At 42.0% G+C, this 72,089-nt stretch overlaps 1 protein-coding gene and 1 long non-coding RNA gene across 6 annotated transcripts in view; both read right to left on the bottom strand.

Annotated features, from left to right (window-relative positions):
* The window catches only part of LOC116355521 (uncharacterized), a 10,234-nt gene extending 1,664 nt beyond the window's left edge, over positions 1-8,570 (bottom strand). For 2 of the 5 annotated variants that reach the window (XR_004204553.1, XR_004204558.1), the window contains exons 1-11: positions 8,242-8,570; positions 7,853-7,918; positions 7,323-7,483; positions 5,705-5,822; positions 5,348-5,419; positions 4,950-5,006; positions 3,179-3,566; positions 2,988-3,089; positions 2,685-2,900; positions 1,866-2,291; positions 1-1,443 (exon numbers count right to left, since the gene is read on the bottom strand). The exon at positions 1-1,443 is cut by the window's left edge and continues 274 nt beyond it. This is a non-coding gene — a long non-coding RNA (uncharacterized LOC116355521). The remainder of the gene's footprint in view (positions 1,444-1,865; positions 2,292-2,684; positions 2,901-2,987; positions 3,090-3,178; positions 3,567-4,949; positions 5,007-5,347; positions 5,420-5,704; positions 5,823-7,322; positions 7,484-7,852; positions 7,919-8,241) is intronic. The other 3 variants (XR_004204555.1, XR_004204556.1, XR_004204554.1) reach the window with 3 other exon arrangements.
* Positions 8,571-37,940: 29,370 nt separating this feature from the next.
* LOC109865582 (speckle-type POZ protein) lies at positions 37,941-63,254 on the bottom strand. Its single transcript, XM_020453872.2, has 10 exons — positions 63,124-63,254; positions 48,377-48,568; positions 48,141-48,262; positions 47,739-47,890; positions 46,698-46,825; positions 45,636-45,813; positions 45,470-45,525; positions 44,415-44,537; positions 42,822-42,964; positions 37,941-42,685 (listed from the first exon to the last, which is right to left on the bottom strand). The coding sequence occupies exons 2-10, from the start codon at positions 48,452-48,454 to the stop codon at positions 42,541-42,543; spliced, it is 1,125 nt and encodes a 374-aa protein (XP_020309461.1). The 5' UTR covers positions 48,455-48,568; positions 63,124-63,254; the 3' UTR covers positions 37,941-42,540.
* Between the last annotated feature and the right edge of the window lie 8,835 nt (positions 63,255-72,089).

Raw genomic sequence — 72,089 nt, 5'->3', positions numbered from 1 at the left:
ACATTGCATGGCTTTGAAATTAACGAGAAATGAAGTGTGTGCAATTCAATATTCAGGAAATAGAGGTTCTGTTTCCTTTGTTTGATGCTAACAGGACTTACATTGTTCTCTGTAGTACCTGGGGACCGTCCCATGTTATCATTTGTATCCTCTGAAATACAGTACATCTATAAATTAACAATGTATCTCCAACGCTGAAAAGATGCACTCACTTCTTGGAGGAACATAGGGCCTGTGAAGGTTTCTGTAACAAATGACTTGTTATGTGGGCGGTGAATGAGCCCCAACCTGGATAACCAGGGAATGTTTAGTCTGCCTCCTACCCGTCCGGCTTGATTGCACGTGTCGGTGGAATACACCCTCTGAGGGTTAGCTCTGAGTCATTGGCGTACACAAGCCTCTCCACTACGTCAAGGTGACAGTCCAGGAGAGTTACATTTAGGATTATTTATATTTTGTATTCATTTACCTGTATTATCCCATTGTTGAACTTCTGTTGTACAGAGTCTCATCGCCTAACACCCAAATCACTCTTAAACTTTGAGAGTCTGGGTCTCCTCCTGGATTTTTGCTGTTGTCTGAGAATTATGACAAAAACTAAACAGAATAACTAATTGTTTTTAAATAAATTAAATCCATAGATATAATACTTCTAAAATAAATGTATTGATCCACACAATACACCTTCAAGTATCTTCTGGACAATACTTTGTGCAGGTTTTTTCTTCCTTCTGTTCCACCCCATAGCCTGGATGGTTAGCATGTCTGTTCTTACTAGAAATGCCAAATAGAACTCCTTATTCCAGATAAGTATTAACATAGCTGAATAGAACAACCTTAAACAAAATGTTTACCTCCTTTGGACATTTGCTTGGAACAGATTGCAGCCCTCGATAAGAAGCTGTTCCCTTGTTCCACTTCCTCCCCCAGAGTTGTGCCAGCTCCTTCCTGATTCTGTCCTCCCCACTTAATCTTAATTTACTTTTTTTTTTAAATATAGACTTGATATTGCAATTCTGTGAATAACAAACATCTAAATGGGAAGCCTTGTAAAGGACTGAAGCTGGAAATTCTCTTTGAACAGTTTAATAAAGAAACACTGACCTCGCATTTCAAACGATGTGCCTTTGCATGACAGAAAGTGGCTTCATGTCTAGAAGAGTGGCGAGCTCTGGACAATGAAGGGCAACTTTGGTCAGGTATGGCCAAAATTTGCAGATCACATACACATGAATTGTATGTTCCTGCTGCCAGACAATTCCTTCTGCAAGAACAGTGGATATGCAAATATCTCTCCACGCATCATGTTGAGGCTCCTTAGAAGTATTCCATGGCGAGAGACGGCTACTTCGAGTCCCTCTTCATCAAGTTTGTCGTTTGTTTTCCTTGATGACTCTTTAGCTGCTGTCCACTGGGATGCTCCACATACTCCTTTTCCATAACCTTAGACAATGAAGTAGAAGAGTATCGGAAGAAATTATGTTTTTGGGGGGGAAGTGTTAACGGGACAGTGGTTAGGTTTTTTTAAATCTAGCTGAGGGCACTGAGCTACCCCCTGTGTTCGCTACAATGGAGATCAGAAGTTGGAGATTGACTGTCAACGCCATCAAAGAATCCTTTATCATCAAAGAATTGAAAGGATACGTGAAATACATTAAATATGACATATGAAATAGCAATCAAACTCAATAACTGATTGTGGGACACTTGAAAATGTTGATAATTCATTTCATTACAAGCTAAAAATGACCTAAACTGCATTTGAAAACGTTCACACTGGACAAGGAAAAGACAAACCTTGTTTGGATTGTTTAAATGATATAGAGTACGGTGTTATTTGATAAATTATGAATACTTTTACATACCCTTTTTTGAATCGATACAGCTATACAGCTTCTTGTTCCCGTCCACTGACACTGCAAGCATGCTGGGTGAACAGGCTGGGCAGTCAAAGTCCTGTATATCACAGACCAGCCTGGGCAGTCAAAGTCCTGTATATCACAGACCAGGCTGGGCAGTCAAAGTCCTGTATATCACAGACCAGGCTGGGCAGTCAAAGTCCTGTATATCACAGACCAGGCTGGGCAGTCAAAGTCCTGTATATCACAGACCAGGCTGGGCAGTCAAAGTCCTGTATATCACAGACCAGGCTGGGCAGTCAAAGTCCTGTATATCACAGACCAGGCTGGGCAGTCAAAGTCCTGTATATCACAGACCTAATCCATTTCAGAGCGGCAGTACGTCCACTCAAAGAAGCTTTTTTGAAAAGTGTCCCCACAGATCATTCCGTTCTGGTAAGGGAAAAATACATATAGAAAATATATGAAATAACTTACAACAATAGTATAAAAAAACATACTATCATTCACTATGGCTGACTGGATTTGAGTTAAAGCAGGGCCAGTACATAGTGTTGACAGCAAAGCAGGTGAAAGCCAATGAAAAAGTAGGATGAGTACTTATGTTGTAAAGAGCAGGTAATATTGGATGCAAGAGGGGCACAGATAAGGTGCATGGCAGGACAGTGGTGCAGGAGGCTAATACATACTGTAGCAAGAGACCTGAAGTTTTAACATAGTTATAGTACTGGAAATAAAGTTGTGTTACACAAAGTGTTGTAACAAAATGTAACATAGTTAACCTGAAGTCATACATTGGTAAAGCTGAGTATAATTGATTGTTACCCTGCCAAAGGAGTCAGTTCGCTGCTCCAAAATCCGCATAAAACGCCAGACGGGACATTCCTGGGGCTGACACTTCCAGCTCCTCAAAAGAGCTGAACACATCTACCTGGTATATGGTGTCACAGTACCCATTCTTTATCAGATCTGCCAAGTTTGCTGTCCAGGTGCTAAGACAGGTTGTGCAGGTAAGCACAGGCACTGTGACATTGTAGCGACCTTGAGGAAAGAAATTTAATCTGAATTAATGTTGTTTTACATTGCATTGCTACATCACTGTTTGGTTCTTGTAGATATTGCACATACCATTTATTCCTACGAGTATTATATGTTTCCCAGGGCCAACATGGATGGTGCTTGTCAGGCAACCACATATCACCTCTGGTACATCCAATGGTAAGAAACAATCTAGGGACAATATTTATATACAACAATAAACAAGAATACATTTGAACTTTGATATAATACATTCAGCCGCAAAAAAAATTTAAGCACACCCTGTTCATGAAGTGTATATTTGCCATCACTGTGGAGAGCGATATGGCTGTAGTTGGAGGAAGGGGCGTGTAGAACCCCTCGATCATGGACTCTCTGTTGTGCAGGGGGAACATTGCATGTGTAGAGACATCGCAGTCTTCGCAGTAAAGCTGTTTCGGCAGAGTCTCTACATCGCAGAATAGCCCTTTTCACATTGCATGACTGACAGATCTTCTGAGAAACATGCTCTGCAGCCAGCAGAGAATCTACAATCTCAGGCCTGGACTCCCTCCTGTGAGAGTTCCTTCCTCACACTCCAACTGTGTGATGCACCAGGCACAGCAGGATTTGAACACTCAGGGTCTTCTAAGTCAGCTAGGAGGATGTTCATTTCTCTATAAAGTATAGCTTTTTTGAAAACACAAAAATGGGAAAAGGATTAAAGTACGAATATGATATAATTAATCTATTAAAACGCACATTGGGCTGTCAGTAGGTGACAGCAAATATATATATGCACAATCTATGGTGTGACAAGCCAAAAACCTCAGCTTTGATTCTACAGTAAATTCAATTACAGGGCAGACCAAAATGTTGAGTAAAGTCTAAATTGGAATATCACACAATAGAACTTGATCCCATCATCGAAAATAAATTCTGAATGTTCTTAAAACAGCAACAACACACTGAGTACAAAACATTCTCTTTCCCTGACAGACTGACCAGGTGAAAGCTATGATCCCTTATTGATGTCACCTGTTAAATCCACCTCAGTGTAGATAAAGGGGAGGAGACAGATTAAAGGAGGATGTTTAAGCCTTGAGACATGGATTGTGTATGTGTGCCATTCAGAGGGTGACTGGGCAAGACAAAATATTTAAGTGCCTTTGAAAGGGGTATGGTAGTAGGTGCCAGGTCCAACGGTTTGTGTCAAGAACTGCAACGCTGCTGGGTTTTTCACGATCCACATTTAATCGTGTGTATCAAGAATGGTCCACCACCCAAAGGACATCCAGCCAAATTGACAACTGTGGGAAGCACTTGAGTCAACATGGGCCAGCATCCCTTTGGAACACTTTCGACACCTTGTGTAGTCCACACCCTGACGAATTGAGGCTGTTCTGAGCACAAAAGGGAGTGCAACTCAATATTAGGAATATTTTGTACACAGTATATTTTGACGACAGAGTAAACTCTCCTCAAAGGCAAATGCTTCCAGCTTCCACAATTACAGACAGTGGTTACAAAAAGGAACGACACTGTAAACATTCCAATAGTGGATTTGAATGAATTCAACTAAGACTAATTCCATAATGTGGAATGGCAGATTGCTTCATATTAAAGGAAATGTGGAGGAAAAATCTCTGCCAGGATGTTGTTGTTGCACTCCCCTACAGAAGTATTTGGACAGTGATGCTAAAAAATGTTGAATTCATCTCTATACTCCAGCATTTTCAATTGCTTTGTCGAGAAGCTACCTGCAAGTAAGCATTTCGTTGGATGGTGTTACCATCCGTATCCTGTACATACGACTAATAAAACTTGCAACTAGACATATAAAGTGCTTTCATTTCGAAACGGTAAATCAGAAAAGTCTGAAAATACCCCGAAATAAAAGGTGACATTCTGTACTGTAACCTCATATCAAACATTTGATCTCAAATCCCAAATTCTGGAGACTTGAGACACATTTAAAATTGTTGCATCACTGTCAAAATAAAGATGTCGTGCAGTATAATTCAGTAACACCAAGATAACCCCAATGTAGAAAGTAAAACAATATTAACATACCTATTTCTTCATCAATGTTTAAAACTGGAGTGGATTCCAATCCACTGGTCCTTGTCTCTAAAATAAGATATGCAAAAAAGGAAAGGATTATACTTAAAGGGGCATTCAGAAGTTGATAAAGCCATTTTTGGATTTATATTAATGATATATGGTTAAAACTATTATTTTAATAACATTGATGGTAAGTTATTGCAATAATAGCTCTGTCAATAAATTGAAAGTGGTTACATTTCACCAACCCCATCACTCAGCTTTTAACAAAAACAGGGGAGGGGAGTGTGCTTTGTTATTGTTTCAACTACCAATTACAAATTTAATAAAAATACAATAAATTAATTACAAGGCCACTGAATAACAAGGAATTGTGTAGATTAATATATACAATCGCTCATCAATACCTGATTCTTCCTCCTCAGTGACTGGTCCAGAAGGTTGCACTAGTCTGGCTCTTGATGTACTGGCCCTTGGAGCTGAAAAAAAAAGATAATAAAAAGCTTTTTAATACAAAAGATTTGCTGGAGTTCTGACTCTCCTTTCGTTAAATATGTATTTTCATCAGAGACAGACAACAGTTAGAGACAGGGAAAGGTGGGATCAGACCTGCATGTAATATATTATGTGCTGTGGGTAGATGGTACTAGACCGGCCTATGGCACGGCAACAAACCTTTAATATGCTATGATACAGTATGTTTGAAAGGAAAAAGTCACACCAGGGACCAATAAAATTAAACACCTAGACGGGATGAAACTTACCAAGAGAAGTGGATTTAGTTGCCTTCCTGGTTTGAGGAACAATCTGTCCTCTCTCATCCCTTTGTCTCCATCTGAACCTAATCCATGGAGGCTTGTTTGTCTTGTTCTTCTTATTTTCCTAAAAAAGTGCATTTCAATTATCATGGCTGGCCCACTAATAAAAGTCACCCACAAGCATGGCTTGCTTGTGCACATATGGAGCACAAGCAATAATTTTATTTTCACATAAGGTGAAGTGATTTGTCAGCTGAGGAATGGCACCTGCAGTAGACCCACGTTCTGGCTCACTCACAAAGCTTAAATGTGTAGAAGTTCACACGGATGCTAACAAGTGCACCCTTGTGTCACATGCTCAATGGGCACTACTCTGGACGGCTCTGACTTAGAATACGTGGACAACTACAAATACCTGGGTGTCTGGTTAGACTGTAAACTCTCCTTCCAGACTCACATTAACCATCTCCAATCCAAAATTAAATCTAGAATCGGCTTCCTATATCGCAACAAAGCATCCTTCACTCATGCTGCCAAACATACCCTCGTAAAACTGACCATTCTACCGATCCTCGACTTCGGTGATGTCATCTATAAAATAGCCTCCAACACTCTACTCAACAAACTGGATGCAGTCTATCACAGTGCCATCCTTTTTGTCACCAAAGCCCCACACACTACCCACCATTGCGACCTGTACGCTCTCGTTGGTTGGCCCTCGCTTCATACTCGTCGCCAAACCCACTGGCTACAGGTTATCTACAAGTCTCTGCTAGGTAAAGCCCCGCCTTATCTCAGCTCACTGGTCACCATAGCAGCACCCACTTGTAGCACGCGCTCCAGCAGGTATATCTCACTGGTCACCCCCAAAGCCAATTCCTCCTTTGGTCATCTTTCCTTCCAGTTTTCTGCTGCCCATGACTGGAACGAATTGCAAAAATCTCTGAAGCTGGATACTCACATCTCCCTCACGAGCTTTAAGCACCAGCTGTCAGAGCAGTTTACAGATCACTGCACCTGTACTTAGCCTATCTGTAAAGAGCCCCTCTACCTACCTCATCCCCATACTGGTATTTATGTATTTATTTAGCTCCTTTGCACCCCAGTATCTTTACCTGCACATTCATCTTCTGCCGATCTACCATTCCAGTGTTTAATTGCTATATTGTAATTACTTCGTCACCATGGCCTATTTATTTCCTTAACTTACCTCATTTGCACTCACTGTATATAGACTTTTTGTTTTCTTTGGTTCTACTGTATTATTGACTGTATGTTTTGTTTATTCCATGTGTAACTCTGTGTTGTTGTATGTGTCGAATTGCTACGCTTTTATCTTGGCCAGGTCGCAGTTGCAAATGAGAACTTGTTCTCAACTAGCCTACCTGGTTAAATAAAAGGTGAAATAAATAAATAAAAAATATATATAATTGAGGCCCGTGTTCAGGTCATATCACGGAGTCTACATTTAAATTCACATTTGTGCCAGGTGGGGTCTACTTTGACAAACAAAAGGCAATGATAAATCATAACGCTGTGGTGCTGGGGTTGTGTTGGGAATATTTATGAACGTATGGGAGCTGTAGGGGTTACATTACCGGTAATGTACGACTTGTTACATTACCCGTTCTGGGTTGAGCTCCTCAGCCAGTCTTTTTGCCTCGTTAATGGCCTCGTCCAGTTGGGCTTGTGGGTCCTTTTCTTGGTTGAGCTCCTCGGCAAGGCGTTCTGCCTTTTTAATAGCCTCATCCAGTTGGTCTTGGGGGTCTTCAGAGGCCATACCATCTCAAAAGAAACATAAAGAGAAAACTTCCAATCCTAACACATTCCTTCACATAGTAACCTCCCCCGTCTATGAGAAAAGCTGCATGTCATTGATAGCGTGTTTGTTTTACTATGTCCTGTACGTCACTAAAGGTCTTCATCCTCCTCCACACACAGACTGACTGATCTACAAATCACTTTGCATAACAAATACATATCTATTATATCTTGCAGATCAGTTAGTCTTTACCAACCATGCACCATTAGTCTGTCACTTCCTTGTTCATGTTGTTCTATGGCATGTGTGCAACTCCAGTCCTTAAAGGCTACAGTGTCTACAAGTTTTGATCAATTTAGATCATTGACTAGTTAGGTAGGCCCAACTCTCACCTGATTGTCTGTCTTAACAGGATTTCATCAACTCCTTTACGTCCCTCCTAGGGTCCCTCTCACCTTCTTCCAAGGAGAAGTCGCAAGATGTATACAGATTAAGTGGCAATGTGTATTTTTTTGAAGATGCAAAGAGGAAAAAGGGGAATATATAGCCTAATGTATAGGTGGCTAAAATAATAAGTGAGAATGATATCCAAATATACGCAAGTAATGCAACAAAAATATCAAGACATTCTATGTTGTGTATGCAACTTTCTTTATTCACCTTAGTTACGTAACCTTCCTTACTGGTTTAACACGTTTTTTTGAAACCAAAAACTTTAACAAACACAAAACAAATGTGTATGTATGCTGTATTTCTGACAAGGGACGAACTGGCGACCTACCTGTTATCTGTCCAGGGTCGATGTGTGGGCGAAAAATCTATAAACAACAAATGTCACATGGCCGAATGTCATGTAACCATCCTTGTTCTTGTAACATTCCGGTAGCCTAGACACTTTCCGTTTTTTTCTGCCAGTCACAGGTCGACGCAGGTAGTACACATGATTGATCGTTCTCATAACCGTAGGTGCAGCCAAGTTGAAATACGAAAGCTTTCTAGCTATTTCGCACTGACGGTCATTTGAACACAAGAAAGTTTCTTGTGAAAAGGTGCTTACACTCAGAGCCATGTATTTACACTCAGCCACCCTAGCCTTAGTACGGGTTAACGTTTTGGTAATTTTGGTTGGCCAACTAAATTTAAGACTACAATAATGACAACATACGTTTCCCCAAATGTTATAAGAAAAAACATGTTTTGGTATTTATGGACAATGGCAAGACTGCTATTGTGTTTCAGTTACATTCTGGTCAATAAAAATGTTTTACACGTTTGTTTTTTGTAAGAAATACATGGAACTACAACCGAAATAAAACAACATTCGCCATCATACATTGCTTACATTCATTCTATACTGAAAGTCTGTTCATAAAAATCGATAACAGTACATATAAGCATACAACCACAATGTTTTAATAGGGATTAAAAAAAGACAAAATATCTACATATTCATAACGTTAAATAAATAATGAAATACAGGCTATCGCGTCTACGGTTGTTGCAAAGGCTTGTGTGTCGCCTACTGGTTAAATTCGTGTCTTTTCGCACCAATTAAGTTGCACACATTCGTATATTTTCGAACGAATTGAACCACACAAAAATGCACAAAAGCGCACGAAATCTACTGAAATACATTTTGTACATATATGCGCGAATTGAATGTGAGGTTGGGCTGAAAACACAGGCAAATAGCCAAAAACACAGGAATAGACATAACAAAACAATAATGTTTACAACACTTCCAGCAGTGAGGGAATGTAATGTAACGAGATGATATGGTGACTGGCGAGACTCTCTCTCTATGCTGCACAAACACTTAATGTTAAGTTGGATAAGTGAAAGTGAAGTTGGCAAGCCCCTGCGAGGGGGAAGATACAGACACAGAGACACTAGCTGTGCTCGAATACCCATACTAACATACTGTATACTACATACTTGAGTATATACTACATACTATTTGTTTACAGTATACTGAAATAAACTAACAGTATTCTTCCTGTTGAGCATACTAGCGCTTCGCCTGTTTACCGGAAGTTGATGCTGTTGCTATGCAACTTCTTGCTAGCTTGTTAGCATTATATAATACGACTTCATTAACAATGTCCATTAAGAACGCACAGCGACTATACAACTTAACTAAGCTAAGAATGACATGAATAATCAAGTCAAAAGGTTGCGTTTGTATATTCACTCGGCTATCTACTCCGACGATTTCAGAGCACACTCGTCTGTGTGCCGAATTTACAAACGCTCAACACCGTTGAATACAGCTGGTGTCAGTAAACATCAGCAAAAAGCGTAATTATATTATTGCCAGCTGCACTGTTAGTCACCAACGCTCTGGATAACATAAAAACAGCCTAACCAGCTCTGCTAGGGAGAGTAAAATGGTCAGAGTGAGGTGTTCTCTCATTTGTATTGTTAGAGTTGCGTCAATTCAAATCTGGTATCAGGATAAATATGACAATGAGTCACCGATTGTATACTATGTATTTTTTATTACAGTGCCTTGCGAAAGTATTCGGCCCCCTTGAACTTTGCGACCTTTTGCCACATTTCAGGCTTCAAACATAAAGATATAAAACTGTATTTTTTTGTGAAGAATCAACAACAAGTGGGACACAATCATGAAGTGGAACGACATTTATTGGATATTTCAAACTTTTTGAACAAATCAAAAACGGAAAAATTGGGCGTGCAAAATTATTCAGCCCCCTTAAGTTAATACTTTGTAGCGCCACCTTTTGCTGTGATTACAGCTGTAAGTCGCTTGGGGTATGTCTATCAGTTTTGCACATCGAGAGACTGAAATTTTTTCCCATTCCTCCTTGCATAACAGCTCGAGCTCAGTGAGGTTGGATGGAGAGCATTTGTGAACAGCAGTTTTCAGTTCTTTCCACAGATTCTCGATTGGATTCAGGTCTGGACTTTGTCTTGGCCATTCTAACACCTGGATATGTTTATTTTTGAACCATTCCATTGTAGATTTTGCTTTATGTTTTGGATCATTGTCTTGTTGGAAGACAAATCTCCGTCCCAGTCTCAGGTCTTTTGCAGACTCCATCAGATTTTCTTCCAGAATGGTCCTGGATTTGGCTCCATCCATCTTCCCATCAATTTTAACCATCTTCCCTGTCCCTGCTGAAGAAAAGCAGGCCCAAACCATGATGCTGCCACCATCATGTTTGACAGTGGGGATGGGGTGTTCAGGGTGATGAGCTGTGTTGCTTTTACGCCAAACATAACGTTTTGCATTGTTGCCAAAAAGTTCAATTTTGGTTTCATCTGACCAGAGCACCTTCTTCCACATGTTTGGTGTGTCTCCCAGGTGGCTTGTGGCAAACTTTAAACAACACTTTTTATGGATATCTTTAAGAAATGGCTTTCTTCTTGCCACTCTTCCATAAAGGCCAGATTTGTGCAATATACGACTGATTGTTGTGCTATGGACAGAGTCTCCCACCTCAGCTGTAGATCTCTGCAGTTCATCCAGAGTGATCATGGGCCTCTTGGCTGCATCTCTGATCAGTCTTCTCCTTGTATGAGCTGAAAGTTTAGAGTGACGGCCAGGTCTTGGTAGATTTGCAGTGGTCTGATACTCCTTCCATTTCAATATTATCGCATGCACAGTGCTCCTTGGGATGTTTAAAGCTTGGGAAATCTTTTTGTATCCAAATCCGGCTTTAAACTTCTTCACAACAGTATCTCGGACCTGCCTGGTGTGTTCCTTGTTCTTCATGATGCTCTCTGCGCTTTTAACGGACCTCTGAGACTTTCACAGTGCAGGTGCATTTATACGGAGACTTGATTACACTCAGGTGGATTGTATTTATCATCATTAGTCATTTAGGTCAACATTGGATCATTCAGAGATCCTCACTGAACTTCTGGAGAGAGTTTGCTGCACTGAAAGTAAAGGGGCTGAATAATTTTGCACGCCCAATTTTTCAGTTTTTGATTTGTTAAAAAAGTTTGAAATATCCAATAAATGTCGTTCCACTTCATGATTGTGTCCAACTTGTTGTTGATTCTTCACAAAAAAATACAGTTTTATATCTTTATGTTTGAAGCCTGAAATGTGGCAAAAGGTCGCAAAGTTCAAGGGGGCCGAATACTTTCGCAAGGCACTGTAGCTGATCAATAAGTGGTAAATGCAATTTTCGTATATACGGGCTCTCTGTCCCACCTCGCAGGGAAAAAACAGAACTGACAAGACGTATGTAAACAGTATTCTTTATACTGTGATAGACAGTTCCAACCCGTCTGTTGGCCTATCACAGTAGAGACTGGGCGTGGTTTAAACTTGCTCAGCCTATTGCAGGCGCTCAGGCGGGTCCACGCCTCTTGGTGCTTCTGTTGATAGATGTAACTGTTGCTGCGAAGAACATCCATGCGCTCATACCGTTATCTCGCACCTGGCTCCTGTTATCTAACAAAAGACCGCTTGTTCTCGCAACACCCGCTCCCAACTCATTGAACAGTTCCTGTCTTCTGTATTTTTCCATCATGAGAAAGGCCCATGGCCTTGAAACTGTTAACAATGTTTCAAGTCAGCTATGTTGCATAACACATACATACATCCACACAAGCCAACAGCAGATAATATTCAATCACATATATGGTAATGGGCTATAGTGCATAACACAGAAACCAAGCTAGCCAACGTTAGCCAGTTAGCTTAGGTGCTTGACTGTCATTGTGAGTTCAGAATGCTCGGATCAACCAGAGCGTCCAGTGTGCGCTCTGAGAGTGAAACGGAATTCACGGACACAGAGTTGGGTAGTTAGTTAGATAGCATATAGTTAATATACTGGCACGTTCGATGTATTAGTAGCCAACTAACGTTAGGTAGCTAGCTGACATACTGGTACATGCTGCTGTAATGATACATGTGTGGTTCATAAGGAGAGCGTAGCTAACAAATTGTCAGCCAACATACTGTAACTTGTTACTTATTTGAAAAGTAATTACTTTATTACATTGCTCAACATTTGTCATAATTAGTTAAAGCAATTAATTTGTATCTGCATACTTTCTGCCATTTTCTTAAAATCTGAAAACGTTGTGATGCCACCCCCATTTTTTGGAAGATTTGCCTAATGGGCCTTCAAAGCACGGAAATAGTGTTCCCTGCTTGTATACTTTGTATTTTGGCAAATTAAGTACAACATCCGGTAACTTCTGGCATACTATATCCATGCTATGACCAATAAGCATACTACATACTCAATTTACGTCACAAATAGTGTGGTTAGTATGAGTGTTCGAACATAGCTACTGTTAATAGCTAGCTAAATAGCCAACCTATAATTGCATCAGACAATAGCGGACTCAATTCCCGTTGGGCTGGTCAACCTCTGGGCCGGTGGGCTGCCTGCCTTATACATTTTTCACTACTAATAAAAAAGTTGGCAGAAGGTAGAGCGACACGGGCCAACCCCCCCTTTCCCCCAGGCCGGTTGGTCTATTCCAAACGAACGTCTATGCAACCATTAGCCCCGCCCCCTTTGTCTCACTCTCACACACTTTGACACAGCTCGAAAACTAGCTACAATAGAAAATGGAAAAGCAGGGTAAAAAATGTAAGGGTGGGGCTGAAAAGTTAAGAGACAAGAGTCAAAAGTCTTCACTCAAATGCAAGTAAATGTAAAAAACTAACCAACTTATTTGGTAGTAGTAGTACCAGTGCCACAGACACTAACATCAAGTGCTAGACCCGGCAAGAGGAAGATGCCACAACCCGGTTCGCAGATAAAAGAGTAGACGGAGAGGACAGCACAGCCGAAGCGGTAGATATGTGCCTAAATGTGTTACAAATACTACATGTTATATAATAATTTATTTTTATTTGACCTTTTATTTAACTAGGCAAGTCAGTTAAAACTTCTTGCGGATCAGTGGGACGCTAGTGTCCCATTTCGACAACTTCCGGTGAAATTGCAGAGCGCCAATTTTAAATTAAATTACAATAAATATTACATTTCATGATTTCACAAGTGCAATACATCAAAATAAAGCTTAACTTGTTGTTAATCCAGCCGCTGTGTCAGATTTCAAAAAAGCTTTACGGCGAAAGCAAACCATGCGATTATCTGAGGATAGCGATAGGATAACAAATCATTTTCAACCAGGGAGTTGCGACACGAAAGTCAGAATTAGCGATATAATATATGCCTTACCTTTGAAGATCTTCTTCTGTTGGCACTCCAAAAGGTCCCAGTTACATCACAAATGGTCATTTTGTTCGATAATGTCCTTCTTTATATCCATAAAAACTCAGTTTAGCTGGTGCGCTTCCGTCAATAATCCACTCGGTTTCCCCCCTTCAAAATGCATACAAAATGAATCCCAAACGTTACCAATAAACTTATGCAAACAAGTCAATCAACGTTTATAATCAAACCTTAGGTACCCGAATACGCAAATAAACGATCAAATTTAAGACGGAGAATCGTTATTGTCTTTAGCGGAGAAAAATGAAGAAGAACCTAGTACAAAGAATGCGCTCTCATTTACGTGCTTGGGAACACTACAGCCAAAATGGGAGCCACCTAGAAAAACTACAATTTCTGGCTCATTTTTCCAAAAACCAGCCTGAAACTCTTTCTAAAGACTGTTGACATCTAGTGGAAGCCCTAGGAACTGCAATCGGGCACGATTTCGCCCTATTAGAAAAGTGCCAGCCATTGAAATCAGTGGTAGGATGACAATGTTTTTTTGGGGGGTGGTTTGTCCTTCGGGGTTTCACCTGCCATTTCAGTTCTGTTATACTCACAGACATTATTTTAACAGTTTTAGAAACTTTAGAGTGTTTGCTATCCAAATCCACCTATACGCAGAGTGTTTTCTATCCAAATCTACCTATACGCATACCCTAGCTTCTGAGTCTGAGTAGCAGGCAGTTTACTTTGGGCATGCTTTTCATCCGGATGTCAAAATATCGCCCCCTATCCCAAAGAAGTTAAGAACAAATTCTTATTTTCAATGACGGCCTAGGAACAGTGGGTTAACTGCCTTGTTCAAGGGCAAAATTACAGATTTTTACCTAGTCAGCTTGTGGTTTCGATCTTGCAACCTTTTGGTTACTGGCCCAACACTCTAACCACTAGGCTACCCTGCCACAACCATGAATGAAATGAGTGAAATGCAAATATTTGTGCCACGGGCAGGGGAAAGGGGACACCGGAGCTCAACCCGCTTGATGAGCGACTTGCTGGTATTATAGGGGAATCCCTCCTGAGTAGAGTAGTGACGGAGGTGGAAGGGGACAGGGACATGCAAGACGCACCGGATGATCCAGGTATGTAATTAGTATTCTCTCGTTTGAAATGAGTAAACAAAATGCATTCAAGTTGTGTTTAAACATTTATTTACACAAACAATTGTGACATTTTTTATTGTTTTTGTCGCTGGGTGTTCCTGCGGGGTCGGTCGGTGGTGCTGCAGCTGAGCAGGAGCTGACTGCGCCCAGCCTCGGCATCTCCACTGCACCACATGCGTCACAACCCTCCGGAAGCCGTGTCCTCATAGATAAGCCGTGTCCTCATAGATGTTGTCTTGCAAACGCAAAGAGACACCATCGACGCTATTAACGAGGTTGCCAAGGAGTTGAAGTGGAACAGGCACGGCTTGGCTTTTGCGGGTGCTTCTCTGTAAAGCTGGGCCCACTACAGCACAGAAATCTAAGAAAACAGCTCTTGGTAATCGGACCGGCTCATAAGCGACTCATCATCGTTGGCAAGTAAATCTTGCTGGTCTCTGAAAAATTTGCTCTCTCTGCCGAATTCTTCCATTTGCCAAATCTTCCAACAGTTGCCAAAGCAGCCGTTGTGCGTCATTACACGTCATTACACGTTGTAATTGCATCCCATTTTATACCCACCTTCAGGTGCTTAACACCTTCAGGTGTTGTAATTACCCTGATTGTAACTGGCAATGACAGGGCCATTATCACATTGACAGTTCAGCGCAACGAACATGTGATAACAATATATGAAACTGTGCACTCGTATCTGCCCAACTGAGGCATCGAAAACGGCATCAGTTTAAACTAATTTGTCCTACAGTTGACCTTATTTAAGAGAATACATTTCATTACATGCAAGTATTGTTTAATAATTATAAATCCAATTAAATATGATTCCGATTAAACTGTACAACATATTTGAGGGGGTTATTAGCAAAAACAGATATCTCCGTTTGTATTTATTATCCTAAATCATGTTTTTTATGTTTTTTTTTTGTTTGCAGTCCATGGAACACCTCATATATAATATGTGAGGTAATATTTCAATTTATTTTACACAATGGTGTCAATTTCAAAGCGTTTCTCGAGTTTCATCCTTCTGTTTCATCCCTCTGCCATCTGAGTTGCAGTTTCTCATTTCTCGAGTTAATGTGCATACCTATGGGTCAAAGTGTCCGTGGAGGACCGCACATTCTCCCGTCAAGTTAGTTTTTTATAAATCCCAAAGTTTGCTTAGAAGGTGGCATACGCCTTTTGTGGCTTTCACTCCATTTTGCAATGCCTTGCCATACCCTGTGGACGGCGATTAATTGGAGCCAATTTCCTCCTACAACAAGACAATGACCCAAAGCACAGCTCCAAACTATGCAATAACTATTTAGGGAAGAAGCAGTCAGCTGGTATTCTGTCTATTCTAGAGTGGCCAGCACAGTCACCGGATCTCAACTCTATTGAGCTGTTGTGGGAGCAGCTTGACCGTATGGTACGTAAGAAGTGCCCATCAAGCCAATCCAACCTGTGGCAAGTGCTTCAGGAAGCATGGGGTGAAATCTCTTCAGACTACCTCAGCAAATTGACAACTAGAATGCCAAAGGTCTGCAAAACTGTAATTGCTGTAAATTGAGGATTATTTGACAAAAGCTAAGTTTGAAGGACACAATCATTATTTCAATTAAAAATCATTATTTATAACATTGTCAACGTCTTGACTATATTTCCTATTAATTTTGCAACAAATTTCATGTATGTTTTCATGGAAAACAAGGACATTTCTAAGTGACCCCAAACTTTTGAATGGTAGTGTATATACAGTGCCTTGCGAAAGTATTCGGCCCCCTTGAACTTTGCGACCTTTTGCCACATTTCAGGCTTCAAACATAAAGATATAAAACTGTATTTTTTGTGAAGAATCAACAACAAGTGGGACACAATCATGAAGTGGAACGACATTTATTGGATATTTCAAACTTTTTTAACAAATCAAAAACTGAAAAATTGAGCGTGCAAAATTATTCAGCCCCTTTACTTTCAGTGCAGCAAACTCTCTCCAGAAGTTCAGTGAGGATCTCTGAATGATCCAATGTTTACCTAAATGACTAATGATGATAAATACAATCCACCTGTGTGTAATCAAGTCTCCGTATAAATGCACCTGCACTGTGATAGTCTCAGAGGTCCGTTAAAAGTGCAGAGAGCATCATGAAGAACAAGGAACACACCAGGCAGGTCCAAGATACTGTTGTGAAGAAGTTTAAAGCCGGATTTGGATACAAAAAGATTTCCCAAGCTTTAAACATCCCAAGGAGCACTGTGCAAGCGATAATATTGAAATGGAAGGAGTATCAGACCACTGCAAATCTACCAAGACCTGGCCGTCCCTCTAAACCTTCAGCTCATACAAGGAGAAGACTGATCAGAGATGCAGCCAAGAGGCCCATGATCACTCTGGATGAACTGCAGAGATCTACAGCTGAGGTGGGAGACTCTGTCCATAGGACAACAATCAGTCGTATATTGCACAAATCTGGCCTTTATGGAAGAGTGGCAAGAAGAAAGCCATTTCTTAAAGATATCCATAAAAAGTGTTGTTTAAAGTTTGCCACAAGCCACCTGGGAGACACACCAAACATGTGGAAGAAGGTGCTCTGGTCAGATGAAACCAAGATTGAACTTTTTGGCAACAATGCAAAACGTTATGTTTGGCGTAAAAGCAACACAGCTCATCACCCTGAACAAACCATCCCCACTGTCAAACATGGTGGTGGCAGCATCATGGTTTGGGCCTGCTTTTCTTCAGCAGGGACAGGGAAGATGGTTCAAATTGATGGGAAGATGGATGGAGCCAAATAGAGGACCATTCTGGAAGAAAACCTGATGGAGTCTGCAAAAGACCTGAGACTGGGATGGAGATTTGTCTTCCAACAAGACAATGATCTAAAACATAAAGCAAAATCTACAATGGAATGGTTCAAAATAAACATATCCAGGTGTTAGAATGGCCAAGTCAAAGTCCAGACCTGAATCCAATCGAGAATCTGTGGAAAGAACTGAAAACTGCTGTTCACAAATGCTCTCCAGCCAACCTCACTGAGCTCGAGCTGTTTTGCAAGGAGGAATGGGAAAATGTTTGTCTCTCGATGTGCAAAACTGATAGAGACATACCCCAAGCGACTTACAGCTGTAATCGCTGCAAAAGGTGGCGCTACAAAGTATTAACTTAAGGGGGCTGAATAATTTTGCACGCCCAATTTTTCAGTTTTTGATTTGTTAAAAAAGTTTGAAATATCCAATAAATGTCGTTCCACTTCATGATTGTGTCCCACTTTTTGTTGATTCTTCACAAACAAATAGTTTTATATCTTTATGTTTGAAGCCTGAAATGTGGCAAAAGGTCGCAAAGTTCAAGGGGGCCGAATACTTTCGCAAGGCACTGTATTTTTTTATCAAGCTAGCATCACAACTATGTCTAACATGCCAAAAATGCAGCCTTGTTGATTAAATTTGACACTTCGTAGCCACCGGAGTATGACACGTGACTACAGTTTGCATTGAATTGTGGGTCATGTAAACCCCACAAATTATCAAAGTTCTTCACCTTCTCCCTCAAGCTAAATTGGGGGCCGAGGAGGCAACGTCAGTGCATTTTCTCTCCACTAAAGATGGCAATTTTACTGCATCTGGTTTCATGGGGGATTCCCCCAAGGGAAAGTGGCTAGGACGAGGGCTGAGGGCTGAGGGGAGCATTTGGACTGCAGCCAAATGCTCACTTGTGCTGCCACTGTGAAAAACAAGTAAATTAACCTTTATTTATTGTATTTTAAATGAGTTTGTAGTAGTTAAGTGTTGAGTTAGATTACACACTGTAGCTACCTCAATCATTATTTGAAACATCGTTTTGGTGACTTCACAGCAATTGCTAGCTATCCAAAATTTTGCTAGCTAGCAGGCTCAGCTAATTATAATTACCCCTAGATACAGCCACATTTTTTAACTAGGCAAGTCAGTTAAGAACAAATTCTTATTTCCAATGATGGCCTACACCGGCCAAACCCAGACTATGCTGGGTCAATTGTGCGCCGCCCTATGGGACTCCCAATCACGGTCGGATGTGATTCAGCCTGGATTTGAACCAGGGACTGTAGTGAAGCCTCTTGCACTGAGATGCAGTGCCTTAGACCGCTGTGCCACCCGGGAGCCCAAGATTCCCCATATTCCCATTTAAAGTTTCTGGTGCAGCACAGAATTGCCCTTATCCAGATGGTGTGACAAAGGCATTGCCTAACAAATCTGATCTTTCTTTCTTTGTTGTTACTTTTAAGGTTGGAACATTGTGTAGTCGTATGGGGAGGTTGGATGATTCTAAGGGCCTGTGACTGGGGCCCCCCAAAAAATTATTAGAACATTCGGTACATTTTTTTCAATATTAAATTATTAACCTATCATTTAATAGTTGTATTAGTACATTGTAAATAAAATAACGAAAAGACAGGAGAGAGAAAAGAAAGGGTGACAGTATGTCACCCAATTGTTCACAAAAGAAGGTGGGTGTAGTCCGTGAAAGGTGTTAGCTTAGTCCATAGTGAAATAGGCTACTTTTGCTCCACTAACATTAGTTACTTTACAGAAAATTCTGTGTGTTTACATTTCGCTCCTCTTTTAGCCGACAATTAATCCCTTTTAGCAAGCTATTCGTACTAAATCAGTTGTCCCTGCCCCTGCCTGGTGCCAGGCCCAACAGATGCAGCTTCAGGCTCAGCAGCCCTGTCTCCCCATCCCCATACCCCTGAACCAGCCCTACTCCCAACTGAAGAAGGAGGTGAGCAGCATTGTGTTGAATGACATGTCAGTTGGCATAATTGCAGGTACTGCAATGCATTGAGGACAGGAATAGGATTCTCCAGTCAGGAAAAATCTCCCTTGACACAGAGCCAGCCAATATCAGAGCCTTAAAGGAAGAAATTCAGGCTCATAGAGATGGATGGGTGTCTCTCCTGTCTGAGGCAACGCTGATTGCTACGCAAATGATGTTGCACCTCAGTTTAGCAAGGAACACAGCTGACAGAGGAAGAGGAAAAGGAAAAGATTCCATGATGAGACCTCTCAAGAGGAGACAGCTCAGGACAGTGCAGCAACGGTGTTTCAGAACACAGTGTTTTTGTTTTAAGTGACTTGAACACTACATTCCACACCACTGCAAAAATTGTAGAACAATTTTCTGCTGTTCTGAAAGTTGAGCATATTAGTGAGTATAAAGTCCCTTCTGTGTGCCAACCACTGGTCATGAAGTATTCCAGAGATCTTACACCTGAGTTTCATCATGAAGTAAGACACCTGAACACTGTATATGCTGCCACTTTCCCCCCTAAACTGTCCCCTCTTGGTCTCCTGAATGCAATATGTAAGATGCAGCTGCAAAGCATTTTTGGAGAAGTGTGCATTGCTTTATGTATATTTTGCACTGTTGCTGGTGGCGAGAGAGCTTTCAGTAAGCTAAAACTGCAAAAAAAAACGATTTGAGGTCCACTATGTCCCAGAATAGGCTTTGTAGTCTTGCCATGCTGTCCATTGAAAGTCAGTTAGCTAGAAAACTGGACTTAAAAGTCTTGATCAGTGACTTTGCTAGCGAGAAGGCTCGGCGAGTAAGGTGAGTGAGTACGGCTGAGCAAGGGCCGTTGACAACTGTTAAATGGCATGGCTATGGATATTGGATCACTCTGCGTCATGCCCACAGACTGAGAACAAGATACAGTTGAAGTCAGAAATTCACATACACCTTAGCCAAATACATTTAAACTCAGTTTTCAAAATTCCTAACATTTAATCCATGTAAAAATCCCCTGTCTTAGGTCAGTTATTTAAGAATGTGAAATGTCAGATAAATAGTCAAGATAATTATTTATTTCAGCTTTTACTTCTTTCATCACATTCCTAGTGGGTGAGAAGTTTACATACACTCAATTAGTATTTGGTAGCAGTGCCTTTAAATTGTTTAACTTCGGTCAAATGTTTTGTGTAGCCTTCCACAAGCTTCCCACAATAAGTTGGGTGAATTTTGGCCCATTCCTCCTGACAGAGCTGATGTAACTGAGTCTGGTTTGTAGGTCTCCTTGCTTGCACACGCTTTTTCAGTTCTGCCCACACATTTTCTATGGGATTGGAGTCAGGACTTTGTGATGGCCACTCTAATACCTTGACTTTGTTCCTTACCACGGCTGCATGGTCCCATAATCTTTCAGCAGGTGCACCCAGTCCTCCGTCACCGGTGGAGGAGCGCATCCAGCAGCACGCATCGTAGCGATGCTCCAAATTCTTGGCACAGCCATGGATCGTGTGCTGCACACCATGGAGCGATGGGAGAGAGGGGGTTTTCCCACACCCCCATCCATTTCACCCCTACCCACACCGCTGTCCACTCCTTCGTCACCTGGACCCAGTGGGATTCGGCTCTCGCTCCCGAGGGCATATGATGGGACGGCTGCCGGGTGCCAGGGGTTCCTGCTCCAGTTGGAGCTCTACCTGGCGACCGTCCACCCGGCTCCCTCGGGATACGAGAGCGTGTCCACCCTCATCTCCTGTTTGTCGGGGAGAGCACTTGAGTGGGCCAACGCCGTATGGGGGAGAGAAGGCACAGCGTTGGTCCACTATGAGGATTTCACGGGCTGCTTCCGGGTGGTCTTCGATCATCCACCTGAGGGGAGAGCGGCGGGGGAACATTTGTTCCATCTTAGACAGGGGATGAGGAGCGCACAGGACTTTGCACTGGACTTCAGGACCCTGGCGGCCAGTGCAGGATGGAATGAAAGGGCCCTGATCGACCATTACCGGTGCAGTCTACGTGAGGATGTTCGTCGGGAGGTGGCTTGTAGGGACACAAACCCTTACCCTCGACCAGCTGGTGGATTCATCCATCCGGCTGGATAACCTGTTGGCCACCTGCGGACGTCCGAATCAGGGCCCGTCCATTCCATCCCCCAGCACCTCCGACCCTACACCTATGGAGCTCGGAGGTGCTGCTCTGAGGGTGACCGGAGGGGGGGACGTTTCCTGCACCACATGGGTAGGTTCTCCAGGGAGTTGAGGCAGCAGGCAGGGCACTGGTGGATCATCCCAGGTGAGTAGGCACCTGACTCACCCAGAGCTCCCTGTTGTGCACATGTGTGTGTGCGTATTGTCACGGCTCCTCTGCATTGCAGGGGCGGTTCCTCCTGCAGGCAGAGGAGGGTCGTTAGTGATTGGAGTCACCTGGGATCAGAGTATTTAAACTGTCACTAATCACCTCTCTTTCTCTCTCTCTCTCTCCGCTCCTCCAGGTATGATCCTGTTTTGTTTGTTCTTTTGTAGTTTTGCATAGTTTTCACTCAGTTATTCACACACACACAGATTCACGCATCCATGCACTTTACATACACCTTACATTATGATACTTCCACACCTCATTCCTTTTTCTTAGTTTAAAGTTAATAGTTTTGTTTACAATAAATGTCAGCGTCGTGTGTGTATAGGTGGCAGGGAAGTCAGGCGCAGGAGAGTCAAAATGGAGTGTAAATGGAGTCTTTTAATAATTGACCACGTAACATGCTCCATAACACTAAAAAGGTACAGACATAAACAAACATGGGTCCGAGGACCCGACGCGCACCTATACAACATAAAACTACACTGACAATAAAAAATCTCTGACAATGACAGAGGGTTAAATACACAACAGGTAATGAGTGGGATTGAAAACAGGTGTGTGGGAAGACAAGACAAAACCAATGGAAAATGAAAAATGGATCGATGATGGCTAGAAGACCGGTGACGTCGACCACCGAGCACCGCCCGAACAAGGAGAGGCAACGACTTCGGCAGAAGTCGTGACAATAAAGAACATTTTTTAATTGGCCTATACCTGTTGTTCGCGTCCCCTCATTTTTGGCACAGGCTATGAGCCGGCCTGTGACAGTATATAATTTCCTGAGTTTTCCCCCCATTCCCAGCATAAGACGCTAGTAAATTCAGGTGCAGCTGGGAACTTTATTGACCGTTCATTTTCACTTAGATTAGGGATCCCTATTGTTCCTGTTGATGTGCCCTTCCCTGTACATGCCTTAGATAGTCGTCCTTTAGGGTTGGGGCTCATTAGGGAGGCCACAGCTCCACTATGTATGATAACGCAGGAGGGTCATGAGGAGAGAATTAGTCTCTTCCTGATTGATTCTCCTGCATTTCCCGTGGTGTTGGGCCTTCCCTGGTTGGCCTATCATGACCCCACTATTTCGTGGCAAAAGAGGGCTCTCAAGGGATGGTCACGTCAGTGCTCAGGGAGGTGTGTAGGTGTTTCCATAGGTGCAACTACGGTGGAGAGTCCAAACCAGGTCTCCACCGTGCATATCCCCCTGAATATGCCGATTTGACTCTCGCCTTCTGTAAAAAGAAGGCGATTCAACTACCACCCCATTGACGGGGGGATTGTGCAATAAATCTCCTGGTAGACGCAGCACTTCCCAGGAGTCACGTGTATCCTCTGTCAAAGGAGGAGAGTTTCTTTTTTGTGGAGAAGGATGGAGGTTTACGCCCGTGTATTGACTATCGAGGTATAAATCAGATCAATGTGAAGTACAGTTACCCACTGCCTCTCATAGCCAGTGTGACAGAGTACATGCACGGGGCGCACTTCTTCACAAAATTGGATCTCAGGAGCACTTACAACCTGGTGCGTATCCGGGAGGGAGATGAGTGGAAGACGGCATTTATAGTACCACCTCTGGGCACTATGAGTACCTCGTCATGCCGTACGGGTTGATGAATCCTCCATCAGTCTTCCAATCCTTTGTAGACAAGATTTTCAGGGACCTGCATGGGCAGGGTGTAGTGGTGTATATAGATGACATTCTAATATACTCCGCTACACGCGCCGAGCATGTGTCCCTGGTGCGCAGGGAGCTTGATCGTCTGTTGGAACATGACCTGTACTTCAAGGCTGAGAAATGTCTGTTCTTCCAACAGTCGGTCTCCTTCCTAGGGTACCGCCTTTCCGCATCAGGGGTGGAGATGGAAAATGACCACATTTCAGCCGTTTGTAATTGGCCGACTCCAACCACGGTAAAGGAGGTGCAGCGGTTCTTAGGGTTTGCCAACTAGTCCCGGAGGTTTATCAGGGGCTTTGGCCAGGTGGAGGCTCCCATTACCTAATTGCTGAAGGGGGGACCGGTGCGACTGCAGTGGTCAGCTGGGGCGGACAGGGCTTTTGACTCACCTGAAGGCTCTATTTACCTCGGCTCCCGTGATGGCTCATCGTGATCCCTCCTTGGCATTTATAGTGGAGGTGGACGTGTCCGAGGCTGGGATAGGAGCTGTGCTGTCTCAGCGCTCGGGTACGTCACCAAAGCTCCGCCCTGTGCTTTCTTTTCGAAGAAGCTCAGCCCGGCGGAGCGAAACTATGATGTGGGGGACCGGGAGCTGTTGGCTGTCATCAAGGCTCTGAAGGCGTGGAGACATTGGCTTGAGGGGGCTAAACACCCTTTCTCATTTGGACTGACCACCGCAATCTGGAGTATATCCAGGCGGCGAGGAGACTGAACTCTCGCCAGGCAAGGTGGGCCATGTTATTCACCCATTTTGTTTTCACCCTATCCCAAAGACCAGGTTCCCAGAACGCTAAGGCTGACGCACTTTCCCAGATGTATGACACAGAGGAGCAGTACAAGGATCCCACTCCCATAATTCCGTCTTCTTGCCTGGTGGTATGGGGGATGGACGAGGACATCGAGCGGGCGTTACGTACAGAGCCCACTCCCACCCAGTGTCCAGTTGGGCGTCTGTACGTTCCGTTTGATGTCCGCGATCGTTTTATCTGTTGGGCCCACACCCTTCTCTGGTCATCCTGGCATCGGTCGGACAGTGCGCTGTCTTAGTGGGAAGTACTGGTGGCCCACTTTAGCTAAGGACGTGAGGGTTTATGTTTCCTCCTGCTCGGTGTGCGCCCAGTGCAAGGCACCTAGATACCTGTCCAGAGGGAAATTACAACCCCTACCCGTTCCACAATGGCCGTGGTCACACCAATCGGTGGATTTCTTGATGGATCTTCCTCCGTCACAGTGAAACACCACGATCCTGGTCGTTGTGGATCAGTTCACTAAGTCCTGCCGTCTCCTTCCTTTGCCCGGTCTCCCTACGGCTCTACAGACTGCGAAGGCCCTGTTCACCCACGTCTTCCGGCACTACGGGGTGCCTGAGGACATAGTTTCTGATCGGGGTCCCCAGTTCACGTCTGGGTTCTGGAGGGCGTTTATGGAACTTCTGGGGGTCTCGGTCAGCCTCACATCAGGTTTTCACCCTGAGAGTAACGGGCAGGTGGAGAGAGTTAACCAGGATGTGGGTAGGTTTCTGCGGTCCTATTGCCAGGACCGGCCGGGTGAGTGGGCGGCTTTCATCCCCTGGGCAGAGATGGCCCAAAACTCCCTCCGCCATTCCTCCATTAACCTATCTCCTTTTCAGTGTGTATTAGGTTATCAGCCGGTCCTGGCACCGTGGCATCAGACCCAGATCGAGGCACCTGCGGTGGATGAATGGTTTCGGCGCTCGGAGGAGACATGGGACGCTGCCTCGACTCCCTGGAGAACCAGCAGTGTGGCCTCTGGTCATCCTCAGAGCAGCACCTCCGAGCTCCATAGGTGTAGGGTCGGAGGTGCTGGGGGATGGAATGGACGGGCCCCGATTTGGTCGTCCGCGGGTGGCCAACAGGTTACCCAGCCAGATGGATAAATCCACCAGCTGGTCGAGGGTAAGGGTGGTGTCCCTGCATGCCAGCTCCCGACGAACGTGCTCACGTAGACTGCACTGGTAATGGTCGATCAGGGCCCTTTCATTCCATCCCGCACTGGCCGCCAGGGTCCTGAAGTCCAGTGCAAAGTCCTGTGCGCTCCTCATCCCCTGTCTAAGATGGAACAAATGTTCCCCCGCCGCTCTCCCCTCAGGTGGATGTTCGAAGACCGCCCGAAATCCTCATAGTGGACCAACGCTGCACCTTCTCTCCCCTATACGGCGTTGGCCCACTCAAGTGCTCTCACCGACAAACAGGAGATGAGGGTGGACACGCTCTCGTGTCCTGAGGGAGCCGGGTGGACGGTCGCCAGGTAGAGCTCCAACTGGAGCAGGAACCCCTGGCACCCGGCAGCCGTCCCATCATATGCCCTCGGGAGCGAGAGCCAAATCCCACTGGGTCCAGGTGATGGAGGGGTGGACAGCGGTGTGGGGTGGGGTGAAGTGGATGGGGGTGTGGGAAAACCCCCTCTCTCCCATCGCTCCATGGTGTGCAGCACACGATCCATGGCTGTGCCAAGAATTTGGAGCATCGTAGCGTGCTGCTGGATGCGCTCCTCCACCGGTGACGGAGGACTGGGTGCACCTGCTTACTCCATATTTTGGTGCGTGTTTCTGTCAAGTGTCAATGTGCAGTGGGTAGGATGGAGCCAGGCGCAGGACACAGAACTGAGTAAAAAAGTACTTTACTCGAATAAACCAACAAAATAATTCCACGCAGGGAAAAATACTCCCGCTCACAGCATTAGCGAATACTTAAAGAACAAACACGCACAAAACCATAGCAACTATGGCTATCCTGAGCTCAGTACTACGGGACTTTGCTCTCTGTCTGGCCGTTACCTAGTTCACTGATTAATCTGATATTGTGATACCATATTGGAGTGATCGAATATAGTGCTAAATAACGAAGGTTACACATGTAACCACGGTTATGTGAGCTATTGAATCACTTCAATCCTCTTTGACAATGATCTGTGGCGCCTCGAAAAGGACACGAGGTGGAAGTGTGTGGCAGCAGCTATTTAAGGGAGTCAGCCACAGCACTACCCGGTATACGGGACTAATCTTAAAGTCTTACTCGGAATGTATCCTGCCGTGTGGAAGGATATCATATTGGAGTGATCCAATAGCTTACGTAACCTTCGTTCATATTTTTCAGGCAATGGACACAGCCATGTTTGACTTTGTTTATTTGCGTCTTATAGTGAATGGCATTCTGGGATTAGGGAATTTTCGCTTGTCAAACAGAAAACAGTGCTGCCATCAAAGAATTTAGCTGCTGTTAGCTTAACTTTCACTTTTCCCTTGTGCTCACCAGAGATGTGGTACATTGTAAAACAAGTCTAGCTTTTAGGTCGGTAACTTTTGTTTTTTTGTCAGTGCAACCTGTTCATTAGACTGGTTTATGGAATGAGTTTAGTTAGCTGTGGATGTGTTCCGTGTGATGTTTGGATGATGAAGTTCACATTTATCTTTTACAATAAAAGGTGAAATTGAGAAATAAAGTTGTGAAGACCTTTATTTCCCATCAGTACAAAACGTTTAGATACTTTTCAGACAACAATGCTGTTTAGACAAATTTGTTGCATCATACGCTCTGTTGCTACTGTTCCAATCACAGATTTGCGATGGTACGATGCAGGGACCACACAACAATGATCACAAATATGTGATCGTACGCGTCAAAGGGTTAATATGGTTGGTTTAAGTATTTTATTTAGCCTCCCAAGTTAAATAATATATACAATTCTTCGTTGGATGTAATAGACTGTAAAAACACAGGGAAATCAGCTCCAGGTGATTTTAATTTAAGAAATCTGTTCCTATACATAATAAATACGTATACAAATGTATGCAAGGTTTGAAATTACTATGTTTTAGTCAAACATATCTTTTGAAGCTTCTTGCGGTCAATTTGTAGTCAATTATTTTGAATTATGTTCCGGTGCCTAGACCATCCACCGAAAAAAAATCATCCCGTGGTTGAATCTGGTTGATGATCCCTGGACTAGGGTATAGTGTGATCCAAAATGTCAATATTTCTCTCAAGATGTAAGAAATATGTCTAAAAATCTGTTTTTGCTTGGTCATTATGGGGTATTGTGTGTACTGTAGATTGATGAGGATTTAAAAAAAATCCATTTTAGAATAAGGCAAAATGTAACAAAATGTGGAAAAAGTCAAGCGGTGTCTGAATATTTTTCTAATGCACTGTAATTGACTGACATTAATCAAATCTGGTCAGAAAATAAGACATGACATTGGCTGCATACTGTATCAATTAGTCTACAATGGCTTCCTCGTCTCCTCTCCTTCATCGGCGGCAATTTGGGAAGAAGGGATGGACAACTTTGATTGGGGTGGGGGCCACAAAATCTGACCTCATCATGAGGGGTCACAGTGGCTCGTGGGTTTGTGTACCCGGAATCCATACCCACACATAGAGTCAGAGCTGTTTCTATCCTTTTGGGGTCCCAAAATTTCTCCAAGCAGGAATTCTGGGAGATGCCAGGATGTAAAATGGGGAATTTCCAACTGCCCCATTATCGTCAAGACTCCAAGTTGTCCAGGATGTTTGTCTGGGGTGAATTCTACTCCAACATGAGGGAAATGTGTCCGTCAGCCTGGTGTCACCTGCAAAGGAGGTGGAGTTCGACCTGGAGCGCAAGAGCATGCTCCACCCCAAGGACTCCAAGACCTTCGGGTGGAGTACGAGAAGGTGAAGCGCAATAACAGGGTGGCGCTCTGCAACCGCGAACCATCTAAGACCTGTTCCCAGGAGCAGACCCAGAGCCATGTGACCTGGATTTGTTCCAAGCTCTTCCAGATCATCTTTCTATAGTACGGACTATCGCCTGGTGCAGAAGGTCTGTCTGGGTCCTATATGCCCTCAGGCTGAAGACAGCCTTAGAGACAGTAAAGGGCACAAAGAGACAAGTTGCTGGCTGGGGGGTACTAAGCAACTTTGTATGGGTGCAAGGAGAAACATGAGGGTTCTCGTAGACAAAACGCTTTGGGGGTGTTTCAAGGTGTTGCAAAAACAAAGTGTATTTTTGCAATAGACTACATTGCAGTCATACTACTGAGAATCACTGAATTACATATAAATAGTCAGTGTGATCCAGATTAGTGCTTATGTTCAATGCCTTGTTCATGCTGATCCCGTCAAACACATTCAAGTTGAGAACTGAAATGCACTGAAACGTTCCCTCTCACCCTTGAGTATTTTATGTCTTCTGAAATTATGTTTGGTTGTTCATTTTGGCCATATGTTTGACTATATTGTTGTTGACTCATTAACTTGTCTTGGTCAAAATGTTCTATGAACGACATACCTAAATCCTTGAACTGATGGGCCCCTCTTTGGTTCTTTTGGTTCTCTTCCAAGGCTTTAATGCATCTAAACTACACCTGCAGATTCCCGAGTACTGTATTGCACAACGACAACACAACAAAGAATAAGAATGGACTCAACAGAAAAGACTGGACATGACATTTTTTCAATGTATTTCTATATCTGCAATGCAGTGGCGCTCGGTGCCGTTTAAGATGAGGGACACATTTTTTTTATCAGCACGGCCTTATTTCTATTTAGCATATTGGATGACTGTGATTCATATTCCATTCATCCAGCTCAATGTAACATGGATAGGTTTACGCTACTACACGATACAACATTTTTTCCTATACCCATCATTAGGATGCTACAACCTAGCTTATGAATGAAAGTTTACAACGCAGGTGCACAGGTCGAGAGAAATTTGAGTAATCAAGCTGACAGACATTGACACGCTCAACACTGCCTTGCACAATTTTGCTGCATCTAGTTTATTTGGGGTGTAATCTTAGTCCAACAGTTGCAAAAAACTTTTCTATTGGTCAAATTACGGTACGTTTGTCCCTGGTTGCTTCCTTTTATGATTTTTTTTCTCAACAGAATCGGCGATATGAATACACCCCTGATCACACGCAAACACAGTTGACTTTAATAGCAGCCACATACAAACAGCATGATCTCTTTGATCGTTGTATAATTAGTTCTCGCATCTACGCGCTCTCCTCTTCTCAACATTTCCCTTCGCTTGTGGACTTCAGTGCACAACACATCAGCTGTCTATGACCAGGCAATAAACCCTTTCAGAGCCAAACCTTCATATCATAACAGCTACACACAACCTACATCATTGTCACCATATTAAAGTTATAGTCAACATAGCTAATAGAACTAACTCATTAGTAAACTCTCTACAATCATGCAGTAGTGTACTGTCAGCAGTAAGCGGTTTAGCAGTTACACCGGCAGGCCCCGGTGGCAATACATTTATAAAACCAAAAGTTTACCTTGACTTGGAAGAGTTCCAGTGTTGAATAACCATAGCTACCTAGCTAACATAGCGTCCCTCTGTTTGAACAATGTTTGAGTAGGCTAAACTAGCGAGCTGCATTTGCTAGCTAAGTAAGTAAAACTTTGTCACTTTTGTTTTATCTCTCTCACTTCTTCATTTTGGAAGAAATTAATTTGTTCAAAACTGTTCAACTATTGTCTCTCTATCTCTTTGAGTCAAATACTCACAGCATGTTATATACTGCTGTGGTAGCCAGCTGTAGCTTATGCTTTCAGCTCTAGATTGATTCTCTGAACCTTTGATTGGTCGGACAACATGTCAAGGCCAGGCACCACAGGCAAAAATTGTGATTTTGTTTCCATCTGTTAATTTTCAGATTTGGGGATATTTTGCAACTATAACTTCCATACTTTCATAAAATGTACAAATAAATCGGCAATAATGTATATAAATACTTTATTTGTATAATTTTATCCCAACTCCGTCAACTACACCAACCATAAATATCGTTTTTGATAGCATGTTTCGTGTAGAACTTCAACCGCTACTTTTAAAACTCTTCACGTTGAATCATATATCGTTCAAAAGCTTGTTTTCCAGAGCATATTGTTAGCTAGTCCATACATGGCTATATCCATTGGAGACGGAAGTGCTTCGTGTTGAAAGATTAGTAATTTCCTGACATCCGATTGGTTACTGGCATTTAAAGGCCCTTTCCGGCAACCTGATTGTTTAAAATGTCTCACAGGACTCCATTGTTTGAAATTATCTCACGCGAAGAATCAATGTGAAGAGAGACCAAATGAGAACATCTCGAAGAATATACCTACAATATGTGAATAAAAATAGGCGATCTCAGTTAGCCAAAACAATTAGCCTGGTCAGCCGATCAAGGCAGTGGCAGTACAGGTAGAGGAGGAAAAGGAGGTAGCCCGCAGCATCTCAACGCAAATTAGTTGAGATGAAGATAACTAGCAGCGACCAATAGAAGCCAACAGTGGCTTTTATTCCACATCTCTAATAAACCAACGTGTACATTATTTGATTTGCCCTAAGTGTCTAAACACTGGACTGAAAATCACCATAGACTTCACCAACCAGTGATTCTGTCATGATAGAATGGGCAGACTGTAAAAGTGACCGTGATGCATTTAGGAGTGTTTACACTTCCTCCAGGCTGCAGGAGTGCTCCAGGGTAGATGTGGCATTTGAATTGCCTAGTTAAATAAAGGTTATTAAATTATTTTGTGATGTGAATATATTTACTATAGTTTTGTCTAAAACGGGTTAACTTTTTTAGTGTTTAACTATTTAAAGTGTTTCACTGAGGATGGTTCCCCCCTTCCTCTTCTGAGGAGCTTCCACTGCTGCAATGTTTTGAGTCACTACCTTCGATAGTGTTGACATAATGCAACCAACAACTACAGTATTATCTATATCCCACTGGGCACAAACTGGTTTAATCAACGTTGTTTCAATGTAATTTGTCAACGTATTGTGACGTGAAATACGTGGAAAATAGTACATTGGATATGAAAAAAGTCCTCAACTTTTTTCTGTTTTGAGGGTGGAATTTCAAACACAGGATTAAATTCAATATATTCACTGTTGTAATCAAAATCATTCCAAAAGGGTAGGATTAACAGAGCAAATTAAATGTAACCATAGTGTAACGGTTTTCTTCCTCTTCTGAGGAGGGGTATGAAGGATTGGAACAATATGCAGCGTCGTAAGTGTTCGTCATTTTATTCAATATTACTGAACACTAAAATACAAAGTAACAAAAAGAACAACCGAAACAGTTCCGTCTGGTAACTAAAAGAAAGACAGAAAACAACTACCCACAAATCATAGTGGGAAAACAGGCTGCCTAAATATGGATCTCAATCAGAGACAACGATTGACAGCTGCCGCTGATTGGGAACCATACCAGGCCAAAACCAGCAATACAAAACATAGAACAAAAACATAAAATGCCCACCCCAACTCACACACTGACCAAACTAAAATAGAGACATAAAAAAGGAACTAAGGTCAGGACGTGACACATAGTTTATAAATCATGCATCATCAATGATACGATTTCGGCCTATATCATATTTTACTGTTTGTTATTGTATTTTTTAAATCAACTTTTTTTGTTTTTGATAACTTATTCAATCAAATGTATTTATAAAGCCCTTCTTACATCAGCTAATGGCACAAAGTGCTGTACAGAAACCCAGCCTAAAACCCCAAACAGCAAACAATGCTGGTGTAGAAGCACGGTGGCTAGGAAAAACTCTCTAGAAAGGCAAGAACCTAGGAAAGAACCAGGCTATGAGTGGTGGCCAGTCCTCTTCTGGCTGTGCCGGGTGGAGATTATAACAGAACATGGCCAAAATGTTCATAGAATAATAATAATAATAATAATCACAGTGGTTGTCGAGGGTGCAACAGGTCAGCATCTCAGGAGTAAATGTCAGTTGGCTATTTCAGAGCCGATCATTCAGAGTATCTCTACCGCTCCTGCTGTCTCTAGAGAATTGAAAGCAGCAGGTCATGGTTCCATAGCTGCATGCAGAACAGTTGAAATTGGAGCAGCAGCATTGCCAGGTGGATTGGGGACAGCAAGTATTTATCAGGCCAGGTAGTCCTGAGGCATGGTCCTAGGGCTCAGGTCCTCAGAGGCAGAGAGAGAAAGAAATAAAGAGAAAGAGAATTAGAGAGAGCATACTTACATCCACACAGGACACCGGATAAGACAGGAGAAATACTCCAGATATAACAGACCCCCCCCCCCCCCCGACACATAAACTACTGAAGTATAAATACTGGAGGCTGAGACAGGAGGGGTTGGGAGACACTATGGCCCCGTCCGACGATACCCCCGGACAGGGCCAAACAGGCAGGCTATAACCCCACCCACTTTGCCAAAGCACAGTCCCTACACCTCTAGAGGGACAAAACCCACTGAGATTAACTGAAATATCTGGTGGTGACCCATGGAATTGCAGGACTGATTATGGCAAGTCGGTATATATTTGGCTTGGAGCTAGTTTGCTATTATGATTTGAATTATGCAGCAACACCAGATTAACAGCATCGTTTTTTTTTACCCCCTGCCCCATTCCTAGAGGAAAGTGGACTTCGGTGTGAGGGGATGCAGAGGCTCGCTTTTTGGGGTCTTTTCTGGACCACTGCTGAGGTGTGGTGGCACTTTTACAGTCACCAAAGCTTCAGTGAGGTGGGTGCTACATTTCAGTAGTCGACGATGCAGCCTACCTACGCAGGAGGAGCTATGGCTATCAAAGACGAGGATGTGCCCATGGCCTGTCTGTCAGATGTCTCTACCTCCCAGCCTGGCTGTACCATCTATGCTCCCTCTTCTCAAGATACTATCTTTCTGAATGACTTATCATCTAAATATATGGAAGACCATCGCCCAAATACTACCAGATCCCTATATTTGTTTTGTGAAATTATTTTCGGTTTATTTCGTTTTTAAAGCGACAGACTACTTGCAATGAAAAGTGCTATAAATTAAATAAATTATTATTATTATCATGATGATTATTATATAGCATTTGCAGTCATAAACAACTATTGTTTCAATTCAGTCCAGAGTTCAACTAAAAATAGACAATACATAGTCCTAGGGTTTCAAGCTCTAGTCCAATTCAAATTGAATCTTTTAATTAATCATTAATATGTTGGATTCACGTCTCCATCAAAACCATAAATCTAAGAATAGGACAAAATCAGGTCAAACTTTATTTAAAGTTATGTTATCAGTCTGATGGCTTTGAGATTGAAGCTGTTTTTCCAGTCTCTAGGTCCCAGCTTTGATGCACTTGTACTGACCTCGCCATCTGGATTGTAGCGGGGTGAGCAGGCCATGGCTCGGGTGGCTGAGGTCCTTGATGATTTTCTTGGCCTTCCTGTGACACTGGGTGCTGTAGATGTCCTGGAGGGCAGGCATTGTGTCCCCGGTAATGTGTTGAGCAGACTGCACCACCCTCTGGAAAGCCCTGCGGCTGTGTTCGGTGCAGTTGCTGTACCAGGTGGTGATACAGCCTGACAGGATGCTCTCAATGGTGCATCTGTAGGAGTTAGTGAGGGTCTTAGGGGCCAAGCCAAATTTCTTCAGCATCCTGAGGTTCAAGAGGCGCTGTTGCACCTTCTTCACCACACTGTCTGTGTGGGTGGACCATTTTAGATTGTCAGTGATGTGTACGCCGAGGAACTTTAAGCTTTTCATCTTCTCCACTGCGACCCATCGATATAGATGGGGGCATGCTCCCTCTGCTGTCTCCTGAAGTCCACGATCAGCTCCTTCGTTTTGTTGACCTTGAGGGGGAGGCTATTTTCCCGGCACCACTCTGCCAGGGCCCTCACTTCCTCCCTGTAGGCTCTCTCTTTGTTGTTGGTTATCAGGCCTACCACTGTTGTGTCGTCTGCAAACTTGATGATTTAGTTGGAGTCGTGCGTGGCCACGCAGTCATGGGTGAACATGGAGTACAGGAGGGGGCTGAGCATGCACCCTTGTGGGGCCCCTATGTTAAGGATCAACGTAGTGGAGGCGGTTGCCTACCTTCACCACCTGTGGAAGTCCAGGAACCAGTTGCACAGGGCGGGGTTCAGACCCAGGCCCCCGAGCCTAATAATGAGTTTGGAGGGTACTATGGTGTTGAAGGCTGAGCTGTAGTCAATGAACAGCAATCTTAGGTGTTCCTCTTGTCGAGATGGGATAGGGCAGTGTGCAGTGCGATAGCATCAACCATGGATCTTGCAGTGGGTCTAGGGTAAGGTAGAGGTGATTATCCTTAACTAGCCTCTCAAAGTACTTCATGATGACAGAAGAGATTGCTACGGGGCGATAGTAATTTAATTTAGTTACCTTCGCTTTCTTGGGTACAGGAACAATGGTGGACATCTTGAAGCAAGTGGGGACAACAGACATGGATAGGGAGAGATTGACTATTTCTGTAAACACTCCAGCCTGCTGGTCTGCGCATGCTTTGAGGACGCGGCTGGGGATGCCGTCTGGGCCTGCAGCCTTGCGAGGGTTAACACGTATAAATGTTTTACTCATATCGGCTGCAGTGAAGGAGAGTCTGCAGGTTTTGGTAGCGGGCCGTATCAGTGGCACTGTATTGTCCTCAAAGAGAGCAAAAAAGTTATTTAGTCTGTCTGGGAGCAAGACATCCTGGTCCGCGACGGGGCTGGTTTTCTTTTTGTAATCCGTGATTGACTGTAGACCCTGCCACATACCTCTTGTGTCTGAGCCGTTGAATTGGCACTCTAATTTGTCTCTGTACTGACGCTTAGCTTGTTTGTTTGCGGAGGGAATAGCTACACTGTTTGTATTCGGTCATATTTCCGGTCACCTTACCCTGGTTAAAAGCTGTGGTTCACGCTTTCAGTTTCGCGTGAATGCTGCCATCAATCCACGGTTTCTGGTTTGGGAATGTTTTAATCGTTGCTGTGGGTATAACATCATCAATGCACTTTCTAATGAACTCGCTCACCGAATCAGCGTATTCATCAAAGTTGTTGTTGGACGCAATGCGGAACATATCCCAATCCACATGATCGAAGCAGTCTTGAAGCGTTGAACAGACCAGAGCACGGAGCTTCTCGTTTTAGGCTCTGTCTGTAGGCTGGAAGCAACAAGTTGGAGTCGTGGTCAGCTTTTCCGAAAGGAGGGCGTTATTGATGTGTCTGCTTGGGGGGGGAAATATACGGCTGTGATTATAATCGAAAATAATTCCCTTGGTAGATAATGCGGTCGACATTTGATTGTGAGGAATTCTAAGTCAGGTGAACAGAAGGACTTGAGTTCCTGTATGTTGTTATGATCACATGTTTACAAATTAATTTTAAAAAATTAAGTATTCAACCCCTTTATGTTATGGTAAGCTTTAAGAAGTTCAGGGGTAAAAATTAACTCAAGTCACACATTGCATGGACTCACTATATGCAATAATAGTGTTTAACACGATTGATGATTTTTTACATTGACTCGGTACTGGTACACCGTGTATATTGGAAAGTTACTCATTGTGTATTCATTCTTCATACTATTTTTCTATTATTTCAAAAAATGTCCTCGCTGCATTGTTGGGAAGGGCCCATAAATAAGCATTTCACACCTGTTGCTTATGAAGCATGTGACAAAATAAATGTGGATTTGATTACCTCATCTCTTTACCCCACACATGCAAGGTACCTCAGCAGTGAATTTCAAACACAGATTCAACCACAAAGACCATGAAGGCTTTCCAATGCCTCACAAAGAAGAGCACCTATTGGTAGGGGGGTAAATAAAATTAAATTAAAAAAAGATTACATTTAATGTCCATTTGAGCATGGTGAAGATATTACACTTTGGATGGTGTTCCAATACACACGGTTACTACAAATATACAGATGTCCTTTCTAGAGGTCGACCGATTATGATTTTTCAAACGCCAATACCGATGATTGGAGGACAAATAAAAGCTGATGCCGATTAATCGGCCGATTTTGATATATATATATTTGTAATAATGACAATTACAACAATACTGAATGAACACCTTTATTTTAACTTAATATAATACATAAATAAATCTATTTAGTCTCAAATAAATAATGAAACATGTTCAATTTGGTTTAAATAATGTGTAGGAGAAGCAGTGTAGGAGAAGAAAGTAAAAATGCAATATGTGCAATGTAAAAAAGCTAACGTTTAAGTTCCTTGCTCAGAACATGAGAACATATGAAAGCTGGTGGTTCCTTTCAACGAGTCTAAAAATATTCCCAGTTAAGAAGTTTTAGGTTGTAGTTATTATAGGACTTTTTCTCTCTATACCATTTGTATTTCATATTCCTTTGACTATTGGATGTTCTCATAGGCACTATAGTATTCCCAGCTTAATCTCGGGGGTTGATAGGCTTGAAGTCATAAACAGCGCTGTGCTTCAAGCATTGCAAAGAGCTGCTGGCAAATGCAGGAAAGTGCTGTTTGAATGAATGCTTATGAGCCTGCTGCTGCCTACCACCGCTGTCAGACTGCTCTATCAAATATCAAATAATATACTTAATTATAATCTAATAAACACACAGAAATACGAGCTTTAGGTCATTAATATGGTCAAATCCAGAAACGATCATTTAAAAAACAAAACGTTTATTCTTTCAGTGAAATACAGAACCGTTCTGTATTTTATCAAACAGGTGGCATCCATAAGTCTAAATATTACTGTTACATTGCACAACCTTCAATGTTATGTCATAATTGTAAAATTCTGGCAAATTAATTCTGGTCTTTGTTAGGAAGAAATGGTCTTCACACAGTTCGCATATACCCTGACTGTGTGCAAAGAACGCAAGAGAAGTGACACAATATTTCTAGTTAATATTGCCTGCTAACATGAATTTCTTTTAACTCAATATGCAGGTTTAAAACAAATATACTTGTGTATTGATTTTAAGAAAGGCATTGGGGTTTATGGTTAGGTACATTGGTGCAACGACAGTGCTTATTTAAAGAATGCGCTTGTTAAATCATCACCTATTTGGCAAAGTAGGCTGTGATTCGATGATAAATTAACAGACAAAGCATTGATTATTTGCAACGCAGGACAAGCTAGTTAAACTAGTAATATCATCAACCATGTGTAGTTAACTAGTGATTATGTTAAGATTGATAGTTTTTTTACAAGTTAAGTTTCATGCTAACTAGCAACTTACCTTGGCTCTTTGCTGCACTCGTGTAACAGGTGGTCAGCCTGCCATACAGTCTCCTCGTGGAGCGCAATATAAAATCGGCCATAATCGGCATCCAAAAATGCTGATTACCGATTGTTATGAAAACTTGAAATCGTCCCTAATTAATCGGCCGACCTCTAGTCCTTTCTAACTCAGTTGCCGGAGAGGAAGGAAACTGCTCAGGGATTTCACCATGAGGCCAATGGTGACTTTAAAACAGAGTTTAATGGCTGTGACAGGAGAAAACTGGAGGATAGATCAACAACATTGTAGTTACTCCACAATACTAACCTAAATGGCAGTGAAATAAGTACAAATATTAATTATGTTTGTAATAAGGCACAAAAGTAGAACTGCAAAAGAAATCACTTTATGTCCTGAATACAAAGTGTTATGTTTGGTGCAAATCCAACACAACTCATTACGGTGTACCCCTTCATATTTTCAGGCATGGTAGTGGCTGCATCATGATATGGCTATGCTTGTCATCTGCAAGGATTAGGGACTTTAGGTTAAAAATAACAAATAGAGCTAAGCACAGGCAAAATCCTAGAGAAAAACCTGGTTCGGTCTGCTTTTCAGACATTGGGAGACAAATTCACCTTTCAGCAGGACAATCCCCTAAAACGTAAGGCCAAATATATACACTGGAGTTGCTTACCAAGAGGACATTGAATGTTCCTAGTTAACAGTTTTGACTAACATTTCCTTGAAAATCCATGGCAAGACTTGAAAATGGCTGTCTAGCAATGATCAACAACCAATTTGACACAGCTTGAAGAAATGTAAAAAGAAGAAATGTGCAAACATTGTACAATTCAGGTGTGCAAAGCTCCTAGAGACTTACCCAGAAAGATTCACAGCTGTAATCGCTGCCAAAGGTGATTCTAACATGTACTGACTTACGGGTGTGAACTTATGTATAGGAGAAATTTCTGTATTTTATGTTCAATAAATTTGCAAACATTTCTAAAAACATGTTTTCACTTTGTCATTATGGGGTAGTGTGTGTAGATTGGTGATAAAAATCCATTTAATCCATTTTGAATTCCGACTAACAAAATGTGGAATAAGTCAAGTGGCATGAATACAAAACATGTTATCACACAATGAACCAAGACTGTGCTGCATTCATTACAAAATAGCTGTGGTTTATTCCTTTGGGAAGAAAAAAAAAACAGTAAAAACTAAGCATTGCCAGACATGTCTACAGGAAATAAACAGTTAATTTGCAGCCAGGTAAAAACCATAGTGAAATATTAGATTTTATACTTCGTTTTCACATTCTGGTTATTCTCTCCCAGGGCCAAGCCCCAAAAAATATCTACTTTTCAATTTTATGGTTGAAAATGTTTGTTAACATTGTTCAAAAATAATTTGTGTGTCTGTACAAATTCCTATGAAAAACAATGAGGACAGTTCTGAGGAAAAACAACTAGAAAGTAAATCACAAAAAAAAAAAATATATATAAGCCTGATTGAAGCCTAATGTAAAATTGTAACTGATGCACAACATCTTCTCTGGGTTGTTTTCCAACAGAAATCCCAAGATTTCAAGACAGATCCACACACAAAATTACAATTAAATCATGACCCCCCAAAAACACTTTACATTGTGCATTGCTCTTTTTCATCCACTCTACTTTCTTTTCTATTGATAAAATAAGATGCAGATCAAGCTACATTCCATATGGGAGAGGTTTCCTTTTCTTTTTGTGCCTCTTGCAGAGAATTCAGCTTTAATCCTCAAGCTTCCAGCATATTTTACATATGTGGATTACCAATTGTTAGCGAAACAATGGGAGTGGTAGGGGTTAATGCATGCTTAAAAGAGTAGGCCCAAATCCTCAAAGTCACATTAAATCAAATTGTATAGCAACCAAAATATCTTAACAAGTGACACATTTAAAATATTATACAGATGTAGGATCTTAATTTGATCACCCTGTTGTTGCAGGACACTTCCTGCACAGCAGGTAATGTTAACTTGTAGAGTATTTGAGGTTTAAAAAGGATTCTAAAGTTCATAATTTACGCATAAAAATTCAGACTTGATTTGTTTTAAAAGATTTATCAACCCCTACAAAAATGTCCATTAATTATAATCCACATAATAATTCACATTTCCTGTTGCTGCAGGATCACTTTCCTGATGTAGCAAAGCATCTCAAATTAAGATCCCATATCTGTAGGAATTCTGGTATTTATATAGCATTTCCATTGAATATTTTTTTTCTCCAGAGAATACACACCAATACAGCACTATATGTACATTCAGAGAATAGCTGGTTTCTGTATTACAGTTCTACCAAGTATTCATACCACTGACAGACTTTTATAAAAAGGTGTTTTGACTGCAACTATATCAATTGTCATTTGGGTTTTGTATACGCGCATACCTAGGAATAACCACTTATAACCAAGGCAGGTACATAAGGTGCTCCATCTCTGCAGGTGATCCGTCTTTCAGGACAAGATCCCTGCAACAGGTCCCCCTCCACCCTATGATGATATGCATTACTTAATATTATGTCTCTAGAGAAACCTGATATCGCAACTTTTTAAAAGATTTTCCCTACAATAACTACTTTTTTTGGATAATACACCAATACAGCTCTCTGTGTAGATTCAGAGTATCTGAGTTCTGTATTACAGTTCTATCAAGTATGTATACCATTGGCAGATTTCTATTATGCACAAAAATAAGGAAATTTTGGTTTTGTACAGTCATAAGATACGTGGTATAGAAAAGTACAATCTTAGGTGAGTACATGGAGAGCTACAGGAAACTGCCAAAATAAAAAGCAAACACTTGAGCAAATGAGGAATACAAAGTATATTGAAAGCAGGTGCTTTTACACAGATGTGGTTCCGGAGTTAATTAAGAAATTAACTGCCCATCATGCTTAGGGTATAAAAGGCCCAGTTGCCTATTATTTTGACTAACATGGCTAGAAGAGATTTCAGTGACTTTGAAAGAGGGGTCTCAAAAGGAGCATAGGACGATTGCTTTCCTCTTTCTGAAGCATTTTGCATACGTAGGTCATTTTCTGCAGCTTGTTCTAAAACCATTATTTGGACAACAGTAATAGCCTATGCATTATGCTGATTCCTGCTATGAAAGTATCTGCCTGTCCACTCACTCTCCCCACTGTGCACACGGAGGAAAGAGAGATGCATTCAGAGAAGCACAAGCATATGACCAATGCCCAAACAGCAATTGAGGGGAAAAATAGTTTTCAAAGAATATACTATCATTCTAGTTAGAGAGGAGAGACAGAGCTTTGTGAGTATATCATTTATTTCTCACGTCTTAATATTGAGTTCAAGGCACCACTTTACAACCGGAGGAGGCTGTAGTATGGTTTTGATGCAGAGCACGCCATGTGCAGTAAATAGGCCAACATCACATAGCCTAGGCCTAGTGCTGGTACAAAGTTTTTTGTAGGATATTAGCTGATATTTACTGCTATATTAATAAATAAGCCTAAATGGCTATATAGCAACAATATCATATTTAGAGTTAGCAATCTAGCTGAGTCTTTTGAGTCCCCACTTCCTCAGTTGGTGAATAATATAGCCTATAAGCCAATATGCACAAAAATGTCAGCAAATTCTCTGATGAGCCTAAAATAAATCTGATAATTCGGGATCCTATTTTGACAGGTTGCAAATAAAAATATAAAATCATGCATTCCCTGGATGTTAAATCAAATAGCATACTTTTCGAATCATAGGGTACCAAGACAGGCAACTGAGATGGGCACCCTATACCCTATCTTGACACCCTATGAAGACATGTTATGTTGGTGTTTTATTTTGGCAGTTACATGTATACAGCATTTCTGCAAATTATCTGTCTATCTGGTCAAAAATCACAGATACAGGTCTCCCTCCACCCTCTGATGGTATGGCTAACTTGTTAAAAAAAAAAAAAAGACTCCAAAGCAGTATAATTTTTTTAAAGAGTCCATATTGACACAGAAACACTAAACAATGATTTAGATTTTTTAAGAACAAGTTGATTGACAAAGTCATGAAAAATCTAAAGAATTTAATAAACCATCTCTGGGCTATGATAAAAAATATGCCTCAGGGGTCAAAATGACCCATTGCTAGCTTGAAGGTTAAAGGGTATTTGTCCTTGGCGGTCCAACGGTTTCGCCCACTAAGCTTGCGTTATGTGTGCTTCTCTACTACAGTACTCTGTATCGCTGCTGCTGCAGCGGCATTTGACAAAGGGCTGACCTGTAACATTAGTGCAACATTTTCCCCACTACTTTAAAAACAGGGTTTCCACAGTCTTTGAACAGGCCCTTGGCCCCTAGGTCATCGTGGTAAACAGGCCCATTTCTTCATGCTGCCTCTACCTAACCAGTCTATCAAATAGGCCCTTTTTTCGATTGACACCTGCACCTATGGTTGTCAACCAATGAGAACAAAGAAAGGGACAGACGAAGCTAATCTACACATGTGCAGTGAAGGCCTTGCTTTGCATCGCTCCACTTTGCTCTCATCCTCTTGTATCCTCCATGTTCGAAAGAGTGTTTCTTGTGGGCTTGGTTGGATTTGCCAATTTCTCCCTCCCCCCAATCTCCTATGCAGTTGGTAGACTCCACATCCTGGGATGTGGCTGACCCATGTCATCGAAGGACGCAGGTCTTCTTGTGGTTACGGGTTCACAACAACAAACACCGACCTCATTAAGCCAGAGCTGAGGAGAAAGAGGGTTTTTAGCATAGCCTAGCAGCTCATTGTAAACAAAACATCCCCTTCTTATCCTGCTGACTGTTGGCCTTCTCCTTTTTCTCTTCCATTTCCCCCTCTATCTCAGAAGACAAATACAGCAGGTTCAGATATGGGACGGAGGGGTTGAGGGAGAGGCGTTAATTGTGGTGGGGAGGGATTTCCCCTGTGCGTGCGAGGAGGGTGGGTGGTGGTATGTGTGTTAAGACTGTTTGAGGCGTTTCCGGGGCGGTCCCAGGAAGGGGCACTGGGCCGAGGCCAGCGAGCGGTAGGCTTCGGCTACCAGGTGAGGATGGGATGCCACCATGGACTTCCAGCCCGCCGTCTCCATAACTTCGGCAGCATGGCTAGAGAGAGAGAGGAGGGGACAATTTCAAAAACTAAAATGTGCACTGGGTACCCTGGACCAAGATTAAGAAACACTGGTATAGAAGACTGCTAGCTCGTTGTGCCCCCCTCAAACACACACAGCAGTTAACTCACTAGTTGATGAAGTCCACAGCCTGTGTTTTGAGCTGGTCGGCGCTGTGCAGGTCTGCCAGGATGAGGATCTCTGCAGCGTTCTCCACAGACAGACTGGTGCACAGCGCATCCTCACACATCACCTTCAGCCTCTCAAGAGCATACTGAGACGCACAGAAAGACAGACAGAGATGGATGAGGTGGGTTAGGGAGAGAAGGAACATGAAAACGAGGACAAACAGATTAACAAAATACTAAGAAAAATGTAGCTTCTATGAAAATTGTTCTTCCAAGTGGCAGGCAATGTGCTCAGGTGGAAGCATAGGGTTTTTACAGACACAATCTTTTGTTAGGGTGTTTGGTAAACAAATCCAAAAGCGCGTTCAGGTCCACCCGAACGTCAGACAAAAAGTTTAAAAAGTTCTGTTACAGCCCGTAGAAACTTGTCAAACTAAGTATAGAGTCAATCTTTAGGATGTTATCATAAATCTTCCATAATGTTCCAATCGGAGAATTCCTATGTCTGTAGAAAAGCAATGGAACGAGAGCTAACTCTCTCGTGACCGCGCCTCAGAGCCTGTGGCCCTCTGCCAGGCACCTGGCTCATTCGGTCCCACTGCACAGTAGAAGCCTCAAACAAAGTTCTAAAGACTGTTGACATCTAGTGGAAGCCTTAGGAAGTGCAACATAACCAAAATACTACAAGCCTCAGAATTCCCACTTCCTGGTTGGATTTTTCTCAGGTTTTCACCTGCCATATGAGTTCTGTTATACTCACAGACATCATTCAAACAGTTTTAGAAACTTCGGAGTGTTTTCTATCCAATACTACTAATAATATGCATATATTAGCATCTGGGACAGAGTAGCAGGCAGTTTACTCTGGGCACCTTATTCATCCAAGCTACTCAATACTGCCCCCCTGTCACCAAGAAGTTAAGTAGATTCTTTATCACACTCGCGCCGCACACTTAACCTTAGTTTGAGCGGAATAATCTGCCAGGTAGCCAGAGAGTGCAGCTCTTAACTGGTTGTCACATGGAGCAGCTCACAGGATTCGAAAAGTTTAGTCTGAAGTTTGGGTGACTTTTTACGATGTGCAGTGTCTGCCTGTCAGTTGAAAATCTTGTGTGTGTGAGCATGTGTAGGCAACGTGGATTATCTTTTTTTCCATTCCATTGAATTTGGATTACTGTTTAATTCGTTCTGAAATTTGAGGAGTTGTTCTTTCTTTTTTTGTTTTATTTAATTGCTTATTTATGTACCTGTCTTGACATTTTACTGCATTGATAGGTGCTAGTAATTTAAGAATTTCGCTGCACACGCAATAACATCTGCCAAACTGTGTACGTGACCAATAAACTTTGATTCGAAGCTTCCTTGTTGCTATAGGGTGAAGTTACGACTAGGTACAGATCTAGGATCAGCTGCACATTTAGTTTTTCCCTAGCAATACACAGTGGATTCAAATAATAAAAGCTTAATAACGAGTTGATTATTTGAATCCGCTGAGTAGTGCTAGGGAAAAAAATAAAAATAAATGTGCAACCCTTAGGATGTGCAATCCTCAGGACCAAGAATGGGAACACTGGTCAAGGTTCAACTTCACCCTACCTTGTCAGCGGCTGCTAGAAGGTCGTCAGCCATCTTGTCCAAGTTGGGGGCCTTGTCTGTGTAGATGAAACACATCATCTCCTTGAAGACCTCTGGCTCCACGTCATTGATCTCCACTCGGTTCTAGAGAGGTGGAGAGAAAGCAGGTGAGAGAAAAGCGGTGAGGCAGAGAGAGAAAGGGGGAAGGAGAAAGCCAGAGAGAGAGATACGATACATGTAAATTGCACATGTTTTTAGTAGTTTAATATTGATCCACCTGAGAGGAAGCCGAAGTGGAATAATGTACAACATGTGCATGATTCATGTTTGTGGGAAACTTTGAGAGATGCCCTTTCAATTACAAAACAGGAAATACAACTAAAACATCAAAGAGAAAATAGATTTCTGCATATTCCCCCTCATCGCTGTTCATTGACCATTGTGTGTCTGAAATTGTAAAGTTGGACCATTTCTTTCTCTGTTTCAAAAAAGTTCAATTTGAAGATGAAAAAACAACAACCTTGCTCTATGACTGAAAAATGGCCTTGTTTTCTAAAAAGGATTTCAGAATGGTTGAGGCATCGCACACAATTTCATTTCTTATTGTTGCAAGCACACAAAGGATAAGAAACACAATTCCTGGGATCGTGCTGCTTTGACAGCAAAGGATGAAATGTTGGTCTCACATATAGTGAGATGATTTGATGTTAGAAACCCTCACGTTGGGTTTCGTCAAACAGCCTTGTGCAATAGAATGATCTACGAAACACCTTTCACTATGAAATGACAGTAAGTCGCTGCAGATACTATAAGTCCATCTGCATTCTTTCTATCTGTTAAATTACGCCGTTACACCAGCAGATAGGGGATAAAATAGTGAAACAACTTTTTTTTACAGAAATGTTTTAAGCCAGGAACAAAAAAAAAACAGGACTTTGAAGTCAATATTATAAAAAGAGGATGATTTACCTGGCTAAATAAAGAAAAGAAATAAAGAAAAAAGTTGACCTGCACTGATATATTTTTGGACGTATAAACAAGTGAAGGAAGATTGAGGAAAGGGGCCCCTGACTCACCTTTTTGCTCTCTTCCATCTCATGCTCAAACATGGCACTGAAGACAGGAGAGCGTGCTGAGGAAAATACAAAGATTTCTTTAGATTAAAAGATTAGATCATGCCACTGGGCCTCAATAGAAATTGGAGGCGTCTGTATTTTATGAATGTGTGTGTTCTGTCTGTACCTGCTAATATGGCTTTGTGGGCCTGGAACTCCTGCCCGGCCACACACAGGGAGCAGTCGGTGAAGCGTGAGTTCTCCCACAGCCCGCCCAGCTCATCAGCCAGTCTGCAGTCAGGCACCTTCACCATGTTCATGGTGTTCTGACCCGAGATGTTCACAGAGTCCTGCACCACACTCACCTTGAGAAAACAGAGGCTACGTTTAGACAGGCAGCCCAATTCTAATCTTTTTTTCCGCTATTTTGATATCAGATCTTTTCAGATGTTTAGACCAGTTAGTGAAATTTCTTTTTTTTTTGCCTGCCTAAACGCAGCCAGAGTAAGCCCACCAAACCAACCTGGTCACAATTATCAACAATGTGAAGCCACTAAAGATGCTCTGTCTAAATAGATACAGCCTTAAGCATAAATCAAAGTCCACAGATGATGAGAAGCAATAGTCCGGCGTCCCATTGTGACATATCTACGCGGCTCTGAGACCACCACCTGTGGGGGACGCACAGCCCAAACATTCCCAACCATCACTGCTTCGGTACGAGTCCTCTTAACAGTTGGAAAAATAGCTTGAGCTGCACTGAGAAATCTAAAAGTATGAAAGCCAAAAGGTCCAATATTCTAGAACACTGCTGTGCGTACATGTTTTCGACTATGATAGACGCTTTGCCCAACGATCAAAATGGATCCCATCAAAAAGAGACGTTTATATTAACTAAGCCTTCCAATGTGCTCCAATGAAACAAAGACAACCACATCAACCTCCCCCCAAAACAACTAAATCATTTAAAACACTGACAGCCGCAGCAGCCCACCCAACCTCAGAGACATGAATAGCTGAGATACAGAGGGAATGTAAACCAGGCCACCTGAAATTAACACAAAGGACAGTCTGTACACTCTTGAATTTCCCCCATCTTCTTGTTTAAAGGAACATTTCACTACAAAATCAAAGTTTGTCAGATGTTTTCAGACCTGAAAAATAGCCTTATGTCTAAAGATGATTAATTGTTTTGACAGGAGAAATTTCCCCTTTTAAGCCTCTCTCATTTAGTGGAATAGGGTCTTACCTCACAAAACAAGGTGAGCTTGTCGTCAGGCAGAAGACCGTTGGCCTCGTCCAACAGGAAGTCTCGGCGGATGAACTTCTTAAAGCCCCAGTCCTTCCCCTGGACAAACCGATATGCTCTCTGGCTTTCTGCAGAGTCAAGGAGAGAGGAAACGTTTGTGAGAAACACTTCTATTTATACATAGACTCATGTGTTGAACTAGGGTAAGGGTTTTCAACAGGCAGGCGGCCGACGAGCCAAATCTGGCCGGTGAGCTGATTTGATCCGCTAAAGGTTGTCTTGATAATACTTAAACAATTTGCAAATCTACTTGAGTTTATTTCATGATGTACACATTTGCAGCTAAATGCTGAATTGCAATGCAGACAAGAGAGACCAATGACAAAAATGTTCAAGCATACTATTCTATAGGGGTTTGCCGATCTGGCCATACTCGTATTTGTAATCGTATCGTATACTCATAATAGGAAAAATGTAAGTGCTTCAAAATGATTCTTGGCAATAGCCTAGACCTACCTAATAATCTCCTTGCATGTTTATAGACCATAAAAAGCTCCAGGAACAGCGGAGGTGTGTGTGTTCTCAGAACATGCAGCAGGCATGTTTGCTGTCACTCAGAATGCACATCATGGTTTCATCTTTTTTTTCCTACATCCTCGCCCACTGATTCTTTATCATATAAACAGCGGGCAGCAACAATCTAAATGACCGGAGCAAAACGTGCGAGGACAACTGACTGAATGAGGAGCTGAAGAGCGTTACAGCTGCGCTCTATCCAATCGTAGCAGCATCAACATACAGCCCACCCATATCTTTTTTAGACAGCTGAACTATCCAATTGAGTCCTTAAGAGCATGCAGAATCTCTGACTTAAGAAAGATGCGTGCTGGCAGCTGAAAATGACTCCGATCACAAAAATACTTGTATCACAATTGTATATATGTTACGATACTTGTTTTATCCGAGTACTCGGCACACCCATCCTATTCTTTATATTTCCCAAAGCTCTCCATCAGAGTGGTTACTGCTAACCTCACTCACCCATGGCTTTGGTCTCCTCTCCCTTGGCGTTGAGGATGGAGAACTTGAACTTGGCACGCACCTCAGCCTTGGGACAGCTAACCAGGAGCAAGTAGAGGGACAGGTAGTCTTTGCTCTCCTCATCTAGCCCTTTAGGGTTCACCCGCAGACACCTGTTAGAATTATGAGCGAGTAAACAGTCAATATTCAACAGTTAAACACAGCACTCTCATCAAAGCGGTTAGCTACCATTGACACAAGAGTTGGGCTGCTAGCAGCAAAATGTGCACTGGTGCCATTGCCAACTCTCCAACCAACAACATCTGGTGATAATGCCTTAGTCATTGTGTAGAATTTTGATGGTCTTTCATAACAAATACAACATCTTGAAACATTTAAAGAAAAGTCTTATCCACCACGCACCATTTGAGCTTGTCATTGGCTCCTGAGGAGAAGGTGGAGCTCTTAATGACCTCGCCCATCTCCTCGCGACAGAAGCTGAAGTTGTTGATGGTCCACATGTAGGAGAATTTTACCACTTTGATCTGTAGGGGGGAAAGCCGCCAGAGATGGGAGGCAATATAATGAAGAGATGCGTGCTTTGACCTGAGAAAATAATTATTCTAATCCCCAACCCCACACTTAAACTCATCCCTTACCTGAGTGTAGCACCAGCTCTCCGCCACAGGCCCGCTGGACATTTCCGCGGGGGGAGGGGGACTCGGGACTCTTGACATCGCCAGGGTGGCAGCAGGTCGTGGCGGAGTGTGGGAGAATCTGTTCTTTCAGAGGTCCAGAATCACTCCAGAGTCCAAGATGTCGACAAACCTCAGGCGGTAACAATTTGTGCCCTGAAAAGACAGGGGACAGGTCTGAGCAGTACTTTCAAACTAACATGTTCCAACTCCTGACACAGCCTTATGTTTCTTTTTTAATTCCTGAATTATATAGACCACTTTCCCCATCTAAAAATAAAATAAAAAATGCTAGCCTAGGCTAGCACATATGTAAATCAGCAGTCTGAAAAAATATGCAATTGTTTGGCCTTACCAGAAGCCTAACCACCATGCAACATCCTCCATAAAATGACCAACAAGGATAGAAGACAAGAGTTTGGTAAACGCTGGTCTAGACTCATATAAACTCAATATAATTTCAATCAATTCTCCCTAACTCTGTATGAGGCTGTGCTGCACGCCTAGAGATTGCCAGTGAGGGCCATGGTTCAGGCTGGATAAATTGTCCACGACTCTTTGGGGACAGCGGACGATTGGATGCCCATGGCGGGGCCACTCCAGGATCAATAACCTTCACAATGGCAATTAAGTCTCAAAATGAACTGTAAATTAACAAGGGAGAGAGCTACTCCTGTGTGAAATTCGCTGCCGACAGATTGTACACCTCTCAAGCGCTAGCAAGCCACACAAACAGTTTGTTGGCCTACTGCTCATTGGATGAGAAATTATGGACAATTAGCCTAACTAACAAATTGACCGTGTTTTCTAAGCACTCTGACAGTATACACTACATGACCAAAAGTATGTGGACACCTACTTGTCGAACATCTCATTCCAAAATCATGGGCATTAATATGGAGTTGGTCCCCCATTTACTGCTATAACAGCATTCACTCTTCTGGGAAGGCTTTACATTAGATGTTGGAACCTTGCTGCGAGGACTTGCTTCCATTCAGCCACAAGAGCATTACATGCTGACCACACAGGTAGCATCGCATGCGCGAGCGTTGAAAAAATATATGTGCACATACATGTTATTCAATCATTGCACCCACACTGCTCACGAGCGTCTGCGTTGACAGGTGCTAAAATTGGCAGGTGCTAAAGTGGATTCTATTTGTCGACGAGCTGCAAGTCCTGCCTCTCCAATCTCCTCATTGGCTTTTAGAAGCATATACCCACGTTGGTTATACCTACGTGGGTGATTGAAAGATGAACTGAGGTCGTTTATGGTAATACACCTTATGAAAGTTAGTTGCCAAATCGCCATATAAAGTCCAAAGAAGAAAAAGCCTGGAAGGAGGAGAGATGATTAGAAACGATGCAGTTGACAGTTGTGTGTGGATTAATTGTCAGAGTAAGTCAAGTCAATGTGTATATTCCAGTAAGTAAGTCAATGTGTATATTCCAGGACAAATTAGCTAGCAACAGCAAGCTAGCTATCTAAATACAAGGTAGTTGTGTCCATGGTATCGCAACAGGACAAGTAAACCAAATATCTTGTTTGTATTTTTCCCAGGATTCAAAGCTGATGTCAAAGACTTGTCAGTGTCCGCTAAAGTGACTCATCAGCAGGGCTCTACACTGACATTTTTTTGTGTCAGAAAGAAAGGCTGAACAGTGATGGTTGTTGCCAAATTGACACTCAAATAATGGCTGACACATGTAGAAGCATCATCCACACCTCCCACTAAAGCCCACCCACAGCTGTGAGGTCAAAAGTGCACACGAAGAACGAAAATGTTTAAAAAGCAACAACAACAAAAAAGCACTGCAAGCAAAGGGGGCAGTCTTGCCAAAATGGAGTGTGGTTGATACCGAAATTAAATTGGAGTTTTGTTTTCAAATACATTTTTTGTTGGAAATATTTTTGGAGAATAAAATGCATAAAGTTTACTGCTCTATTACAAAATATTTGATTGCAACAATTTTCTTTTACTTTGAAGCCTCGTTTTTTGCTTTCAGAACAATTATTTTTGATTGAAAAGAAAAGTTTTGCTCTTGACAAAAAGACACAAATGTACCTCCAAAATTAGAGGCTAGAGCAGTACTTGCCGGAACAGTTTCCATTAGGAAAATGTGGTGCCTGTAGCATTTTAATTTACCCGACATTCAGGACATTTACTGGACCCATAGGCATTGGGTGCGTAACCTGATTAGGGCATCCACCCACGGTACTCAGAAAGACAGAAATCACATTTAGATTATGGTAATTCATCTTAATAGAACATGCAACTCAAGGATGTTAAGGCGTGCACCCTTCTTACCAAATTGTGATGGACAATTATTGGATTTTCAAATTGTGCACGTTCACTTTTCCCTCATCCAACAAGACAAGTAACCAACAGCAAAATAACTAGCCGATGTCAATCTACTATCCGCCATAGTGGAAAAAAAGTGTACTTATTCTATTGGTCAGCTTGTCGTTCTGTGCGAATAATAAAATAGCCAATTCCAAAACAGACTCTGGGACAGTTGTGGGACGATGGATCCCAAATCCATAGGCTACATTAAAAAAAGACATTAAAGCCTCCTGAGTGGCCCAGTGGTCTAAGGCACTGCATCGCAGCGCTAGCTGTGCCATTAGAGATCCTGGTTCGAGTCCAGGCTCTGTTGCAGCCGGCCGCGACCGGGAGATCCATGGGGCAGCACACAATTGGCCCAGCATCGTCCGGGTTTGGGGACGGTTTGGCCGGCAGGGACGTTCTTGTACAATCGTGCACTGGCGACTCCTGTGGTGGACAACGCAAGCTGACACAGTCGCCAGGTGTTTCCTCCGACATATTGGTGCGGCTGGATTCCGGGTTAAGTGAGCATTGTGTCAAGAAGCAGTGCAGCTTGGCTGTGCTTCAGAGGACGCAAGGCTCTCGACCTTCGCCTCTCCAGAGTCCGTACGGGAGTTGCAGCGAAGGGACAAGACTAACTACCAATTGGATACCATGAAATTGGGGAGAAAAGGGGCAAATTCTTTTTTAATAAATAAAAAATTAATTAAAAGCAGTGAGGCTCATGCAATAGATCAGAACGTTTAGCTTAAAATGTTGATAAACTATTGTTTCTTCACATTATAAGCGCAGCAATGCGCAAAAGGCAATAAGCAACATGCAAATGTTAGTTCCATAATGCAATTAGCACTGCACCTGCGAGCGGTTTCAAAATTTTTAGAGGGGAGAGCTAAAGATGCAACAACCAGCATGGGTTGCTAATATCACTAGTATTATGCCTTTGGCTACTAGACAATGAAAGAAAGTTGATTTTGAAAACCAATAGAACATGAGAAATAAGCTACTGGTTTTAATGGCATCTGGTAGTCTTAATAAAAATAATTGCCTGCAGGTTTGGTTGGATTTTGCCAAGGCTACTTTGAAGCAAGGTAAGACATGCCTCAATGTAGTAACACATTCAGCTATAGCTGAATAGCTGTGCAGCGATGCTCCCCATCCAACCTGACAGAGCTTGAGAGGATCTGCAGAGAAGAATGGGAGAAACTCTCCAAATACAGGTGTGGCAAGCTTGTAGCGTAATACCCGAATGCACTGTTACTGTAGCTAAGAAAGTAATACTAAGTGTATGTATGCTGTTAGTAGCCCATGTGCCTCACCCTAATAATTTGGTCCCTCAAAACTTAGCCTACAGTTCTGACTTGATGGTGCACGTGTAGCCTATAGCCTGTGTTAGAGAAATGTAATCATCAAATATTGTAAGAGCTTTCATTGTCTGCTTATATGCCCCCTTTATTTACATACACACTACCAAGTAGGCGCTATTTTTCAGATGTTGCCCTACCGGAGTTACACCGTATTGTTGAAAAGCACATCAACAAGCTAGATGCGATACCCTCAATCATGGCACTGCTCAACAAAACTGCTGACATACCGTGGGATTAAAACTTGCAAAAGTACTCTACTAGAGGCTGTGAACAAGCGATTGGGTGGCATTCTCTCTGAGCCTCTTTACTGTGTCGCCACCATGCTCGATGCTAGGTACAAGGACTGCTACTTCGATGCAGACAAGAAACAGAGTTTACGTGAAATGTTACAGACACAGCTGGACAAGATGGAAAGGGACACAGTAACAGTGCACACCGAGGAAGAGGACTCACGACAGAAGAGGCCACGGACAGACAGAGCGGAAACTTTGAGACTGAACAAATGAACAGCACAGCAAGTAAGTGAAAAAAAATTGGTTATGATTATGTTTTACTGGTAATGGGGACATGTAAAGGCGAACAAAATAACATTTTGGTCAGTGTATGTTGGTTAACTATTTAACTGTACTAGAATACTTAAAAGGCCACTAAAATTTTAAATAAATCGGTATTGTTTATTTTGTCAAGGAAAATATCAGAATCGCCCAAAAATGTCATATCGGTGCATCCCTAATTCTGACTTAGTGCACAGGGAGAATACATTAAGAAAGGCCTATGTCCTGAATTGTGTCGCTGCTCCTCATTGTCTTATTGAAATTATAGATTGCCTCTTATCCGCTCGTCGTAGTCTTACGCCATAGTTTGTACATCTCAATTGTCAGTAGAATCCACATTTGTTTAAGCAAATCAGCCATATTAGCTATGGTTTTTAAAGTAAGTAAATTATGCTGAATGAACTGTTTCGCTGCCAGACAAGGCTCTGCTGATAGCCAGGTGTAGCTAAGGATTCACTCCATGGTGCTGAAAAGAAAGCACTGCTGTTGGGACAGCTAGAGTTGAAGTCAGAAGTTGACATAGGGTTGGAGTCATTAAAACTTGTTTTTCAACCACTCCATAAATTTCTTGTTAACAAACTATAGTTTTGGCAAGTTGGTTAGGACATCTACTTTCTGCATGACAAGTCATTTTCCCAACAATTGTTAACAGGCAGATTATTTCACATATAGTTGACTGTATCACAATTCCAATGGGTCAGACGTTTACATACACTAAATTGACTGTGCCTTTAAACAGCTTGGAAAATTCCAGAAAATGATGTCATGGCTTTAAGAAGCTTCCGATAGGCTAATTGACCTCATTTGAGTCGATTGGAGGTGTACCTGAGGATGTATTTCAAGGCCTACCTTCAAACTCAGTGCCTCTTTTCTCATCATGGGAAAAATCAAAAAGAAATCAGCCAAGACATCAGAAAAATAATTGTAGACCTCCACAAGTCTGGTTCATCCTTGGGAGCAATTTCCAAGCGCCTGAAGGTACCACGTTCATCTATACAAACAATAGTACGCAAGTATAAACACCATGGGACCACGCAGCTGTCATACCGCTCAGGAAGGAGACGCATTCTGTCTCCTAGGGATGAACGTACTATGGTGCGAAAAGTGCAAATCAATTTCAGAAGAACAGCAAAGGACCTTGTCAAGATGCTGGAGGAAACAGGTACAAAAGTAAATAGATCCACAGTAAAATAAGTCCTATATCGACATAACCTGAAAGGCCACTCAGCAAGGAAGAAGCCACTGCTCCAAAACCTCCATAAGAAAGCCGCCATACCTCAACAGTCGGGCCTACATTATATTCACTGTGTTTATGCACGTTTTTGGGAATATAAAATGTATCAATATAATGCTACTTAGTTAAAGAACACATGTGGGATTTAGCTAATGATTAGCTCAACAGGCTAAATGCAGATATGCTGAAGCATGGGGATGCCCATTTATAGCCACTATGGTGCTATCAGTTGGGTTACAGGTGATAAAGTGTATTGCTAATAACATAGCTGATAATATGGACCATGCATAGTAAAACTGGGCCACATGGACAAAAATCCATGTCGAGATAAATTGCCTGAATTGATGTGACAATGATACGTTTATAACATTAATGTTCACCAGTTGTTTTCTTTGTATTATCCTTAACTTCTACTACTACTACTGCACTGAACACAACATGCAACAATTATGAAGATTTTACTTAGTTACAGTTCATAAGGAAATCAGTCAATTGAAATAACTTCATGGCCCTAATCTATGAATTTGACATGACTGGTAATACAGATACGCATCGGTTGGTCACAGACACCTTCAAAAAAAAATTTTTTAAAGGGTAGGGACATGGATAAAAAAATATATATATATCAGTATCTGGTGTGACCACCATTTGCCTCATGCAGCGCGACACATCTCCTTCGCATAGAGTTGATCAGGTGATTGTGGCCTACGGAATGGTTTGCCACTCCTCTTCAATGGCTGCGCGAAGTTGCTGGATATTTGCAGGAACTGGAACACTGCCGTACACATCAATCCAGAGTATCCCAAACATGCTCACTGGGTGACAGACCGTGGAAGAATTGGGACATTTTCAGCTTCCAGGGGCTGTGTACAGATCCTTGCGACATTGGGCCGTGCATTATCATGCTGAAACATGAGATGATGACGGCAGATGAATTGCATGACAATGGGCCTCAGGATCTCATCAAGGTATCTCTAAATTCAAATTGCCGTCGCTAAAATTCAATTGTGTTTGCTGTCCATAGCTTATGCCTGCCCATACCATAACCCCACCATGGGGCACTATGTTTACAACATTGACATCATGCAAACCGCTCACCCCCACAACGCCATACAATGTCTCCCGTCTGCCCGGTACAGTTAAAACCGGGATTTGTCCGTGAAGAGCATATATTTCTCCAGCGTGCCAGTGGTCATCGAAGGTGAGCATTTGCCTACTGAAGTCGGTTACGACACAGAACTGCAGTCAGGTCAAGACCCCAGTGAGGACGAAGAGCGTGCAGTTGAGCTTCCCTGAGAGGGTATCTGACAGTTTGTGCAGAAATTCTTTGGTTGTGCAAACCCAGTTTCATTGGCTGTCTGGTCTCCCACAACACCACAGGTGAAAAAGCCAGAGATAGTGGTCTTAGGCTGGCGTGGTTACACGTGGTCTGCGGTTGTGAGGCCAGTTGGGCATACTGCCAAATTCTATAAAACAACATTTGAAGTGACCTATGGTAGAGAAATTAACATTAAAATGATCTGGAAACAGCTCTGGTGGACATTCTTGCTGTCACCATGTCAATTGCACACTCCCTCAACACTGGAGACATCTGTGGCATTGTCCCCAGAACCAAGCTTCTCAATCCTGAGCGTCTCAGAGGAAACACTGGTCTATCGCCAAGGCATCAGTGATTAAAGACTGCACTAAGTCACAGACAAAACCTTAAAACAATAATTGGGAAATTCCACACCAGGAAGGCCAGGAAATAGTTTTGGTATCTCAGATTGTTCTGGATATTTTCACATTTAAACTTAATAGGGAGGTAGGATGTTTGATATGCTTTTTATATTTAACAATAACCATTTTTTGTTAGACCCTTTTTAAACCTATACATGCCTCCTACATTAAACATACATGATACAGGCATCTTGGTGTCATTATACTTCTAATAATGTGCTCTAAAATATGTTTAGATTATTGAATACATTAAAGTAAAATGTATTTCGTAGTCAAAATATTAATGAATCTCAAAAGAACCCTTTTTGAGTTAAATTTGTTTAAATATATTGTTTTAAAACATACTCTACAAGTAGGCTACATAAACCTTCCAAGGTGGGTGCTGTGATACTTTTGAAGTTAAGATCAGTTTTATGAGCACCACCAACACAGTGAATGGGAGAATGTATTTGAAGGAAACTTCCTCTGCTGGTGATTTGCTGAACGTGATTGATTAATGACCTACAATGTCAATTTCTATAATGGGTCAAATCTTCAAAAGTAGCAGAGCACACACTCTGGAAATTTGACGTTTTGAAGTAGCAGTCGACCGATTGTGATTTTTCAATGCTGACAATTCCAACAATACTGAAAAAAATAAAAGTATTTTAACTTAATACATATATAAAATCAATTTAGTCTCAAATAAATAATGAAACATGTTCAATTTGGTTTACATAATGAGAAAAGTGTTGGCGAAGTAAAAGTGCAATATGTGCCATGTAAAAAAGCTAACGTTTAAGTTCGTTGCTCAGAACATGAGAAAGCTGGTGGTTCCTGAATCTTCAATATTCCCAGTTAAGAAGTTTTAGGTTGTAGTTATTATAGGACCATTTCTCTCTATACCATTTGCATTTCATATACCTTTGACTATTGGATGTTCTTATAGGCACTATAGTATTGCCAGCCTAATCTCGGAAGTTCATAGGCTTGAAGTCATAAACAGTGCTGTGTCTCAAGCGTTGCTAAGAGCTGAATTAACTTGAATTAATGCTTACGAGCCTGCTGCTGCCTTCCACCGCTCAGTCCGACTGCTCTAACAAATCATATACTTAATTATAATAAAATAAACACAGAAATACGAGCTTTAGGTCATTAATACAGTCAAATCCGGAAACTATCATTTCGAAAACAAAACGTTTATTCTTTCAGTGAAATACGGAACCATTCCGTATTTTATCATAAGGGTGGCAACCCTAAGTCTAAATATTACTGTTACATTGCACAACCTTCAATGTTATGTCATAATTATGTAAAATTCTGGCAAATGAATTACGGTCTTTGTTAGGAAGAAATGGTCTTCACACAGTTTACAACGAGCCAGGCGGCCCAAACTGCTGCATATACACCGACTGCTTGCACTGAACGCAAAAAAAGTGACACAATTTCCCTAGTTAATATTGCCTGCTAACATGAATTTCTTCTAACTAAATATATAATAAAAAATACTTTTGTTTTGATTAAGAAGGCATTGATGTTTATGATTAGGTACATTACTGAAACGATTCTGCTTTGTTTGCGAATGGGCTTTTGTTAAATCATTACCGGTTTGGCGAAGTAGGCTGTGATTCGATGATAAATTAACAGGCACCGCATTGATTATATGCAATGCAGAACAAGCTAGTTAACCGTGTGTAGTTCACTAGTGATTGTGAAGATTGATTGTTTTTCTAAGATAAGTTTAATGCTAGCTAGCAACTTACCTTGGCTCATTGCAGCCACAAGGTCCTTTTGATGCTGCACACGCGTAACAGGTGGTCAGCCTGCCACGCAGTCTCCTCGTGGTTTGCAATGTAATCGGCCATAATCAGCGTACAAAGGCCGATTACTGAGTGTTATGAAAACTTGAAAATCGTCCCTAATTAATCGATTAATCGGTCGACCTCTAGTTTGAAGAGTATATTACTCCAAACAATATCTCTAAAAATAAGCTAAATCAAAAAGTATACTTGAGATATTCATTATGTTGAATAAATTAATGTGAACATTTTTATTTCAGAATCTAGACATACTCCCTATTTTAGAGCACACTATAAGGATTATAATGACACCAAAATGTAGTTTGTATCATGTGCTGTTATCAGCTCATAGGGTGTTACAAGAGGCAGGTTTAATAGGGGCATAAAGTGGTCACTTTCCACGTGTGGAATTGCCCAATTGGTACAGGGACCAGAAATCAATAGCACAGTCCACATTGGACCTCTATGGGAGACATTTTATATTCTGCCCTTGCTCCTAGGACTCATCCTTTCCTAAAAATTACATCTCAGAAAACATTTGAACTGTTCATTTTTTTTTCAACTGCGATCATCTGGACTCTTTCATCCCTGACTTGCGCAATTGTACTTCCTCACACAAATCCCATCACCTTTAACAATCAAAGGAGGTTATGGGGAGTTGGAAGGGAGACTAATTCATACAGTGCATTCGGGAAGGTATTCAGACCCCTTGACTTTTCCCACATTTTGTTACGTTACGGCCTTATTCTAAAATGGATTATATTGGTTTTTTCCCCCCTCTTCAATCTACACACAATACCTCATAATGACAAAGCAAAAACAGATTTAGACATTTTTGCAAAATTGGAAAACCTGTAAATATACATTTACATAAGTATTCAGACCCAATACGCAGTACTTTGTTGAAGCGCGATTACAGCCTCGTGACTTCTTGGGTATGACGATAAAATCTTGCCACATCTGTATTTGGGGAGTTTCTCCCATTCTTCTCTGCAGATCCTCTCAAGCTCTGCCAGGGTGGATGGGGAGCGTCGCTGCACAGCTATTTTCAGGTCTCTCCAGAGATGTTTGATTGGGTTCAAGTCCAGGCTCTTGCTGGTCCACTCAAGGACATTCAGACTGCTGCATCTACCTAGTCTCCCAGTCCCTGAAAAACATCCCACAGCATGACGCTGCTGCCACTACGCTTCACCGTAGGGATGGTGCCAGGTTTCCTCCAGACGTGACGCTTGGCATTCAAACCAAAGAGTTCACTCTTGGTTTCATCAGACCAGAGAATCTTGTTTATTATGGTCTGAGATTGAGGTCAACCGATTATGATTTTTCAACGCAGATACCGATACCGATTATTGGAGGACCAAAAAAGCTGATACCGATTAATCTGCCAATTTTTTTTTTTTGTAATAATGACAATTAAAACAATGCTAATGAACACTTATTTTAACTTAATATAATACATCAATAAAATCAATTTAGCCTCAAATAAATAATGAAACATGTTCAATATGGTTTAAATAATGCAAAAACAAAGTGTTGGAGAAGAAAGTGTTGGAGTAAAAGTGCAATATGTGCTATGTAAGAAAGCTAACATTTCAGTTTCTTGCTCAGAACATGAGAACATATGAAAGCTGGTGGTTCCTTTCAACGAGTCTAAAAATATTCCCAGTTAAGAAGTTTTAGGTTGTAGTTATTATAGGAATTATAGGACTATTTCCCTCTATACCATTTGTATTTCATTAACCTTTGACTATTGGATGTTCTTATAGGCACTATAGTATTGCCCGTGTAACAGTATCGCTTCCGTCCCTCTCCTCGCTCCTCCCTGGGCTCGAACCAGAAAACACAACGACAACAGCCACCATTGAAGCAGCGTTACCCATGCAGAGCAAGGGGAACAACTACTAGAAGGCTCAGAGCGAGTGACGTTTGAAACGCTATTAGCGTGTGCTAACTAGCTAGCCATTTCACTTCAGTTACACCAGCCTCATCTCGGGAGTTGATAGGCTTGAAGTCATAAACAGCGCAATGCTTGACGCACAACGAAGAGCTGCTGGCAAAATGCACGAAAGTGCTGTTTGAATTCATGTTTACGCGCCTGCTTCTGCCTACCACCGCTCAGTCAGATACTTAGATACTTGTATGCTCAGTCAGATTATATGCAAAGCAGGACACGCTAGATAATATCTAGTAATATGATCAACCATGTGTAGTTAACTAGTGATTATGATTGATTGTTTTTTTTTATAAGATAAGTTTAATGCTAGCTAGCAACTTACCTTGGCTTACTGCATTCGCGTAACAGGCAGTCTCATTGTGGAGTGCAACGAGAGAGGCAGGTCGTTATTGCGTTGGACTAGTTAACTGTAAGGTTGCAAGATTGTATCCCCTGAGCTGACAAGGTGAAAATCTGTCGTTCTGCCCCTGAACGAGGCAGTTAACCCACCGTTCCTAGGCCGTCATTGAAAATAAGAACATATTCTTAACTGACTTGCCTAGTAAAATAAAAGGTATTAAAATATATATATATATTTTTTTTAAACGGCAAATCGGCACCCAAAAATACCGATTTCCGATTGATATGAAAACTTGAATCGACCCTAATCGGTCGACCTCTAGTCAGAGTCCTTTAGGTGCCTTTTGTCAAATTCCAAGCGGGCTGTCATGTGCCCTTCACTGAGGAGTGGCTTCCGTCTGGCCACTCTAACATAAAGGCTGGATTGGTGGAGTGCTGCTGAGATGGTGGTTCTCACCATCTCCACAGAGGTGGTCACTCTGTCAGATCGGGTTCTTGAACAACTCCCTGACCAAGGCACTTCTGCCCCTATTGCGCAGTTTGGCCGAGTGGCCAGCTCTAAGAAGAGTCTTGGTGGTTCCAAACTTCTTCCATTGAAGAATGATGGAGGCCACTGTGTTCTTGGGGACCTTCAATGCTACAGAAATGTTTTGGTACCCTTCTCCTGATCTGTGCCTCGATATCCTGTCTCGGAGCTCTACAGACAATTCCTTCGAGCTCATGGCTTGGTTTTTGCTTTGACATGCACGGCCAACTGTGGGACCTTATATAGACAGGTGTGTGCCTTTCCAAATAATGTCCAATCAATTGAATTAACTACAGGTGGACTCCAATCAAGTTGTAGAAAGCTCAAGGATGATCAATGGAAACAAGATGCACCTGAGCTCAATTTTGAGTCTCATAGCAAAGAGTCTGAATACTTATGTAAATAAGGTTAAAAATCTGTTTTCACTTTGTAATTATGGGGTATTGTTTATAGATTGAGAAAAAAATATTTAATCAATTTTAGAATAAGGCTGTAACGTAACAAAATGTAGAAAAAGTCAAGGAGTCTGAATACTTTCCGAATCCACTGTATCTAATGTCTCCAGTCACCTTCTATTTGATGCTATTACTACCAGTGCAGCTGCACCAAGAGGTTACACAGGTAAATCCATTTGAATTCAATCACTTTTTGACAGCATCCCTTTGGATTTAAACAAAAACTTTCCATACATGTTTTCCCATGGAGGAAGTAGTCAGAAAGTGATGTTTTGGACCCAAATACCAAAACATTCAGGAGATAGGTTTCTTAGAAAAAATTAACAATTTACATTAAGCTTATAAAAAAGTATCTAAAAGCGTGTAAACGCCAATTTAGCTGGAACACCATTGAAATTTAAATTGATGAAATTGTACTTCTAATTACTACCACAAATATGGCCGCTGGACCATGTTGTTGAATGTCAACTTAAATAGACATGTCAATTTTATTATCTATATTTTTCAATGTTTGCAATAGTTTTCCTATGGAAGACAGTATGATTTAATGCAGATATTCCCAATCAAGCCAACATCATCTGATGTGTGGACCTCCAACCATCTTGGTGGTACAATTAGAAAGTTGTTTAAATTGTATTCCCATTTTAGTAAATATATCAGCCAAAACATGACACCCACCCTGTATTGAAGAGCATGTATCTCAACCGATGGCAGGCACAACCCAAAACCCTCAGACGATGTAAAATAGCATCCAAGCTGCAACATATGCGAATATGAAGAAAAAATAGTTTTTGTGTAATATAATTTATGTTTAAGGTAATATATCTTTTAAAATGATACCAATCACAATCATTCAAGACATGGATGTCTCATGGTATAGTGGGGTATGCACAATACACCGAATGTACAAAACATTAGGAACAGCTTCCTAATATTTCGTTGCACCCCCTTTTGCCCAGAGAACCGCCTCAATTCAATGGGACATGGACTCTACAAGGTGTCAAGTGTTCCACAGGGATGCTGGCCCATGCTGACTCCAAATGTTTCGCACAGTTGTTTCAAGTTGGCTGGATGTTCTTTGGGTGGTGGGACATTCTTGATAAACACAAGAAACTGTTGAGCATGAAAAACCCAGCAGTGTTGCATGTTCCAGTGCACCTAGCACCATACCCCGTTCAAAGGCATGTACACCTTTTGTCTTGCCCATTCACCCTCTGAATGGCACACATACACAATCAAGGCTTGAAAATCCTTCTTTAACCCATCTCCTCCCCTTCATCTACACTGATTGCTTTCAGCTCTCACCTGGTCAATCTGTCGTGGAAAGAGCAGGTGTCCCAAATGTTTTGTATACTCAGTGTGGCCACCATCATTATCTCTATCTAAATGTTTTGGCATTTGGAGCTACCGGCTTAATTTGTCCCTTCATTTGGGGACTGTGGGCAGTTTGTCATATTGAGCGGTATAAACTGTCTGGTCTAGGAAGTTAGAGAAGAAATTGTGTCATTGGGGAATATGGGTCCAAAAGATCAGTTAATTTCTAAATGTCATTATCAAGATGGAATGTTTCATGTCAATCTACTGCACTAACTAAGCCGCTACTATTGTTCTTGTGAGGTGCAATGCAGTACCTAACTGCACAATGGATGCAGGCTGGTACTACCTAATAGGTAGCTAGCTAAGTGCTAACCGTACTTTGGGTTGATTGATTAGCCAGACAGCCCCCGACTTGTGTTGTGGACGAACATCTGCCATAAACTTTTCCTACAGTTGTCATTTCATGTTGGCTAATGCACATGCCATTCTGCCTGTTTGAAATTGGCCAGTTGAAGATGGTGATTTTAACACAATACAGACAGTATAGCTGAGAAGGGAACGTATTCAGGAAATGTAGCTAACGTTAGGTACATGGCCATCTAACGAACGACCTAACGTTAGGCTCATAGCTAGCTAACAATACTTGAACGCCAAACCAAAGCTTTGGATGGATGGGTGGGTGGCTAGCTTGCTAACGTTACGGATGACTAACACAAACTTGAAGAGCAAGTTAGCTAACGTTAGCTAATTGTGCTAGCCATATTTGTCGATACGTCAACAGTTAAAAAATAAAGTACCTTGCTGGCGAACTACAACATGGCGAAATTAGTTGTCATGAATTTGAAACTCATGAGATGTTAACATGTATAACTTGGCTAACAAATAGCTGCGGTACATTTAATTAGCCCATTTTATTAAACCCCATACAGTTTGCTAGCCAGTAAGTTGGTGCCAGCTAACTAGCGGCGGTAGCTAACGTTAACTTCAAATTCCCATACTAACGTAGCTACTGATTGCAACTCATTGTTTATTTTAGGAAATGGCAACATTGTTTTTAATTTCATAACGACAAAGATATGAATTCATATTTCCATTACATCTTTGTAACAATCTGTCTTGTTAGCTACATTTTCGGTAAACTCACCTTTTAACTGGCTGTATTTGCGCAGATCTTATGTTATTAACGTTAGCTGCTGCAACATCGACAAGATTCCATCATTGGATTTCAGCCAAAGCTATTTGCATGCACAGCGCTATCTACTGTTTTGGAGTGGAAGTCCGAGGACTTTGCAACCAGGCCCTAATGTCCATGTTTACGACCAAAAAAATAGTACAAGTTTACAGTGTTTATTGATTGAAACACCAAGTTGCACTTTGAATTTGCTGAAAATGAATCAACATTTCAGGTTTTGGTATACACTAACATTTGGGGGTCGGTGTTTATACTTAATTGGACCAATTTATCTTAATTCAATCTGCAGATTTGGTGGGCTATTCCTTTACTTTAATTACAATGCCCCAAGATTAAAGCACTAAGAGAGGCTGATATGGGTGTATTTAATTTGCACATGGATTAGAATTAATAGCAGCATCACCCCTCTGTGGACACTCAATTACTCAAATGTTAATGTTCAAGGTTAGCAACCAACTAAGCCTCAGGAGACTGAAAAGATTTGGCACGGGCCATATGATCCTCAAAATGTTATACAGCTGCACCATCAAGAGCATCTTGACTGGCCGCATCACTGCTTGGTGCAGACAGTCCAGTACATCACTATGGCCAAGCTCCCTTCCATCCAGGACCTCTATATTAGGCAGTGTCAAAGGAAGGCCCAAAAAATTGCCAGTTACTTCAGGCACCCAAGCTGTAGACTGTTCACTCTCCTACCGTCCAGCAAGTGGTACCAGAGCATCGGCTCTCGGACCAACAGGCTCCGAGACAGCTTCTACTCCCAAGCCATAAGACTGCTAAATAGTTATTTAAATATGAACACATACACACATACTTTCATAATCATCATATGCTGCTGCTACTCTGTTCTTTATTTTACTCTTATTATTATCTATCCTGATGTCTAGTCACTTTACTCTGCAAATAAAATTGTATTTGATTTAAGCTGCATCTATGCTGATGGACTCCTGAGTGACACAGCGGTCTAAGGCACTGCATCTCAGTGCAAGAGGCGGCACTACAGTACCGGATGTATCACATTGTCACACCCTGACCATAGTTTGCTTTGTATGTTTCTATGTTTTGGTTGGTCAGGGTGTGATCTGAGTGGGCATTCTATGTTGGATGTCTTGTTTGTCTATTTCTATGTCTGGCCTGACATGGTTCTCAATCAGAGGCAGGTGTTAGTCATTGTCTCTGATTGGGAACCATATTTAGGTAGCCTGGGTTTCACTTTCTTGCAAACTGGCTCTAACCAGAATAGAAAGAGGAGTGGTGCACAAATGAGCATGAGGACAAGTACATTAGAGTGTCTAGTTTGAGAAACAGGCGCCTCACAAGTTCTCAACTGGAAGCTTCATTAAATAGTACTCACAAAACACCAGCCTCAAAGTCAACAGTGAAGTAGCGACTCCGGGATGTTCTTCTAGGCAGAGTTCCTCTCTCCAGTGTCTGTGTTCTTTTAACCATCTTAATCTTTTATTTTTATTGGCCAGTCTGAGATGTGGCTTTTTCTTTGCAACTCTGCCTAGAAGGCCAGCATCCCAGAGTCGCCTTTTCGCTGGTGACATTGAGGTTGATGTTTTGCAGGATTGATACAGGGATATAGTCATTTAGTTCAGTTACTTTCGCTATCTTGGTAACAGGAACAATGGTGGCCATCTTGAAGCATGTGGGGACAGCAGACTGGAATAGGAATTGATTGAATATGTCCATAAACACACCAGCCAGCTGGTCTGCGCATGCTCTGAGGACGTGGCTAGGGATGCCGTCTGGGCCGGCAGCCTTGTAAGGGTTAACATGTATAAATGTTTTACTCACGTCGGTCATGGAGAAGGAGAGCCCACAGTCTTTGGTAGCGGGCCGTGTTGGTGGCACTGTATTGTCCTCAAAGTGTGCAAAGAAGTTGTTTAACTTGTCTGGGAGCAAAGCGTTGATGTCCGCAACTGGGCTGGTTTTCTTTTTGTAATCCGTGATTGTCTGTAGACCCTGCCACATACATCTCATATTTGAGCAGTTGAATTGCGACTCCACTTTGTCTCTACACTGACGCTTTGCTTGTTTGATTGGCTTACGGAGGGAATAACTACACTGTTTCCAGTCGCCTTGCCATGATTAAATGCGGTGGTAAGTGCTTTCAGTTTTGCGTGAATTCTGCCATCAATCCACAGTTTCTGGTTAGGGAAGGTTTTAATAGTCACAGTGGGTACAACATCTCCTATACACTTCCTTATAAACTCGCTCACCGAGTCAGCGTATATGTCAATGTTATTGTCTGAGGCTACCCGGAACATATCCCAGTCCATGTGATCGAAGCAATCTTGAAGCGTGGAATCCGATTGGTCAGATCAGCGTTAGATAGACCTAAGCACGGGTGCTTCCTGTTTTCGTTTCTGCCTATAGGAGTGGAGCAACAAGATGGAGTCATGGTCAGATTTGCTGAAAGGAGGGATGGGTAGGGCCTTGTAAGCAAGTTAGAGTAGCAGTGGTCGAGTGTGTTACTCACTTGTGTACTGCAATCAATATGCTGATAGAATTTAGCTAGCCTTGTTCTCAGATTAGCTTTGATAAATCCCCAGCTACAATAAATGTAGCCTCGGGATATATGGTTTCCAGTTTGCATAAAGTCCAGTGAAGTTCCTTGTAGGCCATATTGGTATCCTCTTGCGGGGGGATATACACGGCTGTGACGATAACCGAGGAGAGTTCTCTTGGGAGATAATACGGTCTGCATTTTATTGAGGAATTCTAGGTCAGGTGAACAAAAGGACTTGAGTTCTTGTATGTTGTTACAATTACACCACGAGTCGTTAATCATGAAACATACAACCCCGCCCTTCTTCTTACCAGAGAGATGTTTGTTCCTGTCGGCGCGATGCACTGACAATCCCATTGGCTGTATGGACTCCGACAGCATGTCCCCAGCTAGCCATGTCTCCTTGAAACAGAGTATGTTAGAATCCCACATATCTCTTTGGAAAGCAACTCTTGCCCTAATTTCTACGACTTTGTTAACTAGGGACTGGACATTAGCGAGTCATATACTCGGAAGCGGTGGGTGGTGTGTGCGCATCCAAAGCCTCACTAGAAGACCGCTCCAGCATCCTCTTCTCCGACGGTGTTGTTTTGGGTTGGCCTCTGGAATCAGTTCAAACGCCCTGGTAGGTGCAGACAAAGGATCCGCTTTGGGAAAGTCATATTCTTGGTAATAGTGCTGGTTGTGCTGGTAAGTTGACGTCTCTCTGATATCCAATAGTTCTTCCCGGCTGTATGTACTAACGCTTAAGGTTTTCTGGGCTAACAATGTAAGAAATACTACAGGAAAAAAAAATACTTCACAGTTTCCTAAGGGCTTGCAGCGAAGCTGCCATCTCTATCGGTGCCATCTTGAAGAAGACCTCTGTTTGTTTGGTGATTTTACCCTAGTTTCACACTGTAGGTCATTTGAAATTAAGCTTAACCAGCTTCAAAGACAGAAAATCATGATAGTTAAGACTAGTCATAGACTGAAATACATGACATGCACTTTGTAGACAGACTGCAAGAGGGGACAGGGAAATGGCATCATCAACTTGATTTAGTAAGAAAATGCGTAACATAAATGCAAAAATTGAGAGGTTTGCCACCAAGGAACTAGGGTTCCAATTTAGAAGCAGGTTTGAACTGCTCCTACAGTCTTGCTTCGGTACTGTAGTTCTGACACCCGGACAAAAAATACAATTTCCATAGGCCACAGAGATGTCAGACTAGAAAATTCCTAATAAGACACTTTAGTCATCACCTTTGCGCACAAAACATCCATTGAATTTTTCTAAATAATCGTTTCTGAGGCGGATTTTCCCCCCGTCACTCACAGACAAAGATATTAATATTATATATTCATCCAATGTCTGCCATGTTTTTGGATGATGTTGTCGCTGCTTGCGGTACTCACTGAGTGCTAGTGCGCATGTGATGTTGGTCTGGATGCAGCCCATTCCAGTCATTACTATGAGCCCATCCTCCCCAAATAAGGTGCCACCAGCCAACTGTGGTGAGTATATTACCTTGAAAACAACGGTGGGACATCTTGCATTCTCCAGTTCTTTATACCTCAGTGATTGCCACAGATGAAGGGGGAAACCATGATGGGTCACATGGTGTCGAAACCTGAAGCTTCAGATTCTGCTAACAGCAGTGTTGGCCTATATGCCTACAGGGGGATACTGTTGAGGATGGATGGTTTATTGGCCAGTAATGTGGAGTGAATGCAATGTTGATCATCTGTATTTTCAAGTATTATGCTGGCAGCATAACATTATGGGTATGCTTGTCACTGGTAGGGACTGGGGAGATTGTCAGGATCAAAATAAATATGAAAGGAGCAAAGCCCACGTGAAAAGTAAGAGGTGTTTTGGTTCAAGTTGGTTCCCAGCGTGACCCGAAACACATTACAGATAGACTGCTTAGAGAGACACAGCTGCATGTGAGTTCTCGCATTTTTTAACATGTTTTTTACAATAAGATAGTTTTGGAGTTGGATTTCTCGTCAGGGACATATACAGGATGCTACCCTCCACAACATAACCTTCACTTCAGATCAAAACTCCCACTCTCTTCTCAATTTACATAAACTACATAGCTCAGGCAGTAGGAAGCTCTCTTATCCATTTATATGCAGATGATACAGTCTTATACTCAGCTGGTCCCTCCCCGGATTTTGTCTTAAACACACTTCAACAAAGCTTGTAGAGCTTTCTCTGCCCTTAACCTTGTTCTGAACACCTCCAAAACAAAGGTCATGTGGTTTGGTAAGAAAAATGTCCCTTAGAGCTTGAGGTCGTCACATCTTACAAGTATGGCTGGACGGTACACTGTCCTTCTCTCAGCACATATCAAAGCTGTAGGCTAAAGTTAAATCTAGACTTGGTTTCCTCTATCGTAATCGCTCCTCTTTCACCACAGCTGCCAAACCAACCCTGATTCAGATGACCATCCTAGCCATGCTAGATTACAGAGATGTAATTTATAGATCGGCAGGTAAGGGTGCTCCTGAGCAGCTAGATGAGATGTTCTTTACCATTCTGCCATCAGATTCCAAATCAAATCAAAGTTTATTTGTCACGTACGCCGAATACAACAGGTGTAGACCTTACAGTGATATGCTTACTTACAAGCCCTAACCAACAGTGCAATTTAAGTGAAAAATAGGTATTAGGTAAACAATAGATAAGTAAAGGGAAAAAAATAAGGAAAAAAAGTCAAATGACAGTGAAAATAACAGTAGTGAGGCTATATACAGGTGGTACCTGTACAGAGTCAATGTGCAGGGGCACCGGTTAGTCGCGCTAATTGAGCTAATATGTACATGTAGGTATAGTTAAAGTGACTATGCATAGATGATAAACAGCGTAAAAGCAGCGTAAAAGAGGGGGATGGCAGGTGGGGGGTGGCGGGACACAATGCAAATAGTCCAGGAAGCTATTGAGAAGCCTTTTGGTCCTAGACTTGGGGCTCCGGTTCCACTTGCCATGTGATAGCATGGAGAACTGTCTATGACTGGGGAGGCTGGGGTCTTTGACAATTTCTAGGGCCTTCCTCTGATACCGCCTGGAGTAGAGGTCCTGGATGGTAGGCAGCTTAGCCCCAGTGATGTACTGGGCCATAATCACTACCCTCTGTAGTGCCTTGCGGTCAGAGGCCGAGCAGTTGCCATACAAGGCAAAGATGCAACCAGGATGCTCTCGACGTTGCAGCTGTAGAAACTTTTGAGGATCTGAGGACCCATGCCAAATATTTTCAGTCTCCTGAGGGGGAATACTCCTTTATAGGACACATCCCTGCACTCTATACTCCTCATCTCTGTATACCTGTCGCAAGACCCACTGGTTGATGCTTATTTACAAAACCTTCTTAGGCCTCACGCTCCCCTATCTGAGATATCTACTGCAGCCCCCATCCTCCACCTACAACACCCGTTCTGCCAGTCATATTCTGTTAAAGATCCCCAAAGCACACCCATCCCTGGGTCGCTCGTCTTTTCAGTTCGCTGCAGCTAGCGATTGGAAAGATCTGCAACAAATACTCAAACTGGACAGTTTTATCGCAATCTCTTCATTCAAAGACTCAATTATGGACACTCTTACTGACAGTTGTGGCTGCTTGCGTGATGTATTGTTGTCTCTACCGTCTTGCCCTTTGTGCCCAATGTTTGTACCCTGTTTTGTGCTGCTACCATGTTGTGTTTGTAACGGCAGATTTCCTCTTCGTCTGAAGAGGAGTAAGGATCGGACCAAGATGCAGCGTGGTAAGCGTTCATGGCGATTTATTAAAAACGAACTGAACACTGAAATACAAAACGATAAATGATGTGATGAAAACAAAAACCGAAACAGTACCGTGTGGCGACAAACACTCACACGGAAACAAACACCCACAAAGCAACAGTGAAACCCAGGCTACCTAAGTATGTTTCTCAATCAGAGACAACTAACGACACCTGCCTCTGATTGAGAACCATACTAGGCTGAACACAAAAACCAACATAGAAAAACAAACATAGACTGCCCACCCAAACTCATGCCCTGACCATACTAAATAAAGACAAAACAAAGGAAATATAGGTCAGAACGTGACAGTGTTGCTACCATGTGTTGTCATGTTATCATGCTATGTTGTCATGTGTTGCTGCCCTGCTATGTTGTTGTCTTAGGTCTCTCTTTATGTACTGTTGTGTTGACTCTCTTGTCGTGATGTGTGTTTTCTACTAAATTTTGTTTAATTAATTTATATTTTTATTCCCAGCCCCCAACCCCGCAGGAGATCTTTTGCCTTTTGGTAGGCCGTCATTGTAAATAAGAATTTGTTCTTAACTGACTTGCCTAGTTAAATAAAGGTTAAATAAATAAAAAAATACATCAGTTGCAGGCACCATCAGCCTGTAAAATAAAAATAAAAAGCTAAGTATTTAAATGTATGCTCACTCAGCTGTGCTTCCTTATGTTTTTAAGTCACATTCAGCTTGTATTTTGACTCAAAATGATCTTGACTCAGAAAAGGTTGGTGTCCACTGTTCTAGAGTTTTCCCTGTTAACCCTATCAACCTTTCCCTTTACTGTATCAATTGTGACCAAATCTAAGCAATATTAGCCACATTCAATGTAACACCGAAACAAAACAAACTATGTAGGAGATTTTGTTGTAGGCAGAACGCATCAGTGTAGGATTCTATTGCATTGACATGCACTACTCAGCCCGTACTTTACATAGACTGGTGTGGCATAAGCCGAGCTGCAGTAGGCCAATATGCAAATAGACCATCACAATATATGGATCTGTGCCATTTACTGGACTGTGTTTACAGCATGAGCGGTCGTGAGTAGATGTGCTTGTTTTCAGATCACTGCGAGAGTTGCATGTAGCCATATGTGCACATCCATTTAACTTTGCTAGTTAGTGACATATTAGCCCAGTTTCAATAATTTGAAGTCAGCTGCAGGGGAGTGATTGCTTCCTACAAAAGCACAAAACGTGTACATTTCTAGACATCTTTGAAAAATGAGTCAGGTTAATAAGCTTTTTTTTGTCTTAAAGGGACAGTGTTGTATTTTGAATAAGCTAAGTAACCAATAGGCAGAGGATAGCATAATTTGTCTGATTCTCTGTAATAATGGCATGGTAATAATAATGCATTTTATTTTGTAAAGTGGTTTCTTGCATCAAACAATACTACTGAAGGCTGAACGATAGAACAGCTATATAGAATGTTAAAATGTTATGGGATGGGCCTACCGGGTGGCACAGTGGTCTAGGGCACTGCAGAGTCCCTGCCCATCTTCCGAAAAGCACCTGAAACCCTACTTCTTCAGAGTATCTTAAATAAGATCACCTCGACCCCCCAAAAAATATGACTTTCCTGAACCAGCACTTGACTCCCCCCCACCCCCCCTTTCTAGCTCGGACTTTGCAGATAGCTACTTTATTGAGGGAAAAGTGTACTTACTATGCCTGTGATATGTGGTTGTCCCACCTAGAGGATTTTCAGTATGGCTCAGATGTGACTACCACAAAATAAATTAAAAGGGACATTTTAGGTGCAGAATTGTATATCCCATCAAGGTGTGCCACGCTTCATAAAAGGTTGGGAACCACTGCTCTATGGGCATTTCAAAGTTCCAGAGTGGGATCTCTGCTAGGTTATGGCCCATTTTATACAGAGAAATTGGCATAGTAGGCAATGTAACCAATAACAGCCCTCCTTTTACTTGTATCATTGCACATCTTGCAAATCACCGGCAGATGGCGACCATTTTGAATCCATTTTCACATTCGATATATTGACAAATTACGTTGAAACAATGTTGATTCAACCAGTTTCCATTGAACTGAAGCTGAAATTCAAGGTTGAAATTGGTCTGGGTTTGTATATCCCTGTGATCATAAAGGACTAGTCTGACTGGTTAAACAACCATTTTTGATTTTTGATACACTGTTATTGCAACTAATCTGTTATAAAAACATCAGATTTTCACCATGCAAGAGCTTTAGAAAAAGACAATAATGCACAGATGACACACTGACTGTGTGATGTAGCACAATGTTTTTTAGGTGAGGGAGCGCAATGCACTTTTTTAAATGACTCCATAATTTCTTCTAAGTTTGCACCAACAGATGTAGCCAATTGAATAGCCTATCAATATAGAACATGCATAAAATGCATCCTCTAATTGTAACGTCTGCCTTTGCCCCCACATATTGTCTTTAATACCTTCAAACACCAAGTTAGGCATAGACGACCTTATTTCAAAATAGGCCATCAATCATGAATGATAATACTTCACATTTTACGGTGAAACATCCAAACTGCTTCTCCATGCCAATCATGTGATTGGTCTCAATCAGTTTCATGGGAATATGCATTTAGATCTTTTTTAATGACTGTTTCGTGAGTGAATTAGTGC

Source organism: Oncorhynchus kisutch, linkage group LG20, assembly GCF_002021735.2.
Source record: "Oncorhynchus kisutch isolate 150728-3 linkage group LG20, Okis_V2, whole genome shotgun sequence".
In the NCBI taxonomy this organism is placed as follows: Eukaryota; Metazoa; Chordata; class Actinopteri; order Salmoniformes; family Salmonidae; genus Oncorhynchus; species Oncorhynchus kisutch.
Note: the sequence above shows the minus strand (reverse complement) of the source record. Positions and strands in the feature narration are given on the sequence as shown.

Excerpts from the sequence above, each read along its gene's own strand:
- LOC109865582 (XM_020453872.2), bottom strand. The coding sequence starts at position 48,454 with ATGTCAAGAGTCCCGAGTCCCCCTCCCCCCGCGGAAATGTCCAGCGGG. Across the intron at positions 45,814-46,697 it reads AGCTCACCTTGTTTTGTGAG|GTGAGTGTGGTGCAGGACTC; the intron begins GTAAGACCCTAT and ends TGTTTTCTCAAG. Across the intron at positions 42,686-42,821 it reads GCTGTGGACTTCATCAACTA|CCATGCTGCCGAAGTTATGG; the intron begins GTGAGTTAACTG and ends CTCTCTCTCTAG.